The sequence below is a fragment of the Lutra lutra genome, chromosome 4 (assembly GCF_902655055.1).
Source record: "Lutra lutra chromosome 4, mLutLut1.2, whole genome shotgun sequence".
NCBI lineage: Eukaryota > Metazoa > Chordata > Mammalia > Carnivora > Mustelidae > Lutra > Lutra lutra.
In genome coordinates, this window is record NC_062281.1 from 160983713 (window position 1) to 161053550 (window position 69838).

General features: G+C 55.4%; 2 protein-coding genes across 2 annotated transcripts in view; one reads left to right on the top strand and one right to left on the bottom strand.

Moving 5' to 3' along the window:
* The window catches only part of TMEM275 (transmembrane protein 275), a 1280-nt gene extending 961 nt beyond the window's left edge, over positions 1–319 (top strand). The window contains exon 1 of the mRNA XM_047728414.1: positions 1–319. This exon is cut by the window's left edge and continues 961 nt beyond it. The gene's annotated coding sequence lies outside the window, so the exon portion shown is untranslated.
* Positions 320–17849: 17530 nt separating this feature from the next.
* DMBX1 (diencephalon/mesencephalon homeobox 1) lies at positions 17850–37461 on the bottom strand. The gene is made up of 5 exons (XM_047727279.1): positions 37433–37461; positions 23263–23428; positions 19963–20141; positions 19360–19708; positions 17850–18554 (listed from the first exon to the last, which is right to left on the bottom strand). Exons 2-5 carry the CDS (start codon positions 23414–23416, stop codon positions 18103–18105), a joined length of 1134 nt encoding a protein of 377 aa, XP_047583235.1. The 5' UTR covers positions 23417–23428; positions 37433–37461; the 3' UTR covers positions 17850–18102.
* Between the last annotated feature and the right edge of the window lie 32377 nt (positions 37462–69838).

Genomic DNA, 69838 nt, shown 5'->3' on the forward strand with positions numbered 1-69838 from the left:
AGAAGAATGTCAGCCTGGGCTGTCTGCTCTCCCCTCGCACTGTGAAAGGCCACCAGCTTCCCCTTCTGCTCCTCCCTGCTCTCCTTGTCTCTGCCCCCAACATGATCTTTTGGGATTAAGGAGCAGGGGCCCTGATTTGAGCCAGGATAGTCTCCTAAGGCAGAGCGAGGTTGAACATCTGACTGGTAGAGCAGGGGGAGCTGGGGGTGAAGCATGGACAGGGGTGAATGATGAGCAGGGTGGGCGCCTCCAAGCAGGAGGGCCTCAGTGTGGTCTGCACTGTGCCATCCCGACATCCCTCACTCTTCAATAAATCACCTTTTTGGAGTCAAGTGCCTTGTGATGGCGAGGCCCGGAGGGAGGGGCTGACTGCGGAGTTTTTGGCTGGGCACCCTTGACTCTGGGGCCCTCCCAGCCAAGCGCTTCATCTGCCTTGCACCAGCCCCTCCTGGATGCCTGGAAGGGAACCCCAGGGGAACAGAGTGTGTAACTGGGAACATCCGTGGGAACAGGCGTGAGAGATTGGGGCCTGGATGAATATGAGTGTGTCTGTTCTCGGGGTTGCCTGGCTACGTGTGTGAGATGGGGAGTGTGGGAGTATTTGGGTAACACTGTCTGACATCATCCATGAATGTGAGAGTGCGTGTGGGTGTGTGTGGTGGTAGTGAAGGGGTGAGTCACCAGTGAGAAGGGTGAGAGAAGGGATCCCTGGTGCCATGCAAAGCCTAGAGCTTTCTCCCAGCCTGCCTGTGCTCCACCCAGGTGGGCCAGGGCATCTGGTAGAGGGAAGGAGGCTGCCTCACAAGAAGAAGCAAGGTTCCTAGGGTCTGGGGCTGGGGAGGTACTGCAGTGCTGGGCCAGCCCCTCTGCTCACCGCTCACCGCAGGGACCCGGAAGAGACAGGCCCTGTGATGGTGGTGCACTGCTCTCCCAGCTCTAACTCGCTGTCCATCCACCTTTGGCTTCATCAGCCTCCCTTTTTCTTTCCAGGGTGGGCTCTCCTGCTCTTCAGTCCTGGTCTGGGACTTCCCACCAGCCCTTGGAAGGGCTGACCCCCTCTCTGCCTCCAAACACACCCTTCATCTGACCCCCTCCCTGCCTCTGCCTCTCCTGCCATCTCCCCCGCCCACTGACCTGGAGAAGAGGGAATCTATCTCCATAGGTGCTAAGCAGGTCATCTCTATTAATTCACAGGGATCGATGGGCCCTAACCTCTGAAGCACCCAGCCCCTGGAGCTGATGACCTTTCCTCGGAGCACTTCCCCACCCCCACAGTGTGTGTGTCTGTGTCTGTGTGTGCGCGCGCGCGCGTGCATGCATGTGCAAACATGCATGCATGCAAGGAAGGCCGCCTGCCCAGGCTTCAGTCCTGTCTTGTCTCTTCTGGATCACTGGTCTGCAGCCTCAGATGCCACCTGCTGCTGCCTTCCTTGGTAGAACAGGAGGTGAGAGGGGCCACTGCTGATGCTGCCTTGGGATGTGGTCTGAGCCACCCTCCTTAGGAGGAGGCACCCCAGATTCTAGCCCTGGAATGCTAGCCCCAGCCCGAACCCCTCTCCTGCCTGCTGGCACAGGCCTGGAATGACATCACCAGGGCTCCTTCCTCTTCTCCCCACCTACAGAGACTTCCAGATCCTGTCTGGGAGCCTGGCTGCTGGGGAGGAAGAGTGAGCATGTGCTAAGCGCTTGAGGCAGTGGGCCTCAGATGGATGGTGTGAGTGAACAGAATTGGCGGGGGCAGGGGGTGCACCAGGGGCAACATTGACTTCCTGGAGTCTCCCTGCCTCCCCCGGGGGAAAGTCATCGTTTGTCCCATCTGTGCCCCCTTCCCTACCACGGGCACATCAGGAGATAATCTCCATACCCCAGGGTCCACTTTGCAATCACCCAGGCCTAGCAACCACTCCCTCACCTCCCCAACTCCCAACCCCCGCCCGCCCCCCCCATCTTTCTGGTCCTGCTACTCCAGGGATCTCCTCCCCTCAAACTCCTTCAGGCCCTTCTAGGGCACCAGCAAGGCCTGGGAGCACCCCACTCTCTCACACAGAGGCTGGGCGCTTGCTCAGTCCCCGCCCATCTGCAGGCCCCTCCCAGACAGGCATCAGGGGACCGGTGTGTGGAAAGTGAGGACACAACTCTGAGAGCACAGGGCAGCAAGCTCCCTGCCCTGGACTAATTTGAGCAGGGACACTGCAGAGGGGCATGGGGATGAGGGCCTGACACCCCCTTAACCCGACTCCCACTCTGAAACTCTGAGAATTGAAGTGCCAGGGCCTGTCCTCAGAAGTCCAGGAGCTGCAGGACAGGACACAAAGCTGGTTCTTCTGAAAGGAGGGGTGCTTCCTGGGCCTGTGGGTCTCAGGGATGGCCAAATGAGCCCCACTTCCCAGAGGGAACTCCCCATAGCATGGGACGGAGGAGGCCACAAAGGAGCTGGGAACTCGGATCTCCTCCCTGTCTTCCCACTGCAAGAAACGAGGGTAGCCACGTAGGACCATTTTTTACTGAGCCCTACTGTGTGTCCAGCACTGGGAATATAGTGGTGAGCAAGCAAGCTCTGGCAGGTGCAGGAGGGGCTTATATTCTACCTGGGGGAGACAGACAATAAACAAGTAAGTAAGTAAACAAGACAAAAAAATACTAGCTAGCAGAAGTGCTATGCAGAAAAATCACAAAAAGGTGTGCCAAGGGGACTTGGTGAGTGGCTGGGAGGTCTTCTCTGAGAGGTGACATCTGAGCTGAGCTCTGCCAGACAAGAGTCAGCCATGCAAAGGTCTAGGGCAAGAGCATTTCAAGCTCAGAAAATGGCCAGTGCAAAAGGTGTAAGGTGAGAATGAGCTTCACCTATGTGTCTCCGGCCGAGAAAGAAGGGCTGTGGGGACAGGGGTGGGAGATGCAGTTGGGGAGGGCGGGCGGGGGGCACGTTGCTTAGCTCACGTACAGTTTAGTGAGCCAGGGTGTGGGGTTGGGCTTTTATCTCAGTGAACTGGGAGCCACTGGAGTGTTTTAAGCAGAGAAGTGACATGGTCTGATTTCTGATTGTAAAGATCGCTCTGCCTACTGCGTGGAAAATAGAGTGTTGAGGGGCAAGAGGGAAAACAGGGGCAGGGTTGGGAGGTTATGGCAGTGAGAGGTGCTGGGGGCTGGGATTGAAGTGGTGGCTGCGAAGTGGACAGATTCCACACCCATTTTTGAGGTCTCCCTGTTGGGGAAGTTCAAGAGGCGTGAAGGAGAGAAATCCAGGAGGGACTTCTAGAATTTTGTTTTGAGCAACTAGGCGGAGGGTTGGGGGAGAGCCAGGGCTGTGGTAAGATGAGAGGTCTGTTACCGCAGTGGAGCTGTCTTGGAGTTGCTGGAGGCACAACTCTGAGTCCTGGAAAGGGGATACAGATTTAGAAGCCGTTGGCATCTGGGTGATGGAGAAGCCATGAGTCTAGATGAGGCAACTGAGAAGAGATGAAGACAGAGAACTCAGAATCTAGAATAGTCTAGAAACCTCTGGGTCTAGGGGAGGGAAGGATACCTGAATTACCCAGCTCTGAATCTCACCCAACCTTCTGCTGAGACAGGTGCCTTTCCGATGAGGTCTGTGGCCTAGGAGTTGGGGATTCAGGAGAAGTGAGTGGAATGTGAGCTCCAAAAGATTAGCAGTTCTGCTCTGCACCCAAGTACTCACCTGGTCCAAGGTAGGTATGCATTAGATATTTGCTGAATGACCAAATGAGTAAAAGGTGTGGATCTTACCCCAGGGCTGAGACCAGAGGTCTCCAGTAATAGAGTATTATTAAGACGCCTGCTCTGGGCAGAAAGGAGAAAATCTCCTTACATGTGTGGGAGTTCCCCTGGCCAGTTCCTGTTTTCTGCTTCTTTGTGGGAGAGAGGGTGACACGGGAATATAGAGCTGGCTAGATGGACATTGATAGATGGGCTCACAGAAGCAGGAAATGGCCAGAGAGATAGGCTAAGCCTGAGGAAATCGGCACTGCTAAGCAGCACCACCAGAGGGCACCCTGGGCACATGACAGGGGATAGAGACGTCGCAGCCCAGCCAGGCTGCCCAACTTTGCCTTTTCCCCTTCTGAGGACCAATGCACTGAAGAAAAAGGGGAGCACGGAACTGGGCATGTAAGGGGTAGGAGGTGTTAAGTCACATAAATTTACCGACACCTCCAAACCGGAAACCTGACCCTATTGCACCGGGAGGTCTGACTCTGGACAAAGACAGCCTTTTTTTTTTTTTTTTTTAATTTTTTTTTAGAGAGAGAGATCCAAGCAGGCAGAGAGGCAGGCAGAGAGAGGGAGAAGCAGGCTCACTGCTGAGCAGAGAGCCCGATTCGGGGCTCGATCCCAGGACCCTGAGATCACGACCTGAGCCGAAGGCAGAGGCTTAACCCACTGAGCCACCCAGGTGCCCCCAAAGACAGCCTTTACCAGGGGTCACAGGTAGGTCCTGAGTCTGGTCATAGATTGAACCTTCACCTTGATCCTAGACTGAGCCTTCACCCCATTCCACACTGAGTCCTGACCTAAATCTGGTCATACTCTGGGCCTTGATCCTGCCTGCCTGGTCCCTATACTGAATCTTGATCCTGTGTTTTAGACTGGGTTTTGACTCAGGCCATGGACTGAACCTTGATCTTTATCAAAGATTGAACCCTGACCAAGGCTCAGACTGAGTCTAGATCATGGACAAATATTAAGCTTTTATTCTGGTGTTAGACTGAATCCTGACCCTGACCCCATACTGAGCAGTCAATCTAGTCCCAACCTGTACTCTAACCCTGATCCATACATTGAACCCTGACCCTGGACAAAGCCTGAATTTTCATGAAGGTCACAGCCTGAGTCAGGTTTCAGCCCCAGAAGGAAATAACTCCTAGAAATACTTTTGAGGATAAGATAATTCTCGGTCTCTGAATGGTCCAGAAACTCCTGGACATTGGAGCCCTGAGAGGCTAGGTAGAGAAAGGCTGTCCAGGACATGAGAAAGAAGGAGAGCTGGGCCTTCTCCCAATACCCTTGGAGCTCCAGTGGGGCCTTCCTGCCTGCTTGTGTGTCTAGGGGGGCACCAAGGCTGGGATTTTCTTCCATTTGTACTTCTGACTCCCAAGAAAACTTGGCCAAGTCCCTTTTGTTGTCTACCCCTTGTTACCTTTCAGGGACAAGGTAAGGAGAAGGTGTCCTTCCATGGACCAGGCCATGACTGAGGGCAGGCTGGAAGTGAAGCCCCTTCACTCTGGGAGCTCACTCTGGCTGTTCATTCCAAATAGGCAAAGAAAAAGTGAACCATGCTCAAGGTGGCACCAGCCAGGCCTCAGCCTCAGGTTGGCAGGCGCCCGAGAGCATAAAGGAGGTGTGGTTTGGGAAGTAGAAGTCCCAGAGGTCCCTGAACTTTCTTGGGGTCTGTTGTGTGTGAGGGCTGGGAGGTGCTCAAGGGACCACACACCTGAGCCCAGGACACACGGACCGGTTCAGTTTCTGCCCTACTCGGGGTTCAGCCTGAGCACCTTGCCCTGCAGGCGCGTGCTGGCCTCTACCAGGCCCAGTGGTAGCCCAGTGGCCAGCTCACCTTGAGAGGCAGTGAGGGCAGGAGTGAGGGCCAAGCCAGGCAGGAGCCTGGGCCTGGGGGAGGGGACGCTCTAGTCAAAAAACGCTGACGCCAAAGACAATGAGCTCTCCGAGGCTGAGGCAACTCATTTGGTCCCGGCCACGCTTTATTAAATTCTCATAAACCTGTCAGGGGGGACAGGGCTCGCTTCAGTTTACCTCATTAGCCCGACACAATGACAGTGGGGGGGGGGGGGGGACAGAGGGAGGAGGTGGCAAGGGGAGGCCCTTGCTCAGTGCTGAGAACTGAGCCAGCCGGGAAGATAATTGAATTAAGTGGCTTTTGTTAATGGTTTTTAAGACTCCGAAGTGTAAATAACATTTAGGGGCTTTCTTTTAATGGTGCTGGGGTTTTAGAGACCCAGGGAGCTTAGAGGAGGCCCAGCAGGTCCCTGCCCTTCTACCCCCACCCCTGCCCCCCCCAGGGGGCCCTGGGGGAAACACTGAAGTTAGACTGGGAGGAGCAAGGGGAGGGGACAGAGAAGGTAGGACAACTTCCTGGAGAGTCTTTGAACAGTGAAGGGCGGGGCAGGTGGGCAACGTGAGGTGGGGCGGTGCCAACTGTGATGACCTGCCTGGACTGGGATGCCACCACGGGACAAAATAGCCAGAGAGATCCCGGGGACATTATTGGAAGCATGGCTTGGGAGTGTTCAGGGGACTGGGCATCCTGGGGCACCCAGTGCTCATCCCTCACTGATGCATCATGGGACTCTGAAGTTATGGCTTTATTGCTTATTGCCAGGGGGAGGGGCTCCCTGGGAGGTGGTGAGCCCCTCATCACGGTACATGTGGGAAGGCTATGCCAGTGGATTACACTAGACCCCAGGCCTCCTAAGGGAGACTGGATGTGAACTGCACAAAGGGGTGGGGGGGTCACTTCTCTGGGGGCACAGGAAGGGCCTGGGGGAGCTGAGTGCAAGGAAACAGACAAATAGGCAAATTGTTTTGGAACCCAATCCCTGGCTTTCCTCAGTGACCGCATCTTCCTCCCTGCAAATACGACCAGGTCCAGGACTTCTCTGGGCTGGAGGCAAAGGGCTCCGACTAGATCCCAAGGAGCTGGAGGTATAATGGGGTAGGACTAGCCCTACGCCAGCCCACAAAGGGTTAAGGCGTTAATCGCCCTGCATGCGACAAAGGGAAGTGAGTTTTCTGATCCAGAAAGGATCAGTCCCTAGGACGCCCCATCAGACCCTACAGCGTGAAATTACACCCCAGCAGGGGTGCCCCCCCCCCCAACTACCCGCCTAGGCCTGGCACAGGATTAGGGCCTGGAGTCATCAGTTTAATGGCTCCCACCTTCCCTCCCTACCCCTCTTCCCTAGGAGCCTTTAGTCCTGCCTCCAGGCTGGGGCCAAACTCTTCACTCACCCACCGTCCACCTGGCTATGGGTCTGTCCGGTCATTCTGGCCTCACTCTTGGTCTGGTCATTCCATCAGTCTCCTTGTCTGAGCCCTGACCCCCACCCCCATGCACTGAGCCTTGACCCCACTCCCTATTCCAGTTTCTTCGTAACCCTCAATCAGCACTGTGCCTGTTCTGGTCCCACCACTTATCTAGGTGTGGGTTGTCTCCCCACTAGCGCCCGGTGCCTTTGGAGCAGAGCCTGTCTTGTTCGGCACTGTCTCCCCAGTGGCCGGGCCTATTTGGCCCATAGATAGTGCCCAACAGAATGAGCTAACTGAGGGGCCTCCCCTCCACCTCACAGAGACTGTGCTGTGGTCCCTAAACTCTGGACATCAGGACTTAAGGTGGAGAGGTAGGAGCTGAAGCCTGGGCCCAGGGAGAGACAGGGGGCTGTGCCCATGCTCTGCTCAGCCCCAGCCTCATCTCTTACTTACAGATGCCGTGAGTGAGAGAAGGGAGAGACCCTACATGGCCAGAGGGTGCCCACTCACCCTGGGGTTCCATCCCTGGAGACCCTTATACCCACTTCCTTGGGCTGCTACTAGGCCTTTGCCACACGAGAACCTCTAAGCCCCATCTGCACCTACAGCTGGGCACACCCAGTACAGGGAGAGAACATTCCCCGTCCCTGGATAGACAGTTGAGGAAACCAGGGGGCGGGGGGGCGGTGAAAACATACAGGAGAGAGAACCTGGTGAGACATCAGAAAGCAAGGCTGTCCAAGGCAGGTGGGCAGCCTGTAGAAACTACCCTCCAACCTCTACGTGAGGTTGGACACAGAGGCCCCCGAAAAGCCAGGGCTTGCCAAGGCCACACAGCAAGGGCAGACAGAGGTCAGGTTCCTGAGGTTCAAGAGCTTGTCATTCACCCCGCTGCTCCAGTTCACTTTGACAAGAATGGTATTTAGGTTGAACACCGGCTCTGAGCCAGGCTTTGGGCCATGCCAAGTCCTACTCAGGGTGTTCTATCTGGCTGTGAGAGGGCTCAAGAGAGGGAGGGGCTTCCTCTCCCCTGGTGTAATCAGGCAAGGCTGCCTGGAGAGGGTGGCTTGTGAATGGGTTCTTAATAACAAATAGGCTTTCCCCAGGAGGAATCAGCAGGAGCAAACATGTGGGAAAGGGCACCCTGAGTGTGTGAGGTACCACATGGTTTAGTTGGACGCTCCAGAACAGGTTCCATGTGCACAGACCCCAACCCCACCCCAGGCCAGGCCTGACGAGGAGGTAGCCAATTTCAGCCCAGTATGAAGAAGAACTTCATGAAAGTCAGACCTGGTAATGAGCTTCCCAGCCCTGCGGATCTGTGACCAGGAGCTGGGTTTTGGTGACCACTCCTGCCCACAGGGGGATTGAATTAGAGACCCCTGAAGACGTCTGTTCTCAGAACCTGCAGCAGAAATCTCCAGGCCATCCCCAGCAGGAAACCTGTCACCCTCACCCTTGTCCATTCCCTGGGGTTCAGCAGGATTCTGATGGCTGGAATAGGGAAGAAGGAGATGAGGAGGCAGGCAGAGAGACTCGTCTTCCAGCTCCTCAGGGTCCTGCCCGTGTATCTGTCGCTTCTACCCAGCCCAGTCTAAGGGACTTAAGTCCAAGCCTAACTTAAAAACAGGACTAAGACCCTGAGTGGGACTTTTCCCATATCGCACAGTTGGAGAGGCGGATGGAGGCCACACGGTCTTTCTCAAGGTGGCTTACAGAGAGCAGACTAAAGGTGAGCCTGAGTGAGGAAAGTCTTTCAGGCTTTCCTGTCCGAGATGCCTCCAGAGGGTCTGGGTGTGCCGGGGAGAGGGCTCTGGGTCTGAGGATGTCCTGTACCTCCCAAAAGAACAAAAACTCCCTTCTGTCTGTCCCATGTTGACAAGGGTCCACCTCAGCCTGACTTGGATTCTTCCTGAGGTCATGGAGCTCCTGTCTTCTGGGAGTTCTCTCCTCTGAAAGAATCTTAAAGTAAAAAACCAAAGCGTCTTCTCCCCGCTGGCTGCCCAGCATGTATGCGTGGAAGCGGGGGGAGGGACGGGGCGACCTGTGAAGGATCCAGGCTGCCAGGGCTGCTGGGCTGCTCAGGTGGAGACGGCAACAAAGAACGGCTTTGTGCACACACGCTCACACTCACACGCACCCGCACACGCCCCACACAAGCTCTTTCCAAGAACGGCTCTCCACGCCGGGTTGCCAAGATAAAGGAGCCACTGGGTGGTCAGTCCCCAGGAGGAAATATCGCTCCTGTGGCCTTTGTTGTTCAAAGGGCTTTGCAAAATCTCCAGACTCCTCTTGGAACTGATCCCGGGCTGAGGTGGCAGGTTTCCCCGCAGCTGGAGATGGAGGCCAGGACTGCGCTCAGCCTCCCAGGCCTGGCGGGGAGAAGAGAGCCCCGGGGGGCCAGGCTTGCAGTCCTGAGCAGCACACAGCAGCTTTAGTCTTTCATTTCCATTCTTAGCTCACTCAATTCCCATGAGCCTGGGGGTAAGCAGAGATCTCCCCATTTTATAGTGGTAAAACAGAGGCTCAGAAAAGCCTACAGTTTATTAAACGGCCCCACAGGGAATTAATGCTAGGAATGAAACTGACTTGGCCCCAGGCAGACTTAGCTCAGCCCTGACTCCATTCTGAGCCCCAACTCTGACCTCTAATTGAGCTGTGACTTGTTCTAGACTGAGCCCTGCCGCTGGCCTCGGCTGATCCCTGATCCCAGCTACACACAGAGCTTTGACCCTGGCCCCTAACAGAACTGCCAACTACCCCAGAAGGATCCCTGATCCTAATCTCAGATTGCCTCTCCTGTTAGCTTTAAGCCTCATGAGGTCAGAGGTCTGTGCTTCTCATTCACCCCCCTACTTTACCTTTCTAAATGTGTGATTACTTGAATAATCATGATTTTTCTGTTAGACTATATATAGGGCCAAGGGGATGAGTTGGTCTAAGTTGCCAACACTGAGTATAGCAAAAGCAATAAAGAACAAGTATTTATTGAGCAATTACTAAATGGCAGGTGCTAAGTGTTTAACAGGTGCTAAGTGTTTAACAGATGTTTAACAGATTTAATCCTCACCAAGAACCCTGGAGTAGGTATTATCCTGAGTGCATTTTACAGATGAAGACGCTGAGACCCAAGGTCGCACTAGGAGGCGTAGAAGTACAGGATGTTCTTAGTAGTTCCCTCATCCATCACATTCAGCTGCCTGGTGAGGGCTGGGGCCAGAGAGGGCAGCCGTGGCAGTGAGAGAAAGTGGCGGGCACGAAGAGCTGAGAGCCTTCTGGAGACAGAGTTTCTGAAGCCAAGGAACCGCCAGGTGAGGAGCGCCTGGGTGGCTCAGCTGATGAAGCATCTGACTCTTGGTCTTTTTTTTTTCTTTTTTTAAGATTTTATTTATTTATTCAAGAGAGGACAAAGGGAAAGAGGGAGCACAAACAGGGGGAGCATGAGAGGGAGAAGTAGTCTTCCCTCTGAGCAAGGAGCCCGATGCGTGGCTCGATCCCAGGACCCTGGGATCATGACCTGAGCCAAAGGCAGATGCTTAAGGACTGAGCCACCCAGGCACCCCATGACTCTTTCTCTTGATTTCAGCTCAGGTCATGATCTCAAGGTGAGATCCAGCCCCACATGGTGCTCTGTGCTCAGTGGGGAGTCTGCTTGGAGATTCTCTCCCTCTGCTCCTCCCTCAGTACTCTCTCTCTCTCTCTCTCAAAAATAAATAAATCTAAAAGGGGGGGGCGGGTAAGAGATTGCGATGAGAGAGGCAGACCAGCTATATCATTTGTGGAATCTAGTGCAAAAGGAAAGTGCGGGGCCCTTGCTTAAAAATGAAGGATTTCAAGGTGGCAACATGAGAACATTCTAGGGCTTAAGGGCTTGACCACAGGTCACATGTCCATGAAGGCAGCCCTGAGAGGGAGGGCGTGTGGATCGGGGGCTGGGAAGGTCGGAGGACAGCTCCAGCCAAGTACCCACTCTTCCGTGGGCATTTGCGAGGCGTCTTCAACAGCACCAGGCAGCAGTCACGGAGTCTTCCGGGGGGACCATGGGGCTGGGGGGGGGCCTGTGCGTGGAGGGGAGGTGGTACCCCTCTCTGTGCATCCCAGGGCGCCTGTCTAGAGTGTAAACTGAGAAGAATGCACGTCTGGGGGTGGGATGAGTGTGTGTGGAACATCCAAGCACCAGACTGTGGGCTGTGTGTCTGAGGCCTTGTGTGGGAGGTGTGTCCATGTGGAGGGGAGAGACAGACACCCTAAATCTGTGGAGTCCAGTGCGGAAGTCAGCACATCCTGTGTGTATGAGAGAAGATGTGTATGTGGGGATGTGTGAATGAGAGAAAAGGTGCGTCTGGGGGCGCCTGGGTGGCTCAGTGGGTTAAGCCGCTGCCTTCGGCTCAGGTCATGATCCCAGGTCCTGGGTTCGAGCCCCACGTCGGGCTTTCTGCTCAGCAGGGAGCCTGCTTCCTCCTCTCTCTCTGCCTGCCTCTCTGCCTACTTGTGATTTCTCTCTGTCAAATAAATAAAATCTTTAAAAAAAAAAAAAAAGAAAAAGAAAAGGTGCGTCTGTAATTGTGAGTGTATAGGAGTGTGCACATGAATGTGTGCATAGCCCCGCCTTCCCTCCTGGGCCCTGGCCTGGGCTGCCTTTCCTGCTGTGAGGGGCTCCCAGGTGAACATATCCCCCAGCCCAGCCCCCAGGCCTTAGTGGAGCCAGAACCTCCCAGAGACATTCCAGACTGCCATAGGGTGGGCAAAGCTGTGGGGCTGCCTCCTGGGCTGCTGGGGTGATCCCGGGCTAGTGGTGTCAGGTTCCAGGGGCTGCCCTGGCCCTCCCTCCACAGCCCTCAGAGGGCCTTTGTTGGAAGTTCAGACAAACTTGTCAGGGGGGCGGGCAGGAGGCCACCTTCTAATCGGCTTTCCCAGAAGGGAGAGGAGAATGAGAGATTGGGCGTGGAGGGGGTGGCGCTCCAGGCCCAGCAGCTCTGTGGGAAAGAGGGGGGGAGGGGCAGACCTAGCCCTACTGGCCCCAAAAGGGTCCAATCCCTCACGACCTCTCAGAAGGTTCTCTGTCCCCTAGGCCCCTGAGGGATTCAAAAAACACTGGGGCCAATGCCCAAGAAATGTAAGATTTGGGGGAAACTTCAGGGACTCCCCCTTCTGCCTTTCTCATCTCACCCACCACTGGCTGTTTCCACACGGACAGCATGCCAAGCACTCAGCCCCTCGGCCCCCTCAAGGCTTCCTCCTCTTTACCTCATCTGAGCCTCCAGGAAGCAGACTGGACATAATTAACTGTTCCATTCAACAGAAGAGAATACTGAGGACCAGAGCGAGGCAGTCATCTGCCTTAGTAAACAGCAAGCTGAGAGTAGCTTATCCCAGCTCCATAAGAGAACCTTCTTCTCTTCGTTGCATTTTCCTGAGGTCCCGTCACACTCCGTGTGATCTCATGTCATGACAAGGCTTCATCTGCCATGTCTCTGTTGACAACTACCAAGGTTAAGAGTGTGGATTCTGAGGTCAGCTGGGGTCACACCTTGGCTCACTTATTACTAGTTGCGTGGTCATGGGCGAGCATCGAACCTCTTTGTGCCTCAGGGTCCTCATCTATAAAATGGAGATAATAGTACTTACCACATAGAGTTGTGTGAGGAATGGGGGACTGAACGTTTGTGAAGTTCCAGGCCCAGGGAAAGTGCTATGCGGCATTTGTTAAATAAATTCAAATCAAGGTCAGCAGAGCAGACCCCCCTCCTGAGCCCCAGTCTTGTAAACTCCAACAACTTCCCTTGAATAAGTAAATTACAGAAAGGCCCTTCAACTGCCACAAACAAAGCCAGTCGGGGGCTCAGGCTCATTTGTTCACACACGCCCCAGCCCAAGGGTCTCCATCTACCACGTGGCCAAACCAGAGACTCAGGAGCGCCCTTGACCCTTCCATGGCCTATAGTCACCACAGTAATTCTACTTCCTAAATTTCTCATCAATCCAACCCTTTCTCCCCTGAACTCTCCTCCCAGTCCAAGGGAAGCCACCCTCCTCTTACAGGGACATGACCAGCACCTCCCCTCTGGTCTCCCAGCCTCTTCATGAACCAGCACACTACAAAAGATGGCAGTGGGGGTATTACTAAAATGCAGTCTGACCACCCTACTCCCGCATTGGAAATAACCTTCAATGCCCTCCATGGCCCTTGGGCTGGAGTCCAAGCTCCAAGGTTCTCTTTCCATTCTCAGCCCCTGACTACCCCATGCACCATCCTCAAGCCCCACCCAGACAGTCCCCCTGCTCCTCCAGGTTCAGGGGCTCTCCCAGCCACTCAGTCTTGCAGCCCTATGTGTGCCCTGCCTCTCCTGGGATCCCCTGCACTCTTGCCCTGCTCTCTTTTGAAGCACAGCTCGAAAGTCTTTCTCCCAAGGGGGCATCCTGGCCTCCACAGGCTGACCTGGGAAACCTTCTGTACTCCCAGAGCTATTTTTTGAACCCCAGATCACCCTGTGTTGTAAGTGTCTTGAGAGCATGTTTTCCATGTCCCTGGCCCCCCACACAGGCACAGGCATTAGAACCGATGATCGGCAGGTGTTGGGTAGTTGAGGGATTCAAGCTATAGGATTACTGGTCACCTTCTACACCCAGGAATGTATGTTCTGTGGGGCCAAAGTATGGAGGAGGCACAGGTAGATTGGGAGGAAGCAGTGGGAGATTTGGGCAGACATTTGATCTGCCAGCCTAGGGAGGTGGGAAGGCAAGGTGAAGGGGGGTGCTCCCCCCCCCCACCCCCGGAGGCACTAATCCTCAGCCACACTGAGGAGAGAGGAATGCATCCCCTGGGGGCACCATCCAGGGAAGTGGGGAGATCAGGGCCCTCCCAGGGTCCCTGTGGCCTGAGGCACCTGCCCCTCAGAAGCACAGCAGGCAGCTCCTTCACACTATTAGGGCCCCCTGGGGTTCTACTAGGAAATCTCCAGAGGGGACTCTCACCACCCCCAAACCCCAGCCCCGAGATCACACTACTCCTTCTGGCTCAGGGGCCCTGTGCAGACACTCTGGAACCCCAGGAAAGGGCAGTGAAGTCTGAGTAGGGAAGCTGGCCTGTCATCCTTTGCTTGAAATGCAGCAGAAATGCACAGACACACACACACACGCGCACGCACACACGCACACACACAGACACTTAGGAACTCATGGCACAGGTTCTCATACGTACATATAGACTTATAGGCTATAATCACCCACATACACACACACACACGCACACACACACCCTGTTCACCCTGAGTAGAAAGCACCTTCATAAATCTCTAATCCATCCGGCCACCCAGAGCAGAAATCCCTTCTTCATTCTCTGCTTGTTTATCTCTGAGGACAATGAGCTCACTGCCTCCAGAGGCCACCTGTCCCACTGGAGAACAGCTCAGGCTTTAGGTCCAAACGTGCCTTCCTGTCATCCTCCTTTGGTCCTGGCTCACTTGCTGTTTCCATGGAATCCCCCGCCTCTCTTCACTTCACAGACCCATCATCCCAAGCTACCCTGGTTACCCCCTGCTGCCCCTGGGCCTGCTGCCTGTGCTGTGGTCTAAGCAGCCCACAGAAGATGGAAGCCCCCCATCCCAGTTCCTCTGTTCTCCACGACCACTCCACAGTGGCACAACAGCCACAGATTGGAAAGGGTCATGGAGAGAGCCATGAGGCCAGCCTTCCCCCCTCCTCCACCGGCCACAGCACTGGACAAGCAGTAAGGAGACCTTGAGATAGCTGCCCGCTCAGCCCACGGCCGGCGTCTCTGGGAATGAACCTGGACCAAGGGCTGTGCTGCTGGATTCTTTTATTAGCCAAGAAGGACAAAGAACAGGTCACAACATCACAGGAAGTCAGACGGACAGACGGATCACAGGACAGAGCGTCATGCTGCACTACGCAGGAGGCAGGGGAGGGAGGGAGAAATCTTGAGTCTTGTTTTTTTCAGCTAACGGAATAAATAAATACGGTACACAGTGCTTTTGCCACGGCCTGGCATGACCTCTAAGTACAAATGGTCACAAAGCGGCTGGGGCGGAAAGCAGTCTGTCCAGCCCGCCGGCTGCGGAGCCAGGGAGAGGCCCAGGCTCCTGGACCATGCTCTGTGGCAAGGAAGGAGCAGGGAAACGGAGCCCTCAAATCAGAGGGAGGGGTGAGGAAGGAGGCTTTCCTGGAAGGAACAGTCAGAGACAGAGTCTCAGCGTGAGCCAGCAGGCCTGGAAAGGCCTCCATCTCAGGGGCAAGGGGCCCACCCCAAGCCCATACCCTCAGGCTCCGGTAGGAGACTCAGTACGCTGTCCTCTCACTCTCTTGCAGCTTTCAGGAACTCGGGCTGGTCCCCTAAACTAGGCTGACTCCCACTCCAGGGGACAAGGGTCATACATGCTCTCCTTGTCTTCTCTGGGCTGGTGTAGGCGGCTCAATCGAATGAAGGGTTGACAAAGATCTGGGGGAAGCTGGCTGAGCCTGAGGGGGGCCGGGCTCCAGCCACGACAGAACATGGCTCCAGGGTGGACCTGCCCCTTAGGTCAGGGAAGGCTTCCTGGAGGAAGTGGTGAGGTCCAGAGCTGCTGGATTCCAAGGCCCACTGACAGTGTCCTGCATCCAGGGACTGGGAAAAGCATCAGTGCTCATGCTTGGTCTAGATGAGACTGTTTACACTTCAGAAACAGACCTTCCTGGAACTGATCCCAGAAGACACACCAAAAATCCCTTCTGCCTCCTAGCGTCTCCACCGCCTCCCTGCTTCAGTCCTCCTGCCTAAGTCTCTCTTCATCTGATGTTCCTGTGGCTGTTGGATTCACCTTCCAAATCCTAGATCCCAGATCCCGGTTCAACTCACCCCCCCCCACCCCCACCTGCCTATCTTGGTGTTTGCCCCATCAGGGTGAGCCTTTAGCCTGGATTCAAGGCCCTCAACCTCGCCTCTCATGAAACGAGGGCCCCCCGCCCCACCGGCCACCTAGTCTCACTCAGTTGCCTTGTTCAAATAGCTTTTCGGGCCCCAGCTACCATCTCCCTCACTTTTTCCCATCCAAAAAGTCTTCTCCATCTGCCCCAGCTCAGATGGACATCCCCCCTGCCCAAGGATAATGGGCATCATGTACTTTGCAAGCCAATAGTGCCTGGCACCAACAGACAGCCCCCTGCCCTTCAGCACGAAGAGAGGAGACACACCTTAGGACTCTGCAACCCCCTTTCTAGATGCGTTTCTCTAAGCAGGGGGTGGAGGGCTCGGTAGCGAGTCACAAAGAGTTGGGGATCACAACTTGGAATCTGTTCTGGCCACTCTCCTCCCCTTGCCCTGAGCCCCTGACACTGTGTGAAGGCACGGCGATGGGGCAACCACATAGGCTGGCACGGTAGCTCAGGTAGGTAGATCAGGATTCCATCCCGATTTTCTCAACTCGAAGGGACCCATTCTATATATTGGGAAACTGAGGCCCAGAGACTGGCCGTGCCCATGCAGAAGCTTGCACCTTCACTGCTCATTGCTCCCCAGCAAGACAACAGTAATTTTCCAACTCATCCAGTGTACTTTCTAGAACCTTTTTGTTGTTGTTAGTTTAACTAAAAACTTCTGCCCTGCCGGGGATGTGAGCACAGAAATGCAGAATGGTACAGGCCATCTCATCCATCCCAGAACACAGGCCCAGAGAGGCTATGGGCTGACTCCAGGCCACACCGCTTGGAACGGGAGTTTGCTGAGCTGGGTTCCCGGCCAAGAACAGGAGCACACCTTTCCGTGTCAGCGACTAGCTGGCTGGAAGCCCTCACTTCAATACTTGGCCCCAGATGGCCCGTCAGCAAGACAGAGACCGCGCATTGCTGTGTGGTTTGCACTTAGTGTGACAGGAGTTAGAATTCTGCCTCCCTTCCTGGCTCAGCCCCACCCCTGCAATGGACTCTAACTGCTGAACCTGGAGGCCAGGCAGTGGGAGAGGAGAACCTTCCCCCAACCCCGTTCCCCTGGAGGGACCTCTGAGAGCAGACCTCCCCCTGCTGCCTCCCTCAGCCAGAGAAGTCTCACCGGAGAGATCTAGAGCCAGGCGGTCAGTTCTGGCTGAACGCTGGCTGCAGGCCTCTTCCTGGAGCCCCTCCGGGCAGGAAGGCTGCCCTGCTCCTGCCCGCCTCAACCCCACTCCTGCCTCCACTCCCCTCCTCCTCGATCTTGGGAATGGGGCTTCAAAGCTGAGAAAAGAGAGAGACGAGAATGTGACACGTGACTGCTTCTAGATGCAGGGCCTGAGGGAGGGCAGCGAAGGGGGCCAGTGCTGCTTCCTCCAGGGGCAGCGGGGGTCTCCAGCTAGAGGCCTTCCCACCTCCACTGGGGATGGAAAGGGACAGCAGCCTAAGAGGACCCATGCAGGGAGGGGACAGGCAGGTGGGAAGAAGTAGGTGGCAAGGAACAGGAAGAAGCAGAATTACTAAGACTAAAAAGTCACAATCCCAAACAAAACAAAGCCTTGGGGACTGACAACACCACACAGCCAGCACCAAAGAAAGAAAGCAGGAGCCAGGAGGAAAGATGTTGGGCCAAGGTCCAGAGCAGGGGAAACTGGAGGCTGGGGAGAGTGGGGTAGGCAACAGGAGAGGTCCTGGAAGAAAGAGAGGGAGGAAAGAGCCAGAGAGCGATGTGGACACCGGAGGTGGAGGGAAGGGCTACAGGGGGCCTGGGGCAGGTGGGTGGGGGCCTGAAAATATAGCTTTATATATTTATATTTATATCTCACATTCCACACATCGACTTACTAGGGGGCAGAGAGGAGGGAGGGCAGGCAGGGAGGAGGCTGTGCTGGGGTGAGGATCTGGTCCCTGCGGGTCTCACTCCCCAGCAGAAGGCCGCAGGCACCCTGGCCTCGCCTCCCCCACCCCCCTGTGGCCTCCATCGGATCCAAGCAAGGGCCATGCAGAGGGTGTGCAAGTGTGGGCTTCACCTAGGGCTGGGACTTGGGGAGGGGGACTGGGAGCAAGACTCCAAGGCCCCGGGATCCCTGGGCTCCTAGAGTTAATTCCTTGCAAGCCATCGGGGGATAACCCTGGGGCTGGGAGGTGGCACCCAAGACCCCTGGCTGAGGCTGAGGCCAGCAGTCAGTTGGGGAGTGTATCGAGTCCCAGAGAGGCCGCGTGCTGCTTGGCCCGAAGCCGCAGGTTCTCGATGCTCGTGGTTTTACTGTTCAGGGCAGCTGAGGCAGGTGCCAGGCCGGTGGGGGGCGCGGGCAGCAGTGGGGACCCCCACACGCCCTGGTGGGCCGCCGCGGCCGCTGACAGGGACTGGTAGTAGGACTGGCAGTGCAGGGAGCCCAGCGGGGCCATGTTGACGCCCAGGTAGGGCACGGCGGCCGCGGCAGCGGCAGCAGCGGCAGGGGCCGGGCCCCCCACCTCGAAGGACGAGTAATGGACGAGGTTGTTGGTGGCAGCCATGTGCTGGCGGAACTGCTCCTGCAGCCGGAAGAGGCTCAGAGGGGATGAGGAGTAGGAGTGGGAAGGGCCCAGGAGGCCACCCCCGGGGGCTGCAGGAGCCAGAGCCAGGCCTGGGGAATCTGCAAGCAAAGAAACCGAGAACCAAGGACTCAGGACAAGGGCAGTGGTTTGCCGGGGCAGGGAACTCCCTCTGTCTTTCCACTCCCTCAGCACCACAGACAAGATAGATGCTGCTTCAAACCACATCGACTCATCTCAGCCCGTACCTTCTGAAGCATCCCTCAGGTTCCTGGGAGGGAGGGGACCCAGGCTTCCTTGCAGGGGGAGGGGAGTGGGGTCAGGAGCCTGCCAAGGCCCCCATGTCTGACTTCTTGGGGATTCTCGTTTTCATTTCAAGCACTGTCCCCTCCCTGTCCCATCCCCTGTCTGTGGCTCCTGCCCCTTGCCAGCTCTCTGGCTGGGCTCAGGATTTGTGTCTGAGCTATACCTCATGCCACAGCTCTGTTCCTTCAGAAATATGGCTCTGTCTCTCCCGCCCGTGAGAATCCCTGGGACCAATGTGGTATTCACCAAACAGGCACTACTTTGTCTGTACTGGTTGTTAAAATACCATCATATTTCTATAATGGTTGATAAATAGCTTTTGCCCTGAGCAGTCAGTCCCCTCCCCTGCCACTCACTCCCTCCGCAGAACCCCCAAGACCTTCCCAGGATTCAGCAACTGAAGAGTGAAGGGCTGGCACCGGCCGGCTGTGGCCAACTCCTTCCCCGCGCCCCCCCCACCCCCGGTCATGCCCTAGTGCCCTGTGTAAAAGCTGACTCCCAGTGGCTCTGATCCAGCTCGTGGACTCAGGCCCCTGATCTGCCCAGGATCTGGCTGTTCTCCCTAGGCTGCCCCCCCACAAAGCACCTGCCAAGCCTCACCTGCCTTGGGGCTGCCCCTCTTGCAGCCCAGTCCCTTGCTCTCAGCCCCAGGGCTCTTCTCAGTTTTGGGGTCCTCGGCCCCTGCCCGGGGATCTTCCTCCCGGTCTGGCTGGTCCTCAGGGGCTGACTCACTGGCCGACTGCTCAGACAGGCTCAGGTGAAGCTCAGCGGGGGGGTCACCACTGGGCAGGCTCGGGGGCTGTTCGGTCTCCAGCTGGGCGTCTGGGGTTGGGGCCTCTGTCTTGCCTTCCCCGTGGGAGCCTTCGGCCTCCTTCTGCTTCTGGAGCTGCTCTTTCTGCAGGCTGCGCTGCTTCTTTCGGAACTTGGCCCTGCGGTTCTTGAACCACACCTGGGGATGGGAGAGGAGCTGCAGGTTGTGGCGCTGGGTGTGCTGGGAGGGGAGGTGCGTGATAGCATTGCTCCCCGCACCCCTCAGGAAACATGCACCCTCGATCCCTTCCAAAACTTCCCTCCTATCACTGCCTGAGTTCACAGGAGAAAGCAGTTCCGTGGGGGTGGAAAGGGCGGCTCCGGGGCAGTGGGAAGCCAGACTGCTGGGCTGGTGCGGGTCTGCAAGGTCTCCTTAGAGGAATGGGGCCCTACCTGCACCCGGGCCTCAGGCAGGTTGGTGCACATGGCCAGCCTCTCACGCATCACCACATCTGGGTAGTGGGTCTTCTGGAAGGTCTTTTCCAGGGCCTCAAGCTGTTGAGCCGTAAACGCTGTGCGGCTGCGGCGCTGTTTGCGGTGCTGCGAGCCATAGCGGGCCTCCAAGATGATGTCTTGAAATGTACAGCCGTTGGAGGGCAAGGAGAGGGGGCCCATTTAATTATGGGAAATAGGTTTTGAATCTTACTTTGCTCTGACCACTGTGGACACTCAGGCCCTTGCAGACCTGGGTCCTGGCCCTTCCCCTTGGAAATCATCATCTTTCTCCATACAGTTGGGGTTTCAAGATCTCCCCACGCCCACATTCGCTGTAAGGACCCCACAGCCTACAGGAAGTCCTCTCCGACGACACCCAGAGGTCTAACTCATCTCCATGAACAGCTGTCAGGAATATGACTACCGGGGTCTTCCTCATCTGGTCTGGGTGAGTAGGGAGGTGGACACTGCTCTAAGATCCTTAAAATCCTAGGATGCTATCAGTATCATATCCTGAGACTGGCTGATGTTAATAATCTGTACATCAGTGTCACCAAGGTTCTAATATCCCATGACCCTTAGATTCTGGATACCAGCAGGACACTGGCCTCTGACTGTGCAGAGCCTGGCTGGCAGCTGGGACGTACCTGCAAGGTCTAGTTAGAGGATGTCTGACCCGTAGCCCCAGCTCACTGGTACTTGATTCTATGTCCTCTGGGTATGACTCCCGTTATCACAGTTAGCCTATGAGTCTCTGACAGCAGGACCTGAGGAAACCTGGCTCTGGCAGGACCCTCAGAGCACAAGAAAGTTTTCACATCTAGTCTTGACCCTTTGGGCTGCTTCCTCACAGAAGAACAAAAAGATGAAGTTTTAACCACCGCAGGTTTGGAGCTGAGACAGAGCTGGGGGAACCACCACTTCTACAGGCTTGCTCACACACTGGTAACATGAAAACAACTCAGGGGGCGCCTGGGTGGCTCAGTCGGTTCAGCGTCTGCCTTCAGCTCAGGTCATGAGCCCGGGGTCCTGGGATCAAGCCCCGCATCAGGGTCCTGGGATCAAGCCCCACATCAGGCTCCCATGCTAAGCAGGGAGCCTGCTTCTCCTTATGCCTCTGCCCCTACCCCCACTCATGTTTTCTCTCTCAAATAAATAAATAAAATCTTAAAAGAAAAGAAAAGAAAGCAACTCAAAATAGAGGTCTGCCTAGGGCTGGTGTCTAGGATCCAGCCCTTCAGCTTCACTAGACCCCAGTGGATGGACAGTAACTTCTCTCCCTGCCTCCCACTGCCCATAAATGGTCCTGGGCTGTCTACATTGAAGAGAACCCAAGCTGTGTCAGGCTCTGATGGGGCTGCCAGAGCCTTCCCCTGTGTGCCAGGGACTGGGGAGTCATCCACAACCCCTTAAATGAAGAAGGAGGCAACTGGGTGTCCAGAAAGGCTCAGACTTTGGGGTTGCTCCTTCAGCTTCAAGAGGGAGCCCTGAACCTCTCGCAAATTGGCACTAATCCCAGCACGGACTGAGCTCCTGCTCGTTACCTGGGGAACGGGGCCCCCCTCTTCAGACAGCTAAACCCTGGTTGAGGGAGCAAGAATTCAGCATCCTGCCACTGGCTCCAGGGACCAAAAGCCTGGGTGATCACAGGGGAGGCCAGGCTATCTGTCCCATTCCCAGAACTTGCCCAAACAAAGGCCCACCTGGAGCTCATGTTCTTCCTTCTTAGGAATTAGAGAACTGGGGTAGAGGGCTAACTATTCCAGTTCCTCTGCCTCCACCAGCGGTGGGGAGCTCCCATCCCCAATTCGTCTCTGGGTCTGGCACAGGTTGGACATAGGGAATTCACGCCCAACCAGGGAAGCCACCAGAGCGGGGAAAAGACCGTACCCACACTGAAGACTCATGCCCCACACTGATCTAGAGAAGGTCACCAGGGGCTCCATTTTATCCGCTGAGACTTGGCCCCAAGGCTGGCAGGGTCTCAAGGAGTGGGAAGGCCGCCTCCCCCTCCCTGCCAGGCCAGCACCTCTTTCCAGGCAGGGTCCTCATATCTCGCCCCTTTTCTGTGCCTTTGCTCATGGGCTCCCCTCACCAATCATTCCTTTCTAAGGCGTGGCTCCTGCCCCACAGTGGGCAGGAAGTCCTCTCTGAAGACACCAGCCTCCGCTGCCCTGAGCTGTCCCATTACAGGAACCTCGCCTCACCCCTGCCATGCTCTCCTAGGTGTCTCGAAACACCAATCTCCCGGGGACAGCTCTCGAGCCCTCTGAGTACTGCCTGGCACAGGGCTGGGCCCATAGGGGCTCACCAGCTGACCTGGGACAGGAGAGAGTAGGAGGCACTCCCCTCCTCCCGGGAATCATGCCCCTAGCCTATGCTGTCACATCCTTCTCTTGCCCAGTGAGAGGCTGAAAGGCAGAGCAACATTTGTTGAAGGCAGAGGGGGACACAAGCCTACAGCTCCCTTGGGGCCACTTACCTTGTGACTTCTGAGCTCCTTCCAGGCTCTGCCGAATACTACTTTGCATATGTTACGTCGAACAACTGCCCAGCCAGCCAATTGTCCCCTCCATATGAGGGGAGACCCTGACTCCGAGAGGAGAGGTAAATGGGCAGATCTGCAGTGACCACAGATCCGGGACTTCAAAGTGCTATTTTTATCCATCACATCCTGTTCAAGCCCCCCACCCCCACTGAGATGTAACCTCTCTGAGCCTGTCTCCTTGTCCATGAAATGGACATGATAACCTCCCTTTATTGGCCTTGAAATTGATGCACAGAGAAAGCCTCACACAGCACCTGGTCCATCCTCCACATTCAAAACATGGGAGCTGTTATTATCTATGTGACTCCCGTGCCGGAAATACCCTCCCCTGGGCACCCCAGCCCTCTTCCCGATAATTCCCGCTATAATCCTCACTGCTCCCTTACCCTCCTACCTCAGTTTCCTGGGAGATGGGCTAATGCATTTTACCCCCGCCCATAGGGTTGTGAAAGGAATCTGAATGCTTAAGGCCACTTCAGGGCCCAGCACAGTGCCGGCAAAAAAGGAGGGCTCTCGTCATGCAGAGATTTTGAATGGACACCTCTCTGTGTTGCTGAGTGACCTGGGACTTCCAGAGCCTCCTAGAGGAAGTTTTCTCAGTGCTCCCTCCGTCCTCTGGGGGACTCTCCCAGAGCCTCCCCACCCAGACCTCTCTTCCACCCCCAGCCCCCATTGCTGTGTCCCCAGGGTCCCATCCCCATGGCCCTTACCAGCCAGGCGCTCGGCCAGTGTGAGAGCGTGCACTGACGGCCGGTAGTCCGGGGCGTGCTGGGCCTGCTGGGCCGCCTGCTGGTGCAGGTTATACATGGCACTGAGAGAGTTCATGGCGTGCAGCGAGTAGCCGTTCACCCCGTAGTGCTGCATGGCGGCATGCGCCTGCGGACGGGCAGGGAGGACAGGGGACATGACACAGGGTAGCACACTCTCCCCTCGGGAGACACCACCCGCTCCCAGCCCAGACCTGGGATGCCCACCTCACCCACAAGAGCATCCGCCCCTCCATCGGAAAGCGCCCTGTGCTCTGGGCTCTGGGGTCAGACTGCCTGGGCGGGAATCTTAACTCTGCCACTCGGGAGCTTTGTGACTTTGGGCAAGTCACTTTGCTTCTTCGACCCTCAGTTTCTCCCTCTGCAAAATGGGGCTAGTCATAGGACTTGTCACATGGGACTGTTGCAGAGGGCCAGCACATAGCCCGTGCTAAAAAATGTGAGCCGTTGTCATTTCTCAGCCCCGTTGCTGCTTTCCGAAGCTGTGTCTCCTCTTAGTCACCCAGGTGACTTATCTGTACCTTCACTGATTCACTCACACACTTATTACTCATTCAACCTTTGAGGCCCACATGGGGCCAAGTCCAGAGCCAGACGGGGGACATCGAGGCATTTGCCCTGACGAGATCTTCGTTTAGGACCTTATTTTTAGGACCTTCATGTGCCATACAGATGTAAGGATACTACTGTTGTGACTGTTACAGATTTACTACCATTTCCTCCATCTATTTACCATTTCCGGAAGAGCAACCAACCCCATTTACAGATGGGTCTACTAAGGCTTGAGAGAAAGAGCAGGGACATGGGGAGGCCACACAGCCAAGCCAGGGCCCAGCCTGCCCACACTGCTTCAGCCTCATTCTTTGGTGGCCAAGTTATCGTCCTTCCTACTGAGATCGCCCAGCTCCGCACGAGGTCCTGTCAGCCCCAGGTGTCCGCTCACAGTCCTCATCAGACTGCCCATGCCAGGTCAGCCTGGAGTGGCATTTTTGGAAGGCATAGTCACATTCACACACAAACTCAGCAGTATCTACAAATTCAGTGTCCTTATTCCCGTGGCTCTGCTCACGGTCTCACAGAGACCCAGCCCTGCAGCAGCTTTATCTATAAACATTACACTCCCACACATTTATATATTACACATACTTATTCAGTAAGTATGGATTAAGCACCACCTACTAAGTACCAAAGTCCTTGCCTTTATGGAATTTACATTCCGAGGGAGAACTACAAACAACAAATAAATATATGTAATAATGTCAAGGGAACAAGTGCTCTGAAGAAAAATAAGACAGAGGAGGAGCATAGCAAGAGGAAAAGGGAAGGTTATTTGAGAACATGTGGTCTGGAAAGGGCTCTGTGCTGTTTGAGGGAAGCCACGCAAAGTTCTGGGGCGAAGGCTTTCCAGGCAGAAGGGACAGCAAGGACAAAGGCCCTGGCGCATGATGAAGCTCGGAGTGTGTGTGGAACAGCAAGAAAGCCAGGACAGCTGGAGCCCAGAGTGGGAGGGAGCAAGTGAAGGGGATGGGGCTGGAGGGAGAGGAGAGGCCAGACCCCACAGAGCTTCATGGGCCCATGGTAAGGACTTTGAATTTTATCCCCTCAGTGATGGGAGACTCCTAGCATTTTTAGAAGGGGTTCCAAAAATCCCAGGGTGTTGAATAAAGAGGAACATGATACAATTTGTCATGAAAAGCTCACTTTGGCTGCAGAGAGCAGACTGCAGAGGTTTAAGAAGAAAAGCAGAGAGCCCGGTTCACCGCAGAAAGCCAGGCCAGCAACCCAGGTGCCTTCCGCTAGGCAGCAGGAGTGGAGGCTGTGAGATGCGGTCAGATTCACGACATAGTTTGAGGAATCAACATGACTGCTGAGAAGTTAGCTGCAAGATGTGAGGAAAAGAGGTTAAACAAAACGATGACTCGGGGTGCCTGGCGGGCTCAGTTGGCACAGCGTGCAACTGTTCATCTCAGGGTTGTAAGTTCAAGCCCCACATTGGGTGTAGAGCCTATGTGAAAAAAAGGGGGGGACACCTGGGTGGCTCAGTCAGTTAAGCATCTGCCTTCTGCTCAGGTCATATCTCAGGGTCCTGGGATTGAGCCCTGCATCGGGCTCCCTGCTCAGTAGGGAATCTGCTTCTCCCTTTCCCTCTGCCCCTCCTCATGCTCTCTCTCTCTTTTTCCTGAGTCAGGAGCATTGAGGGAGAAGGGGGTCTGAGGAGGAGGCAACAGAAATCAAGGTTTTGGCGGGGACATGCTAAGTGTGAAATATGGATCTGACTTCCAAGTAAGGGTGTTGAATTGGTAGTGGGATATACAAATCAGGAGTTGAGGGCTGGCTTTTTTTTTTTTTTTAAGATTTTATTTATTTATTTGACAGGCAGAGATCAGAAGTATGCAGAGAAGCAGGCAGAGCAAGAGAGGAGGAAACAGGCTCCCTGCTGAGCAGAGAGCCCGATGTGGGGCTCGATCCCAGGACCCTGGGATCATGACCTGAGCTGAAGGCAGAGGCTTTAACCCACTGAGCCACCCAGGCACCCAAGGGCTGGCTTTATCGATTTCTGAGTTAACACTCACACGTAACACCTAACAACAACATTTTCTTAGAGAGGCCCATTCTGTGCCTATAAACATGATGCCAAGGGCAGACATCTATGAGAAAAGAAGGATAGACACGACGACATAGGGTTTAAACACTGTAGAATAGAATGTAACATAAACAAAGCTAAAAGGCAAACAGCAAACCTAGAAAAATCTTTGCCATATATATGACAGAGCAAAATTGATTTAAAAAAAGCACAAATAAAAATAAGAGAATGTTTGTAATATATAAAGAGCTCTCCTCTCAAAACAAAATTATGTTTTTGTGGCTCCTGGGTGGCTCAGTGGGTTAAAGCCTCTGCCTTCAGCTCAGGTTATGGTCTCAGGGTCCTGGGATGGAGCCCCGAGTTGGGCTTCTCTGCTCAGCAGGGAGCCTGCTTCCCTTCCTCTCTCTGCCTGCCTCTCTGCCTGCTTGTGATCTCTGTCAAATGAATAAATAAAATCTTTAAAAAAAAAAAAAGAAAGAAAGAAAGAAAAGAGGGGCGCCTGGGTGGCTCAGTGGGTTAAAGCCTCTGCCTTCGGCTCAGGTCCTGATCTCAGGGTCCTGGGATCGAGCCCCACATCGGGTTCTCTGCTCAGCAGGGAGCCTGCTTCCCCCCTCTCTCTCTGCCTGCCTCTCTGCCTACTTGTGATCTCTGTCGGTCAAATAAATAAATAAAATCTTTGAAAGAAAAAAAAAGAAAAGAAAAAAAAGATGGTCCCCTTAATAAAAGACAACAAAGTAACTGAAGAGACAACTTATTAGGAAAAACACGAATAGCCATTTGACCTAGGACAAAAAGCTCACCTTTCCTTGTAACCAAAGAAATAAAAGTAGAAACAATGAGATACAATTTTTTTCACCAATCAGATTAGCAAATATGAAAAAAAAAATGATTGCCCAGGGTTATCTAGAGGAGTGGCAAATGGTCCTTCTACTTCGCTGACAAAAGAGCTTTCCTTCCCGCGTCAGAAGCCTTGAGAAAGAGCCTCATTTGAGTCAACAATTCCATTTCCAGAAACATATCCTTCAAATATGCAGAGATGTGTGTACAGGAACGTTTATCACAGCTCCGCTTATGGGGGCGAACAATTGGAAACCTCACTGTCCATCGAGAGAGGGTAGTTCAGGAAATGAGGGGAAAGTCATGCCCGCACTGGAATACCGTGCCACAGTCTGAGACAATGATGTGTATCTATCTGTACGTGCTAATGCTCACAATATAATGCTGGGTGGAAGAAATAGGTAACAGTATGCATGATATGATCCCATCTTTGTAATGTATGTATAAATATGCATAGAAAAGAAGTCTGGAAGGTGAGACCCTGAGATGTTAACGGAGGTTATCTCTGGGAGATAGCAGATGGGATTACTGGTGATTTTCACATTTATATCTTTTCTTTCTTTCCTTTTTTGAGGGTGGGGATGGGGAGGGTTATCCATGTGTTCCAGTGGACGTGGGATTGAAGCCAGGCCCCAAAAGGCATCACAAGCTCCAGGTGGGGAAGAGGGAACAGAGTTTAGAGGTAATTTTATCCATCCCCTTCCCCCACCCCTGCAGGGTTTTGTTGCTTTAAGACTCACTGCTGTTGATGTGGTGACATTTTAATTGACTTAATTATTGCTGATCTCACAGTTTTTGATGCGCGACAAGTCTTTATTAACTAAAGCCAAAGAAGTACCTCTTCCGGCACCATGTCTTTCCCAGCTCACTGGTCCCCTGAAGGTCTCCAAGACCTACCCAGTCTGGCCTCTGCCCACCCCTCCGGCCTGATGCCCTCCCTCTCCCCAGCACCCAGCAATCTCAGATTACAGCCATTCCCTCTTGTCACCTCCAGCCTTTACTGCTGCTGGCCCCTCCACCTGAAAAACCATTACCTTCCACCTGCCAAATTCCTCCTTCTCCATCAAGGCCTAGTTCAACTAAGACCTCCTCGGAAAGAGAGCCTTTCCCAACTAGTCCCTAAGAAGGTATCTCTCCCATCTCCAGGCTCCAGATCGCTAAGCTGAGGTCATAGAAATGATGATGTCCACAGTAAGAAAACAACAGCAACCACATCAGATTCCTGAACACACTCGGAGCCCTGCTCCCCACACAAAGCACCTTCCACGGAATTTCTTAACTCTAGCCCCTGAATCGGAGTCATGTGATGACACTTCTACCACCCGCCCCCCAGACTGAGCTCCTTGAGGGTAAATGGAGTATCCCAAACATTTCTGGACTCCCCACCACAGCCCAGATCACAAGGTCAGGCACAGAGGCAGGACTCAGGAGGTGAGGATAGATTAATACAAACTACTGTGTATGAAGCGTCTCGGATACATCAGCCATCTCCATCCGTCCTCCCAACACCAGAGGAGGTGGGGACTGTGTTTATTAGATGCGGAAGTGGAAGGTGAGAAAGACTGATTAATTTGTTCAAGGGCAAGCAGCTACGGAAGTGGTGGAACAGGTTTCCACGGTGAGGTTCTTCCCAGGAACTCGTGTTTCCTAACCCCGGTCACTCAGGCTCTTATTCCAGCATGTTCCATTCCCTGACTTCCCACATCTCTGATTTGATCCAAGGCAACAGGATGGCAGCAGAGAAAAAGCACATTTCCCCGGTGTGCACGCTTGTGCATGCGTGTGAGTGTGTGTGTGTGCACACACGTACGCGTAAGTCGCAAGATGAGGCTACATGTGAGCCCAAATCTTCCCAGCTGAGCTTCCCTCTCCCCAGCCTCACACTCCTCTTCCTCACTCCAGGTGGATGTCCTCTGAGGCCACAGAGGGGCCCTCGTCTGTGGATGCCACTCACCACCAGAGTGTACACATGTGGCAGCACACAGTCCCAAGTCTGCAGCTCTTCTCAGTGCTCACGTGTGCCCATGTGCACAGCCTGACCTTGACCGGCCACCTAAGGGCATGTGGGTCTGTGTTTGTGCGCATCTGCAGCTATTCATGTCTGTGTGTGTGTGACTGTAAGCCCGTGTGTGTGCATGAAAGGGGGTGTGTGTATGTGCATGTGACCAGAGGAACACACACTAAACAGTACTCTCAGAACAAGGTCTGAGGGAGAGCAAGAGAGAAATACAAGGAGAACAACGGAGAAAGACCAAGGAGATAGAGTTGATGCAAAGATAGATCAACATAGAGAAAATGAACAGATTTGTCTTATCCTTTTTTTTGTTTGTTTCTGCAACAGCCAGCACAGAGCCTGGTACACAGCCAGTGTTTAGTAAATCATAAATGCTGAACGGATGAGAAAGAACCATGGGCTAAGAGAGCTGAGGGAATGGTTGAGGGAATGGCCCAGGATGGTCCTCAGGGCAGAAAAGACACTCAGAGTCCCAGTCCCACCACCTCCTCTGTCCTCAGGATTAGAAGCCAGAGTTTGGGGAGAAAGCTGATCAGTGGGCCCTTTCCCAGCAATCAGGGCCTCCCACACCCGCCACTGGGGTCCTCAGCCAGGGCTCAGCGGCCGGAACCCCATGCACAGCCACTTTGAGGGCATGGGTCCCCCTAGCCAGGCCAAGAGCCACCCAGGCTGGTGTCCCGCAGGGCCTGCGGGAGCGTCTAAACAGGGCCCTGCACTCCTGGCCCCAGGCCGGGCCCCGCACGGGCTCAGCCCACTGCACACTCCAAACAGAATCAATTATATATTTAAAAGGTGCCGCCCCGCAATTCCTGGCGAGCCAGGAGAGCCATCCATCACCGCGCGGCCGCGTTTCACAAGCTGTCGAATTGTGCTTACATTGGTTAAAAGAATCTTTATATTTCATTAAGCAAGCAGATCGGCGGATCTCCCGCCACAGGCACCATATAGATGGCTTTAATTTTCCAAATCTGCAAATGCATCCGTTATGTCCCCGCGTCGCTGCTGGCTGCGGCCTAATGCCCAGCCAATCGAAGAATCAAGCAGAATTTTATTAGGGGGCATTTTTTATAAATTAACAGCAAGACTGCTAGGAAACTGCGCGCAAGGCGTCTTTGATTACCAGGAAAAGTGGACCCTTCTTTTGGTCACACTGGGCTTAGCGCCCCCACAGGTCCACGCCCTCTCTCTTCCCCTCCTCCTCTCCTGTTCCCAACTTTTACTTCCCCCTTGGTTTTCTCTCTGTCCCACACACGGTGGGGAGCAAGGTAGAACAACTTAGTTTAAAGGGAAGGAAACAAAGCAGGAGGGGAGAAACCAGTGTTCTCTGAGGACTTTGCCTCCTCTGTTCCAAGCCCCGCCAGACACATTATCTCATTAATGATGCCAACCACCTCACAGTGAGCACCAACCACGAGGCAGGCCCTCTTCTCGCTCTCGAGCTTCCGCAAAACCCTGCTAGGTAGGAATTATTATCCCCATTATATGAACAAGAAAACTGAGGCTCAGGGAGGTAAAACTATCTGCTCAAGGTCCCACAGTAACCCAGGGCTGGCCAGCCCCTTGAGGGAGGCTGAGGAGGAGAGATTCCTTCATGGGGGTGCATGTGGGTGTGGGAAGCAAGGCGCTGACCAAGAGGCCCCCGAAGACTTAAGAGCTTTAAGCAGTGGGTCCAAGATTTTAAGAGAAGCACATGCCAGATATCCAGCAGTGGTCACCTCACTAATCTCTTCGCTCAGCTCTGTGAGGGAGGCACCGTTGTCACCTCGGCTTTACAGAGGAGGAACTGAGGCTCAAGGGAGGTAAGTTACCCTTGGCTGGCCTGTTTGGGAACTGGAAAAGTTGAGCCCCCTCCCAGTAAATACCCCTATTCCCACATGGGTCCTTAGTCCTGAGTTGCCAAGAAAGAGAGGTGGGGACATGTGAAGTAAGGGGGTATCGACAGCCCTGCCCTTCTCTGAGCAAGGGCCCTGCAGGCACCAGATCAGAGAGCAGACTTGGGATGAATGCGTCTCCAGCGGCTCCCTCTCGGGCACTGTTCTTTTTTTTTTTTTTTTTTTTTTAAGATTTTATTTTTGTTTATTTGACAGAGAGAGATCACAAGTAGACAGAGAGGCAGGCAGAGAGAGAGAGAGGGAAGCAGGCTCCCTGCTGAGCAGAGAGCCCGATGCGGGACTCAATCTCAGGACCCTGAGATCATGACCTGAGCCGAAGGCAGCGGCTTAACCCACTGAGCCACCCAGGCGCCCCTCGGGCACTGTTCTATAGCTTCTCTCTGAACCCTCCAACTCCGAAAATCTCCGCTGTCAGTGTCAGGCATTCAAAGGTACAGAAAGCCCAGGAACCAGCCAGTTCCTCCCCTTGCCAGGGGCCAGATTCCCCCACTGAAGGCTGCCCTCCCAAGGGGGCCACAGTGCCAACAACTCAGTGACTCGACGTGGCCAGCAAGGCCACAGGAAATGGCCAAAGACTCATTCTAGAGACACACTTAAGGGCTGATGGCTGGAAACGTGGCATCATTTGCTTCTAGGTGTGTAAGAACTGGAGAACGAAGGGCACATCCCCCTCCCTCAGATTATCCCCTCCTAGATGACCAATCCCCACCCTGCTGCTCCTATCAGTACACATTCAGACCTGTTTCCATTTCCCCCTTTTAAAACAAATAGGCTCATCTCATCTCTGGTCCCTTCAAAGACAAATTTCCTGAAAGCCATTTCCAAATTCATCATTTCTACTTCCTTTGCTCACCCTCAGCCTCCTGCACAACCACCCTCCCGCCCACCATTGAGGTGCAGCTCTCCAAAGTCACTGTGTTGCTGCCTTCTCCTCTGGACACACTCTTCCTCCAGCTGAAGAACTCCTGATCCCTCACACCAGGCTTAGGTATCCCCTTTTCCAGGAAGCCTTCCTTGATACTCCAGGCTGGCTCAGGTGACTTCTTCGAACTCCTATCATAGCTTTACTTCACCAGATTATAGTTAGCTGCCCATCTGCCTGCCCTTCACCCAAGACATAACAATAACTCTTTTTACCAGCCATCCTGATAGAGACCTGACAGGCAGCATCTCATTTAACCCTTATAACAATCTCTCGTAATTCCCATTTAACTGATAAGGAACCTGAGACTCAAACAGGTAAAGTCATTTGCCCAGAGCCACACAGCTAAGCAGTTTAGCCAGGATGAAAGCCGGAGTCCAGCTCCACAGTGAGAGCTCAGTGCTCACAGGGCTCACCAGTTAGGGGGCTCCTGCAGAGCAGGATCTGACTCCAGAGTCAGTTCTCAGTACCCAGCACAGGGGCCATTAGACCCTGATTGTTCATGTAAAGAGAGCCCCTCTTTGTCAGGCCGTGGACTCTAGGGTAATATAATGCCCACGGGCTCAGATTCTAGGAGAATGGTCAGATGTCTTGGATGAGAAGAGCCCAGCATTTGGAGAAGTAATAGAAGCAGCAGAGCCCAGAACTGAGTGAGCCAAAGCCCAGAGTCTCCCCAACACCTGCCCAACCTGCCCTACCCTAGCAGGAAAGATCTCATGTCCCCAGCAGACGCCACGCCACCTCCTGGCCATAACTGTGACCCTGACCTGGCCACGGACTGAGCCCTGACCCTGTCCTACATGAAGCCCGGGCCAGTGCCTCACTTTGGACATGCCCCATCCCCCAGTGTCATTTGATAAAGGTACCATGATCCCCCACATTGGTACCATTAACCTCACACCGCTTGATCCATGTAGGGAGGGAATGGGTTTTTGTTGAGGTCCAGAAACTCCAGTGGCCCCCTTCAGCTGAGGGCCCCCAAAGTGGTTCTGGATTTGGAGCCAAAGACAGATGGGCCTCAGGGTGTGTAGTTTTGCAAGGGTCAGCTCAGATGGGGCAGTGGTCTGGTGCCTAGAGCTCATCAATTCCTCAAAGGAGATTCTTACCTTCCCTCTGAGTTTAGGGATGCCCCCCACCCCAGTGGGGAGAGCTCCAGGGTCAGAGGTGGGTCTCAGGACGGGCCCCACCCCCATGGCCCTCTTGAGGAGCCCAGGAGCTTAGTTCCCTACACAAACTGTTATCCATTAACATCCAATTATCCCTTGGTCCGAGCCATTAATTATAAATCAGAAGCTAATTGGGGTAATTAGCCCCCCGCAGGCTAATGGGCCGAGACTAAGGGAGGCCACTCTGCCTACCCTCCTCTGCTTTTCTGAGGTGCTTAATGTTGTGGGGTGCAAAGAAATCAGGCGGCTGGAGTTAATTTTTTGAAGGCAGTGAAATGCGGCAGAGAGAGGGAGAAAAGATGAGAAAGGCCAATTTTTGTTCTTTTTTCTCAAATCTGAATCCCCTCGAGCACGTATGCTCTTGCAAAGAGTCTGGTGCGGGGGAGGCCTGACCACGGGTCCTGGGAGTAGAACTCCAAATGATTGCTCGGTTCTCCACTTCCTTTCCAGCATCGATGCAGCAGAACACCAGAGAAAAGGGAGACGTCTTGGTCGTAGCAGGGTGGCGCGGAGGTCGGCCACCAGCACGTTCCCGCCTCCCATCCGCGCAGAGGAGGCGGGTTCGCGTCTGGGACGCCCCCGCTTAGGGTTCCGCGGGGACCAGTGGGCCTCCCGGGACTCGTCCAGACCCAGACCGGTGCCAGCGCGGAGAGACCTACGGCACAGTCCCTGCGGAGCCGCCACTCCAGGCCCAGGTGTGGGCCTCGGAGTGCGGGAGGAAGTCGGGGAGGAGTGCGGGGTGCCGGCTCAGAGAATTTGGTTCCCACTCTGCGCGCCGACACACGTCCTGGTAGAGAGACGCGCGGTCGGGGGATTCAGACAAACCTGGCGGATAGAGCTGTGCAGGCTGGAAGGGGTCGCCAGACCCGGTGGACTCCAGTGACCCGGGCGCACTGAAGCGGCGCCCGCAGTGGCGGTGGACTGGCCGCGAGGAGTGACCCCATCTGGGAAAGGCACTCCTGCCTGGTGGCCTCGGGTCCATACAAGTCTCCGCTTTGCCGCTGCCGGAAACCCGGCTCAAGTGCGAAGAACAGTCGGAGCCAGAGCTGTGATTCCCGGTCTGTGCGAGCTGGGACGTCCACCCATCCAGCAGCAGTGGGGCTGTATCAAATAAGTCGTCCGAAGAACGGACGTGTGATTTAAACAGAAAGAGAGATCGCTGGGTGGCGGACCGGGTGACGGAAAACCCAGCTAGCTCAGTGCCCTTCTTACGGAAGGGGAAACTGAGGCCAAGGAAGAGCAGTGACTCGCCCAAGATCTGAGATGAGGGGTGCTCTGAGCGGGATGACTGTCCAGACCGGACCACACGCTCCTCTAGAAGCTCACCCGCCACCTCCCCCCAACACCACAGCACCCCTCCCTACCCCGCCCGCCCGCTCGGTAATGGGCTTTGGCGGGCGGCGGCGGCGTCGCCCGGGGCCTTGATTAGATATTTATTGCTGTCATTTACATGGGCACCGCAGGGCGGCCGAGCGGGACTGCGAGGAAGGGGCGGGGGAGGAGGAAAGGAATGGGAACATGGGGGAGGGGGGCGGCTCCACACGGACCAGAGACCCAGAAACAGGGGCGGGTGTTGGGAGTGCAGAGGCCGGGTGCCAGCTGTAGACACGCCGGCCCTTCAGGTGGGCCGGCAAGAGGGAGAGGTGGTTTGTTGTACCTCCTAGCGTGGTCCTGGGGGTGGGGTGTATCTGCGTGTGGTGAGCAGTGAGTGTCCCTGTGAGTTTAACCTGTGTACATAACTGTCTCTCAGAGAGGTTTTGTGGCTATGTGGCCTGCAGACCTGCCTGTGCGCCCCTGTGTGTGTGTGTGTTTCTCTACCTGCATAAGGTCTCACCTGGGTAGGTCTTAGTGAGCTACCCCAAGCCCAGGTGAGCCTATGCCTCTGACTCTGTGGCAGGCAGCGCATGTGTGGCCCTGTGTGTTTGTCAATCAGAATGGCCCCCAAATGTGTATGTGTCCACGCACGCGTGTGTGTGCAGTATTAGCTCAGAGATGGGGCTTGGGAGGCTGTGCCCCTTGGTTAGGTTCCCTCCTTTGCCCCCACAACCTACAGGAGGGGTCAGGGTGCTCCAGTCCCCCAGAACCCAGGCTTCAGGGAAGCTGGCATAGAAGGCGCTAACTGATCCCTCATTCCAGGCCCACTGGGCTAGAATACTGTCAGCTGGGGGGCCCCTCGGTAAACTGCTTCCTGCTCAAGATCTAGCGTAGGAAGTGTGAGTGGGTGTGCAAGGGCCAGGTCTCCAGAAGTGGTTTGTATCTGAGCAGAGAAATGGCTCCACTTGCGTGACCACTTGAATGATGCCACGTGTGAAAGTGGCAGTGACCGTGTGCAGGGCTCCCCCTCCTTCCCCCAGACACTCACCCCACGCCCTTGAAGCTGACCGGGAAGCCTGCCAACAGACAGAACCCATCCAGAGGCCCAGGGTGCTCGCCTTGGTGGTTGCCTTCGCCCGGGGCGGGTTTCCATTCCTCTGGATCTTTGCCCTTCCATTCGGATTTCCACCCGGGGTTTGTTCGGCTGCAGCCAGGTTCCCCAGATCTAGCAGGAGTCGGAGCCGGAAAGCTCTGTGAGGGGTGGGGGGGTGTTTACCCCCATTCTGAGTAGGGATTCCCTGCTTCTGGTCCAAGGATTGTGTATACCCCAGCCACAGAGGAGAGAAATTTGAACCAATTATCCGGATAATTTGCTCTCACTAGGTAGCAAATTCGATTTTTTTCTGACCGCCTACACACACATTAGCACAGCTGGCTCGCAGAGAGGGAAGGTAGTGACTAAATTCACTGATCCTTAGGTCAGACTGCTTTCCCTTTGGGGGAAGACTGGGGATGGGAGGAAGTGAAACTCAAATCCCAGCAAAATTGAAAACAACTCACTTAACACACACACCCCCAAAAGCTAATAGACAAGACCTCCCAGGAAGACACTGGGCCCGGCCAACCCGCCTGCAGCGCACAGGATCCCGAGCTCGTGTGAGCGGAAGAGACAGCGGCTACCATTCCGTCGTGGCGGCAAACTGGGAACTTGCACAATTTCCACCGCGCAGCTCGAGCAACCTATGCGGTGCGAACTACCTTGCCCTCACCCGCTTGGAGGGCCTATCAAGTCTGTAAGACTTTCCCTCTTCCCGACGTCCTTAAACCGGGGAAGCCTCACCAGCACCAGCCTGGCCGATCCAGGGCCTCTGCAGACTTCCCTAAAACGAAAACGGTGGCCCCGTATCCGGGTAGAACCGGCACTGAGTCTGCGCTGGAGACTCCGCGGGTTCCCTGCTTGGGAGGAATCCAAATACCCAACGAAAGCGAAAAGGCCGCGATCCCAGCCCCCAATCGAAACCCTCACATCGAACAAATCACCAGCCTAAAGTGCCCCCCTTCCGCCGCCGCCGGAATTCAGAAAAGTTCTAGCCCCACTTTCGGGGAGAATTTGGAGGAGAGGTTGCGCCTAGGCACCCCCATGCGCCCCACCAGGGCCGCCGCGGCCCCAGCGCAGAGCCTGGGAACTTGGGACGGGGGAGAAAGTTCAGCCAGCGGTATCCGGGACACAGCCTGTTCCCCACCAGAACCCGGTCAAAGCCACCGGGGTGGGAGGCCCGAAGACAAGAAGATCAGGGCAATTTCCCCAGCCCTTTGACCGCTCCTCCGGATGCACCGCGAGAGCCGCTCCAGGGACTGGCCCCAGCCTGCAGTTCCCAGCCTGCGGTTCCCAGCCGGAGCTCCCCCGACCCATGCCAGACGAGGCCACAGAAGGCAAAACGAATTCCAGGGGACTAGGGCCGCAGCGCCCCGAACATCCACCTGGAGTACCCCAGCCCGAGGCCGCGTTTACGCGGACAGAGGCAGGCTGAGCGCCGAACTACCCCCAAATGAGAATTCGTGTCGCTATCCCGAGAGAAAAGGCGCACTCGTCGGCTGCGGAGTTTGAGACGGATCCGCGCGGGCGCGACCTGAGCCAGATCCCGGGTAAGTTCCCGAGTACCGAGGGATTCGCAGGCGGCCTGGACGCCGAAGCGGGGGGAAGCGTGGGCGGCCCCTGCGTTCCCCGGGTGGGGACCTGGGCTTCGGGCCGCGCCCCCCTCCCCAGCCTGGGCCCCGGGCTTTGCAAAGCCTGGGGCGCATCTGCTCCGCATTACCCTGGGTACCTCCTCCCCACCCCCTCCAAACTGAGAAGGAATTGTCTCCGCTTAATATCCAAACCTTTTTTGTATTTATTTTTTTTCAGGGGCGAAGTAATATCTTCCAAATGAGGCAAAACCGTGACGGATCCGAAGCGTTCTCTGCGGGTGCCTGCGTCTCCGCGGGCCAAGGCTTCCGTCTCTGCCGCCGCGCGTTTCTGCCCAGGGCTCTCTCCTCTTTCCGCCTCGGAATTCCGAGTTCTGCGCGCTTTCTGACTCCTTGGGTTGCTCGCTGCCTCTGACTCCGTTTTCAGCCCTGAGTAACGTTCCCTCTGTCTCACCTTGTGTGTCTCCCTCTCTGTCTCCCCCTGAATCTGTCCCTCTGGCCTTCCCCTCGGCTTCCTCTGTCCCTGCGCAGTCTGTCTCGCCTCCAAGTCCCTGACCGCAAGCAAACTTTCCAATCCTCCCAGCCGGTTTGGGACTGCAGGACCGCAAAAGGGGAGGCGGTCCCCAGAGTTCTCGGGCCATGTCCTCCCCGCCCCGGCGCCCCTCCCAGCTCGGCCCCGTCGGCCCCGCCCGCTCGCACCTGGTCTCCCGGGCCGCGCCGCCGCCGCCGCTGCCATCTAAGCGCGCCGCGGCCGGAGCTGGAGTTTTAAACGGCATTTCCCCAGTGCGGGCACGGGCCCACGCGCTCCCTAATGGTCCCAGTGGCTGCCAATCACGCGTCGCTCCCGCCCCCGCCCCGCCCCGCCTCGCCAGTGCGCCCGAGCCACTCTTGGCCTGGGCTGCCGGGGTCGGACCGTCGGTGGGTCTGTGGGCCCGGCCAGCATCCGTCACCTCCTCGGAATCTTCATCTTTTGCTCTCCCAGTCCCGAGACCTCTGCCTCTCTCGGTTCTGCAAACGTCGCAGGCTAGCTCCTGGGACGAGGAGGGGTCTTGAGAAACATTTTCCTCCCAAGGCCTCACCCGCGACTGGGGTTAGCACTAGGCTCAGCAGCGATGGCGTGGGGGCCCTCTGGCTGACCCCCGCCCCCACCGTCCCTCCAAGATTGGTCTTGAGCAGTGAGCGCGGGCGCGCGCGCGCGCGCGCGCACACACACACACACACACACACACACACATATGCTCTCTCTCCCTAGGGTCCCACACCAATGGCAGCCCTGCCACCGCCACGCCACCACAGCACCCCACAACCTGAGTTCAGAACTCACCGTGAACACAGCCATACGCAGGATGACGCTCCTAACCGCGGGCCTCCAGTCTGGCGGCTGTAGGCCCCTTGGAGAGGCGGTGGTGCGGGACTCAGCCTCACACGCAGCTCACGCACCTGTCTCAGGGGGACAGACACGTGGTTCCAGGACCACAAGGGGAAAATCCTGGGCCTGGGACCCTCGCCCTCACATTCCTGCCAGTGTCCTGCTCCCTCCCAGTTCACAGGAAGACGAAGTTCTGCAGCTGGCCAAGTGGTGAGGGAGGCCAGCCTTCTGAGAGGTGTGTCTGAGGTCTGTCCCAGAGGGGCAGGTTAACACCCACACTGCTGCTGGTGCCGGAGGGACGAGCCGTTGCGTTGAGGCTCTGGGTGTGTGTGGCTGTGTGGTGACCCTAGAGGCACTTGGCCAAGAGTGTGTAAGCTGTGTGGGGTGCATACAGTGTGTGTCCCTGTGTGGCTGGGATTCCATGCAGTCTGCCTTTGGCCACCACAGTAGCAGCAAGTGGCACTTGGCCAAGAGTGTGTAAGCTGTGTGGGGTGCATACAGTGTGTGTCCCTGTGTGGCTGGGATTCCATGCAGTCTGCCTTTGGCCACCACAGTAGCAGCAAATGAGTCGAATGTGTAGTGTGTCCTTGTGACAAGTGCTCTCAGGACTACAAGTCCATGTGTAACTATGGCCCTAAGTCCCTTTTGTATGCATAACCAATCTTTGTGCAATTGTGAGTCCAAGCATGATTGTGAATCCAGGTGGCTGCTTGTAAGACAGACACACAGGGTGAGCACATGGTCTTAAACTTGGCACTGGAGCAGCTGGACCCTGGTTTTGGCCATTCCCTCTGCTAAGTGGAGCTTCTGAGAGCTGGGCTGTTTACTTAGGGGCAAAGGCACGAAGAGGTAGAAGATGTTGGCTGGCTGATGCTGCCAGTAGATTTTAGAGCCCTCGCCTGGGTCAAGGAGGTCAGGAATTTTGGCCTGGGCAGGGCAGAAGGGGCTACGGACAGATTTGAGGATTGATCCCCAGGCAGAGTTAGGGGCTGAGCGCCTCAGTGGGGGGGGGCAGGGAGTGGTGGGCCTCAGAAGGGAGGGGAGAGGAGGGGGCGGTAAGAGGATTAGGCCACTTAGACCCTTCTCTCCCACCAGGATCCCCCACCCCCACCCCAAAGCTCCAGAAAAGATTTCTTCTGCCAAAGCAAAACCGTTTAGGCTCCATTTAAAGGGACAAGAAAGGTGGAGGCGGGGGCTTTAAATAACCTTTTAATTTCCCTTCAGGGATCCAGCCTTGTGAGGGAGGGGAGAGGGAAGGAGGGAAGGGAGGGAAGGGGAACGAAGCCTATCTCTTTGGCTTAAATTATCCAGACTTGGGCCAGACGTTTCACAAGCTAGAGAGATGGTGGGAAGGACACTGCACCCCCACCTGACTGCCCTCTGCGCACAAACACATGCGCACAGCTCATCCTGGAGGAAACTAACCCCCTTCACACTCAGTCACACCCAGAAACCTAGATACAGGTGCACGCGTGGAGCTTCCCATTTAGAGATGCACAAATGAAGGAAGGGTCACTGAAGTCCCTTCCACAGTAGCACAGACATGCCATCCCTCCCTGCCTCAAGCCTCGCTACTTGGTGGTATCGGGTTTCCTGAGGGCACTCCCCCCAAGAGGAATCCTGGCTTCAATTGGGACTCCCTTCCTGGCAGGAAGGGGCTTCATCTTTGCCCAGAGACCCAACTCTAACCCATCTCTCAGTTCCTGCCTCAGACAGGACAGGGGGCTGCCAAGCAGGCTGGAGGGGCGGGGACCCCAACCCAGTCAGGAATCAGGTTTGCCAGGCCCAGATTTACAGAGCAGTGCTGCTGAGGATAATGTAGGTTCTGTTGGTGAGCTGAGGGCTACGGAGGGGTCCAGAGGATGGGCAATAGGGCCCAACCAATCACCTGCTCTTGGAGGGAACTTGTCTGCCACACAGTCTTTGAGCCCAGCTGGGGAAATCCCTCTTAACCCAGGCCCCTGCCAGGGCCAGCTGTCCCACTTGAAGAGGTCTGGAGGTGGTGGCTGGGTGGCCAGTATGCCTCAAGCCTCATGGTACACACTGGGCCTCCACAGACTGGAATTCCAGGCACATGGGGAACCCCACACTACCTTGCAGGGACAGGCAGGCCTCCCCAGAAAGGTACGCTGTGGGGACCATCGCTGTCATAGTCCCACCCCGGTGCACTTCCAGAGATATTGCCGCCCAGTGTTGGACTCCGGGTTGATTGTGGATTCTTACAGGACTAAGGAGAAGGGGGAGGTGGTGAGCAAAATCCCTGGCACCTAGCTGGGAGGGAAAGTCAGAGAGGAAAATGGGGGAGGAGGGGCAGAGGGAAGGTGTCCTTTAGGGAGGCCTGGGGTGATGAGGAGCTTGGCAAGCCGCAAGGTGGGTGGGTTTTACTGATTTAACAAAATGATTTCAAAGGTGCCACCGTCTAGACAGGAGCTAAGAAGTAGAAATGATTCAGGGCCTCCCTCCCCAGCCTGCTCCCGGAACCTCCCACCCTCCCCGCCCCGGGGCTGTGGCTGACACCTTCAAAGGGCTTAAAAGGAAGGCGTCCCCAGCCAGGCTGCGGACCCGCCCCCAATAGACTTTCCTGGGCTGCTGGGGCTGAGAGCGCTGGAAGCAGTGCATTTCGGGATGTGGTTGTATGTTTGTGTGCATTCATTATCCTGTAAGCTATGTGCATATGAGTAGTTACTTACGTGTGTATACTCCCATATTTGTGTACAACATATGTGTGTACATATTTAAATACATAATATGTGAGTGTAGACTGAGCCTATGTGGATTGTGTGGGGGCGTGCTGGGGAGATGTTTTTAAATTGGACCAAAATAGTGGGTAGGTGAGGGATGGGTTAACTTGCGAACTTGGGAAAATCGCGGGTGTTCACAGGCCTGGAAACCGAGATCGCCGGGTCCCAGCCATCTGTGCAGAAAGATCTGGGAAGCGAGGTCCGAGGTTCCCTAAAGTCCCATCTCTTGGACAGCAATGACAAACCAAGCTCCTACTTCCCCGCCACACACACATACACACTTTCTGAAAGAGAACTCGTAGCCTCCTTGGCCACTCTCGGAGCGAGAGGGAAGGAGGCAGACGCCCGGATGAGGCCAGTCGGTAGACGCCCCCAGACCCTCGAATCGCCCGAACCCCGCTGCGATGGAAGAGGCTCGCGGGGTAGACTTGTGACGGTGCCCTTCCACGGTCCTTCCAGGAACGCCACTCTCCCCTGCGTCCGGATAAGACGGGAGTCGGGGGTCTGAGCCCTAGCTCCACGTGGGGGGAGCCGGGCCCATTCCCCAGCCTGCCCCCACGGCTGGCGCTCCCCGGGGCAGTGGCTAGGTGGTGGGCGGCTTAGAGCTAATTCGAGAGTTAATGGCGGCGGCCCGGCCCCCCGCGGCCCCCTCCAACCCCCACGCCCCCGCCCCCACCCCCACCCCCACCCCCGGGCAGGGCCGCAGGCCGCCCGCATCTGCGCGGTCCGCGGCGATTCATCATCTTGATCCATGGCGCGCGCTGACGGCGGCCCCGGCCGCGCTGACAAGACTAACAAAGCAATTTGCCACGAGCCATCTCCTGGACAGGTTATTAGCGCGGCCGCCGCTTAAAGAGCCCTCCCGCCCCCCCCCCAGCTCCAACCCCTGCGCGGGGCAGCTACCTGCTCCGTCTCTTCCCTCCGATGGCTTACTGCCCCTCGCCGCTCAAAGATACCCCAGCATATTCCTGGCCTTCTTCGGCCACCCCAAAGTAACAGCCCCCCCAACACACACACACTCACCCTGCTAGTTGCTCTGCGTTTCTGCCTCCCCTAGCTGGGTCCCATACCTGTTCTGCTGCCTTCCTACAACCAGCTCCGGTCCCCAGCCGCTCCTCCAATCCCCCAAGCGCTCCTGGCCCCTTCTCACCATATCTCAGCCTTATTCCCAATACTACCTGAATTAACCCTCACCTTCTTACTCCCAGAGGGTCCACCCACTTCTCTCCACCCTCCTTACCTCCTCTACCTACCCCCTTGCCATCAGGGATTGGAAAACCCTATTAATTTCCTGCTTGGGGTGGGGGGGGTCTCCTGCTGGGCTTTTGAATTTCTTCCCCACAACTTTTGCCCCCAGGTAACCTTACTGTGGCGGTTGGGGTGGCCCACTGGCAGCTGGTTAGCTGTGGAGATGGGAGGACACTGCCTACCCCCAAGGGTACCTTGATGGGGGAGCTCGGTGGTGAGTTATGTGGACTTTCTCTGAGGGGAGGCCATGAATACCAGGGGGAGATGTTGGTCCCTATCCAAACAGAGGCTCAGAGAAATTCAGGGCCACACAGCAGATTGGTGCAGAAGAGGGACTGCAACCAGGTGTATGGCCTCGCAGGCCTCAGCTTCTTCCCTGGCTGTACCCCCTCTGGAAGAGATCAGGGCGCCCTCCTAAAGCAACTCCTCTCCCATCTGCAGTGAGAGCTGGAGAGAGAGAAAGGAAAGTCGGTGTGCTTGGCCAGAACTACCTATATATGATAGATAATGAGAGAGAAGGGCATTTCCCCAAAGCAAAGTGACTATTCGGTCATTTCCGACAGAAGTCTCCCTTAAAAAAATTCTCTGGGTAGGGGAGACGTGGTCCTTTAGATGTATGCCAGGTCCGAGTGCAGGGACTGGGTGTGTACTAGGTAAGCTCCTGGGGTGTGCGGGTCTGGATGCCCAGATAAAGCCAAGGGGCGTGTACATGCACAGGTGAGGGCGGTCAAGGGTGTCCCTCTGGATATATGTACGCCCTGGGGGCTAAGTGTGTCTTTTTCAGTGTACACGGTGGCCTAGGAGGGGCCAACATGGGGCCTAGGTGTGAACATGTCTGTGCATACCGAGGGTAACTGGCTTCAAACCAGGAAGGAGCCCCCACCCCATTGTTCACTCTGCTCCCAGGTTGGCAACATTCCCAAACTGTCAGTCTCTGTAGCTGTGATAAGGAGAGACAGAGAGACTCAGCCTGGCTCTGCGAGCCTGGGGGTGGGGGGAGCTCCGTCTGAGGGATTTGCATATAGGAGGGGGCCCCCTGTCTGAAGGACAGCAGGCCTCCAACCTCTACTTTGACACGGGTTGGTGCTGAGTCCCCAGGTGGGGGCAGGAGAATGGACCCTGTGCCAGGAACCTGACTTTTTTCTTTTCCTGTAGCCAAGCAGGCCATGTCTTCACCCGCAGGGAGACCCAGCTCTGTCGCTGCCTGCACCACCACTGCGTCCCTGACGTGAAATATGGGGGGCGCAGGCCGCGCTGGGGAGATTTGTCATCTGTGCTCAGCGGGTGACTCTATCTGCAGACTATTAGAGTATAAAATATATTTTACAAGAGTTTTAGCTACAGGTGACTTGCTCTTTATTACTAGATGTGGGCAAAATCAATACTTCTGTAACTAAAAGATCATTTATTTTGCTTTTTGAAACATTTTTCAACAGGGGCACTGGCTAAGCTCGCAAAGCTATGATTAAGAGTTATGGCGGCTCCTGTTTCCCTTAACCCTTTAAGGACCGCAGTCCAGGCGCTTCTAGGGCTGGTACCTGGCCGTGGAAAGCCAGACACACGGACATACGGACACACAACCCAATTGCAGCAGACACAGACACACTGACTGAGTGCACAGGGCCCCATAAAGCCATTGTGCAGATACTCAGATTCTTATATATGTACCCACACACTCTCCCAGGTACACCCAGAAATATAGCAGCATATACATTCCTCCCTGCCCAGAAACCCACAAATGAAATGCACATGTGCACAAATGCATGCTACATAGAAGCCCCCAGAGCATGTCTACATATGTGGAGATGGGAGGACCTCTCCCATCTTCCTTCCTCCACGCACACACATGCGCCCTGACTCTGAGATGTACACAATCACGTCGTGCTAACCTGTGACTCTGGCTCAGTGGCAGCCAAGAACAGGGACTCTGAAAGGGGGTCCAAAGATACTGAAGGCAGGGAGTGTGGTCCCATAAAGGCAGCTATGGCTACTATTGGGCAAAGAATGGAGAGAGGCCAGGAGTGTCAGAGCCCAAAGATGGGAATCTGTAGGACCTGGACCCTGCTCCAGTGAGCCGAGCTCTCCTCAGGCCCTCATCCCTGAGACTGCCCTGCGCCTTTGGTGGCAACAAAAGCAGGGGTGGCTTTTCTGGAAGCCACTTTATAGGAGAGCTGTGAGTCACATACTTCTGTCAAAACTGCTCATTGGCGATCATTCCTGGCCTGGGTGGATTCAGAATGATTAAGTGGCCACATGCTACTTCCAGAATGGCATCACCTAACCATCCTGTGGCCATGATCTGGTTCAGCAAACCGGCATTAGCCAGTTGTTGCGTATCTCAGGGTTGGGGAGAGACATAGAGGAGACAGTGACTTAACCCATCCATAGAGGAAGCTCTAATGGGGGGGAGGGGATTCCAGACCATGAGACTGGCCAAGTGTATCCGTTACCCATTGTTGCATAACAGATTACTCCTAAACTTAAGTGGCTTTAAACACTCACAGGCCCACCTCAGGGATATTTGGCAGGCTCCGTTCCTGCCGAAGAGTATCTCAGTAAAGCAAATCAAATGATTTGCTGGCTTCCTGGTGCATATGAAAGTTATGTTTATACTACGCTATAGTCTATTAAGTGAGCAATAGCATTATATCTAAAAAACAATGTACTGGGGTGCCTGGGTGGCTCAGTGGGTTAAAGCCTCTGCCTTCGGCTCAGGCTTCGGGTCCTGGGATCGAGCACCACATCGGGCTCTCTGCTCAGCGGGGAGTCTGCTTCCCCCCTCTCTCTCTCTCTGCCTGCCTCTCTGCCTACTTGTGATCTCTGTCAAATAAATAAATAAAAATCTTTGAAAATAAATAAATAAAATAAAAATTAAAAAATAAAAAACAATGGACATATCCCGGTTATAAATACTTTATTGCTAAAAAATGCTAAACATCATCTGAACTTTCAGCAGGTCATACTCATTGATCACGGATCACCCTAACCAAGATAATAATAGCAAAAAGATTTGGAATCTTGCGAGAATTACCAAAATGTGCCACAGACATGAAGTGAGCAAATAGTGTTGGGAAAAAATGGCATCGGTAGACTTGCTCGAAGCAGGGTTGCCATAAACCTTCAATTTGTAAAAGAACACAGAATCTGCGAGGTGTGATAAAGCAAAACTCAATAAAATGAGACATGTCTGCATTATATCATGGTTTTAGAGGGGCAGGAATCCAGGAGCAGCTTAGCTGGGTGGTTCTGGCCAGGGGTCTCGTAGGGATTGCAGGTGTATTGGTTAGGGCTATGTCCTCTGAAGTCTTGTCTGGGGCGAAGGGGGGGGTCCTCTTCCAAGAGGGCTTATTCACATGGCTGGCAGCCAGTGCTGGCTGGCAGCTGGGGGTCCTCAGTTCTCCTCCATAGAGCCTCCTCTGCACAGTAGCTTAGACTTCTTTATATGGTGGCTGGGATAGGATGGTGTGGGGGAGGAGAGAGAGGAGAAAAGTAGAAAATAGAGGCTGTCATCTTTTAAACTTAATCTCAAAAGTGACGTCCCATCGCTTCTGCTATGTTCTGGTCCTGGTAAGCAAGTCACTAAGTCTAACTCACACTCAAGGAGAGGACAATTAAACTCCACAACTCTAAGGAAGAAGTATCAAAGAATTTGCGGACATAGTTTCTAAACTACCACAACTAGGCAAGAGGACACTTCCAGTCTACCCCAGTGTCTGCAAAATGGCAAGCGTCTCTTGATGGCTCCAAACCCCAGGAAAGCCATGTAGCATCCTGACATGGCGAAGGCAGGGCCGGGTAATGGTGGAGACACAGAGTTAACCCTTGCTCAGGACCACAGTGTAACAGTATAATTGCACAGTAACTCCAGGCATGGACCATGGATGGAGCCAGCCTGCCTGGGCTCAAATCCAGGCTCTGCCACTACCGATTACCTGTGTGACCTTGGGCAAGTCACTCAACCTCTGTGCCTTAGTTTTCTTATTTGTAGAATGCGGGGGGAATAATAGTACTTATCTCCTAGGATCATTATAAGGGTTAAAATTATTTAGCACGGTACCTGGTCTGTTATAAATGCCACGTGAACGGTGCCTGGGTGGCTCAGTCAGTTAAGTGTCTGACTTTGGCTCAGGTCATGATCCCAGAGTCCTGGGATGGAGTCCTGCATCAGGCTCCCAACTGAGGGAGCTTGCTTCTCCCTCTCCCCTTCTCCCTGCTTCTGTGCTCTCTCTCTCTTCTCTCTGTGCCAAATAAATAAATAAAATCTTCAGAAAAAAATAAATGCCACATGGGTTTCCACAAATACAACCAGTTCCTACCTCTCTTTGGCAGATCCCTCCCTGTGGACACTTCCTCACAAGGAATTTATTGAGCACCTTTGATGTTCCTCAGGCTAAGCCCATCTAGCCACCATCACCACCCCAGTGACCCTGGGTGCCTCCCTGTCCCCATCCCCTCAGGCCAGCCCAATGGAGGGCTAAGCAGACAGGCTGGGCTCCATGAGCTCCATTTGACCCTGCCAGCCCAGCACTGCCTTTTGTGGCCTCTCTGGGAATGTTGGGCAATATGTCGACCACAAACATTTTATGAGCAAGAAGACAGGAAGAAATTTTCCTCTATCGACCGACTGACTGCAGTCAGGCCTGCTCCCTCCCCCTCCTCTTCATAGGTCTCCTTGGTGATGAGGGGGACAAGGTGAAGGCTGCCCTCACAGCAGAGCCCGGCTGAGTCCCAGTGCCCCTTCCCTCAACCTCCCCCAGGCAAGAGCTAAAACAACTAGCACCCCCACCCGCCCCTAGCACAGAGGGGCTGGCAGACCAGGATCCCCGAGCTGCCTCAGCCTCTGGGCGCGGGCATCCTCTCCAAGCTCACCTGACTCACCCAAACAAGAAAAGAGAAAAGTAAAGTTCTAGGAGGCATCTGTGCCTGAAGCAACACCTATCCATTAGGAAACTCTACCCTCTCTATTCTGAGATGATGTTTTTTCAACTTTTTTGACTTTCAAATATCCCTTCTTTTATGAAGTGAAGCTGAGAGCCAGGGGTACCCTTCTCTGTGGCAAAATTAATAGCTGACAACTTTATGCGGGACCCCACATAAGAGGCACAAAACTGTCCCCACCCCTCCTCAACAACACCTGTGGACCCCGAGGCTGGACTCAGACGCTGGATGAAAGGGGTCACTCCCCTCATTTCTGCCTCAGCTCTGGCAGCAACTTGGAACCGCCCAGGACGAGCTCCTTCCTCTCCCCAGCCCTGGTTCGTCTTCCTGTCTGCTATGTGGGTGGTTGGACCAAGGTTCTTTCTCAGCCTATGATTCTAGACTCACTCTGACCTTTCACCTGGGTGCCCCCACCCCTCCTTCACACTTCACCCCCAAGCTGAGAGGACCACAGGTGGATGCTGACCTGCTGGTAGAGCAGGCCAGCCCTGGGGGATCAGCTCTAAATGGCCTGAATGCCCTTTTGCCAGACTCCATGAGAGATGTCTCCGAGCTGGGGGCAGAGATGGGAGGGAAGTCTTCAACCTCTGGCTACAGGGACCCTCCGTGATGAGCCAGGGAGGGAGAGAAGGATTTGTCTCAGGGACTCGGTGGAGGCTGAGTTCTTGGGACCCCCTCCCCTCCCTGCCCCCAAGGCTTGGCTGGAGCACAAGGGGCCCCTTTGTGGGGCCTAATCTCAAAGCAAGGCGGCTTTAGCGACCTTCAGGGATGAAAGCGCCAGGAGCTGGCGGCTGGGAGGTGGTGCGGGGGGCAGCCCCACTAATCCCCGGGCTTTCGCCAAACAAAGCTGCCAGGAGGGGCTGGCTCCCAGGAGATGATCCAGGGAACCAATTCCTGGAGCCTAACCCGCTCTGACAGCCCAAAAAGGAGAGGCCCGCCACCGCTCCAGTGGCCCCAGCTTGGCCATGGGGGGTGAGGGAGGCCTGGTCTGAGACCTTCCACACCTCATTCTGTCCAATCCTCTCCCTGTCCATGGGGTCGCGTTCTTCTACTTCCTCTCCCTCCCAGCCCAGCTGTGCTGGCCCCTAGTTCCTCAGCCCCAAGCACCTTAACCTCTTTTCAGGCCCTGGTACCCTAGTCCCTCAACACCTGGTTCTTTGCCTTTAGCCTCCAAGTCCCCCAGTATCTCATTTCTCAGTATCCCAGACCCAAATCCTTTAGCTCCCAATCCCCTGTCCCCTAATTCCTCATCCCAGTCCCATCTCTCAGGCTCCCAATCTCCAGCTCTCCTGCCCCAGCCCCTAACTCTCCAAGTCTCATGGCCCTCTGGCTCTCATCCCCCTAGACCCCACCTCCCACCAGCCCCTACTCTCCCAGCCCTGCCCTCCCTTGTCTGACCTGACAACACCCTTGCGGTTCCACAGGTGTGTCTGGCTGTCTCTGCCCCCTTCTATTCTATCTGACTGGTGCTCAGCTTGGCCATGGGGAAGACTGAGGAGGGAAATGATTCTGACTGGACCTCGATGAAACCCCGAGACTCCCACCAGACACTCCCTCCAGCTAGGATCACCCTGGAATTCTGACGCTTCTGTCCAGGCTCCCAGGTGAGCACAGCATCGTGGCCAGAGGAAAGGACAGGGGCCCTGCGGGCTGAGGAAAGCTGCCCAGAGGCCTAGCTTCCCAGGGCAGGGGGTGTCGGCAGGGTGGGGCTCTCTGTTGCTCTGTCTCTCCTCTAGGCTGAGAAGATCCAGGATGCAGAAATCTCCACCAGATCCAGGGACAGCCAGGTGCCGGGGGGTCACCCAGGCAAGGCAGAGGCCACTGAAGAGCCAGGATGACTTTGGGGCCTGCAGGGAGAGACTGGGCAGGGCAAGAGGGTTGAATTCCCAGGAGTGGGGTGGGGGTCTGGCCAGCCCAAAGCATTTTCCCACCACAGCCTCTGCCGCCTCAACTCCACTAATCTGATTACGATATTTACCAACCTCCCATGGCCTGCTTAGGGTGGAGGGGGGCGTTGCACTGAGGATCTCAGCTCTAGTTCCCAGCATAAAGGGAGGCCCAGAAAGGTGTTTTTGGGCCCTGAAGTGACTATGCCAGGCCATCCCTCCTGCCCACCAGGTCTCAGGGCTGTCTAAAAGACCCCTCCCCATCAAGTTTAGCCTCTGTCGGGAAGTCTCCTTGGCCACCCTCTGTCTCTAGATGCCTGGGTCCTCTCCACGCCATTTCTGGGCCCTTTGTGCTATCCCACCCAGAGCCATAATTATTAATATATTATTGAACTCTCGAGGCAGTGCCTTCCTTCCTAAGTTTATGTGAGCTTTTAGGGACCAAGGACAAAGAGAATGGTGGTGCAGGCCCCAAGAGGCTGCCCCTCGTGCTTGGAGTCAATGTCACTCACACTTGCTTTAAGTTCATACCCAGGTTCAGGCCCTTCTTGAAAGGGGGGGTGCGCCACAGACCCTGGTGGGTATTTCACTGAGAAAAGAACCTAAGGAACCTTGCTGTCTCTCTGTCTCTCTCTCATACCACACACCTGTGCACACACACACACACACACACACACATATTCTTTATTAAAATGTCACAGAGACTGACACACTGTCATACAAGGAAAGTCCAACTGTCCCAGTCCCTCCCTCACTTCTGTACCAGTGAGCACCAGACAGGTCTGCCGGAGACACAGAAGTGTGGGGGTGGGGGGGCGCTGGCATGGGCTTGCTCCCTCCCCAGGCTGATGTAGGTGTGAGAGTCCATGAAGAGAGGACACTGCCTGGAGATGGGAAGGAAGCACTCTTAAGGGGGCGAGAGGGGAGGTGCTGCCAGCCTCCCTAAGGGTGAAGGACGGTGCAGGTGGCCCTCCCCAGAGGAATGACAGCACCTCTTCCTCCTCCCTCTCCCCAGAGGTCTAAGGCCCCAAGTTCATTCATCCCTTGTAGGATTTCAAATAGAGAAGTTATTCTGAGCAACAGGCAAGAGTTTCTTTAAAAAGCTAACAATACAAGGCCAACTTCAGACGAGGACAAAGCTGGCGCCCTCCTGAGGGTTCCCACCCACGGTGAGCTCAACACTTACCCTTCGGATTGTAATAGCTATGAGTGATTTCGGCGATGCGTTCTGAGACTAGAGAAAGCATTGGGCGCCCCCTGCTGTCTGACCTTCAGAACTGCGCCTTCTCCCCAGGGCACCCCAGCCAGGATTCTTCTGGAACCCACCCTAATCATGTAAGACCTCTTCCTCTCACCTCCCACCTCCAGATGGCCTTGGCTGGGGCAAAAAAATCTCTCCTGCTTGGGGTCCAATTTCCCCCTGGAAGCCACCTGAAAAAGGGGATAGATAGCCAGGCTAAGGTTGGAGTGGTTGTTAGGGAGATGGAGTTCCAAAGGGTGAGTCTTCGCTTTTTGCTCCCTGAGGGACTGAGGGAGACTAACAGGAAAATGGCTAAGAGAGGAGAAGAAGGACTGACCCAGAGACTGGGGAGGAGGGGCCAGACAGAGGAATCTGATGAGGGAGGAGAGAGGAGTTAGATCAGAGGGGCATAGGTGAGAAGAGACAGTGAACAGCACAGGTGAGGTGGGTACGGGTGATGGGAAAAAGAGAGAGATGTACAGGTGAGGACCCGGGTGAGCTTGGGAAGAGCAAACAGGGCAGGAAGGATGCAGAGTGAAAGGAAGCCTCCAAGGGCTCATGAGCAGGAGTCAGCGCCCCCTGCTGCCTGCCATCTACTGGGCCACATCCAACCCTGTGTGTCCAGCCAGCCCTGTGACTGATGGCCAGGCCCCTGCTGGGGCACTGAGGGCAGGCACTCAGCAGAGGCAAACAACTGGGATGTCTGTGGCCTCTGGACTATGGGGCATGGCAGCGGCAGTGGGCAGAACAAATTGAGCTCAGCACTGTGGTCAGAAGCCCAGACCCGGGGGAAGGGGGTGTGGGAGGGCCTGTGGCTGTGAGCCAGACCTTGGGTTCCTCTTCTTCCTCCTCCTCAGCATCTGCTTGGCCCAGGGGACCTTTTCAGGCAGGGTCAGCCTCTCTCTTATTTCAAAGCCGAGGGGAGCCTCGTCCTGCTGGGCAGGAGTCAGGGGAGCTTAGACTTCTAGCCTGCCAGGTACATTCAGGCCAGAAAAGACCCCACTGAGTGGTGTACCCCACTCAAACAGCTAGGCCCAAGGAAGAGAGGGTGGAGGGGGTCTTAATTAGACCATTCTTTGAGATTGTCCAGCCCGAAATTAATGATTTCTGGGGAAGGGAGTCTATTTGAGCAAAGTGTAATTCTCCCATGGTCACCCACCCAGGAGAGAAGCCGGGCTAGGACTCGGGTGTCCTGCACTTGCCCGGGGCTCTGCCCCCTATCTCCATTGCCTCTGCAGGGCCCAAGAGCCGGTCTAGCTATCTGTCTTAGAACCTTTCCACACACACAGTACACAAAGGCCAGAAGATCTATGGCCATGAGGAAGGACGAGGACCGGGTAAGCAGACTTGGTACAGACCTTCTGTCTCCAAATCCCTTGAGGCTGTCTTGGTCATGGGGTGAGTCTTCTAAGGCGGTCTAGGGCCCTGGCACCAAGAAAGGCCAATCAGCGTCCCAGATGAGGGAACACTAAAGCAATGAGGTAGCTGGGGAGGTGCTGAGCTTACCATGCCTGGGAGAGTTCAAGAAGAGGCTGGGATGGGATGGGATGCTTCTTGAGGTTCTTTCCAAACCTTGGGCCCTGGGATGCTTCTAGTAGGAAAGGGAAAGGTCATTTACCTTCAGGCCGACCCCCCCCCCCCACCACTACTCCTCTCCTCCCCAGACACATGGTCTAGGGAAGTGTCTGAGTGGCCTCATTTCTCCAGCTTCCCTTCCCCCACCTCCATGTTCCCAAGGGAGCCCAGTGTCCAGGCTTAAAGATGTCCTAGCCTAACCCCTCAGCAGCCTCCCTCCTGGCTTCCCACTAGGCCCCTTGCTGTGCCTGGCTGAGTGGGGTTGGGGACGCCAAGGGGCCCGGAAAGGGGCTCATCAACAGTGCTGCTAATAGACCATCTTCAGCCACATCCTATTGTCGCACCGCCCCTCCCCAGCCCCCCCAGCCTGGCTGGCCTGCGCCTCTCCGCAGCCCCGGGGACCAGGCATCAGATTGGAGTCAAGATTCCGAGAGTGTCATTTGCTGCTGCTGATGGTGCTGATAATAGGGACGGGCTGGCGGGCGGAAAGCAGAGACACAGAGGCCGATTCTCTATTAAGGCTTCTCCCTCTCAGCGCAGCAGCAAGTGGGAGGCAGGCCAGAGCCAGCACTGGGCAGACAAGGCAGGGAGAGTTCTATGAAGGGCTGGGTGGCTTGCCTCTGCCATTAGCACAGACCAGGTAGGGAGGCAGGGAGGTAGAGAGGACTGGATAGTTATGGGGTCAGAGGAGGCCAAATCCCAGAAGGACAGGGCTGGAAAAATGGAAAGCCCCAGCCCAGCCCTCTGCTCCGTGATGGCCCGGGACTCTGCCTGTTTCTATCCCACTTCACTACTGCTGGGGACCTAAAGCCTCCTGCTGGGGAGCAGATGGGGAGGTCTTTGCTCTCCTGCCTGCTTGCATAGCAGAACTTTACAGAAGGCCAGTCACCCTTACCCTCTGCCCAGAGAAACCTGGCAGAGCCTCTCCTACACTGCTGGGAGCCACAGGCCCTGCTGGGAGCTTGGCTAGTGGGTGTTCCTGGAGCAGGACCTCACTGACCTCACTCCCCAACACCTCCTCACCCCTTCGGGTTGCTGCGCATGGCTGCCATTCCTCACCTCTGTGGTCACCATTACTGGTACCCAGCTCCCTCCCTTACCATCCTCCACAGGCACCCAGCACTCACTCCTGCTCTCCCCAACTCTACCTAGGTCTCCAGCCAGCAAGGGGTCAAGGGCATAGCTCTGGAGCTCCTCCAGTTTCTAGCTGTGTTACCTTTGATCACCTATTTCAACCCTCCTTTAACATGGGGATGGTATCAGCTACCTCTTAGGGTTAAAAAGGATTCAACAAGTTACTACATACGAAGTGCTTGGAATAGTGCAGGGCATATTGTCAGCACTTCATTAAACTGCACAGTTGTTATTCCCATCCCTGCTCCCACCACGATCTCACTGCCACCCTCTCCATCTGTCCTCATCTTACCATCCCCACCACCTGCAGGCCCTGCTCTAAGTGAGATTGTTATCTTTATTTTACAGATAAGGAAACTGGTGCACAGAAGAGTTAAAGGACTTGCCTAAGGTCACGCAGCTAGCACGTGTCAGAGCGAGGAGGAGTCAAAGGAAGGCCAAATTCTTAGCTACTAGGCCAAGCAATGTCCCACCAGGGCTTACTTCCTTGCCTACAGCATTGCCACTGCCATCTTTTGGCCATTGCCATCACTTCCCCATCACCTCCACCATTATCAACACCCCCACGCCCTCCCCCTCTCTGTGAGCATGTGAGCCCCACCACCATGTCCAGGGCTGTCCCTGTCCCATCTCCACAATCATCATCCCCATGTCAGTCTCAACCGCCATGAGATTCTCAGCACTGTTACAGCCTGCCCAGAACAGAGTCTTTTTTTCTGCTCTCCCTAGGCCCTGTGCTCTGAGAGGTATGAGCGTTCGCTGAGATGCAGATCCGTTAATATGGCCAGACCTGGAAAAGACAGAGAGAGAAATTTAAATTGCTACAAAGCTATTCGGGTGCCAACTAGAATTTAAGGTCAGCTGGAGCCTGCAAGACGTGCTTTGCAAAGCTGACTTCTCAGTTTCCCCAGGAGGCCCAGGATGGTTTAAACACCCTTTTAGCATTCTGAGAGCCTCTGATGTGGAAAGATACCTTCCATCTCACAAATCGCTTGGCTGAGAACAGATTTGTCAACACAGACACAATCCCCTCCATTTGGCCACTTAGAAGTCTGTCTTTTCAACCTATTGAAAGCCTTGAATGGGGGGGACACAGCCTCATTCCTCTCCTTGTCCTATTTCTTCTCCAGTACATCCCCAATCTTCATCCCCAACCCCAGCACACACCGGCACACAGGACAGATGAGCCTAGTTGAGTCTGGAAGGGATGGATCTTGCTGTCCATGGTACTGAGACAGGCTTGCTCTTTAGAGAGCGGCAGGTTCCTTCTTGTCCTTTACAGGTAAGAAACAGTCTTCAATTTTTCCAAGGCCCTCACAACTTGCCACACCCATCACTATCTGCAAAGCACATTACCATTTGCAGAGCCTGTCCCTATTCACCAGGCCCATTATTGTTTGCAGAACCTAGCACTGTTGGCAGAGCCTGAAATTGTATGCCAAACTCATCAGTGTTTACAGAGCACATTACCACCCCTAATTTCTGAACCTATCACTGCTACAGATCCCATCGTAATTTTCAGAGTATCTTACTATTTTCCTTGACTTCACAAAGACCATCCTTTTAGAAAAAAAAAAAAAGATTTTATTTAGGAACTCCTGGGTGGCTCAGTGGATTAAGCCTCTGCCTTCAGCTCAGGTCATGATCTCGGGGTCCTGTGATCAAGCCCCACATGGGGTTGTCTGCTCAGCAGGGAGTCTGCTTCCCCTTCTCTCTCTCTGTCTGCCTCTCTGCCTACTTGTGATCTCTGTCTGTCAAATAAATAAAGTATTTTTTAAAATATTTTATTTATTTATTTGAATGAGAGAGAGAGAGAACAAGCAGGGGTAGTGGGGGAGGGCAGACAGAGAGGAAGAAGCAGACTCCCCACCCAGCAGGGCGCCCCATGTGGGGCTTGATCCCAGAACCCTGGGATCAGGACCTGAGCTGAAGGCAGAGGCTTAACAGATTGAGCAACCTGGGCGCCCCTACACAAAGACCATCCTAATTTGCAGAGCCAAACTCTCTCCTAGAGACAGAGAAAGACAGAAGGAAAGAAAGGAGATGAACAATGAGAAAATCTGTATTCCTTCAACAAGACTCCTACGGGCTGATGCTTCTGCTGGGCTTGGTAAACAAATGGGGAAATGCAATAAAAATGACTTCCAGTTCTTTAAGCCAGGCTCTGTCAAGTTCTCTAGTCATGATCTCATTTTGCCTTCACCACAATCAATCTGGAGACGTAGACACTGACCTGTTCCTGTCCCCACTTCTGAGGAGAATGTCCTGGACTAGAAGAGATCAAATAACTTACCCATTCCCATAGAGTTTATTCATAGCAGGTCCAGAATTTGAACATGGGGTTTGTTTGTTTGTTTGTTTTTACTCCAAAAGCCACCTCTCCCCCTTACCCTGTGGTAGAAACAGAGGAAAAGGGAAGCTGGAGGATAACAGAGAGATGGGCTACCTGTCTGAACAGAGACAAAGCCTTGCCCTTGAAACAGGCTAAAGCGGGAGGCAAAGCCTTTGAAAGAGTTCAGAGGGTCTCTGACCTGACTCAGACTGGGTACAAGTGCAAACTCTGAAGGACAAAGCCTCCCAGAGGGCCCACTGCCATCCAGGACACCCCGTCTCCCAGCCTCGGGACCAGCCAGCTTGAACTCTTGAGCAGCAGCAACCTTCGAACATGACCACACAGACCTCATCGAGCCACACAGAGGCTTATCCAATGTGAAAGACAAGCCTGGAGCCAGGGCTGGAGAGACACAGACTGAGAAACACCAGGATTCCGACACAGGAAATCAGAGAGAAGACAAGACAAGCAAGAGCCAGAGGGAGTCGCAGGTACAGATACAGATCTGGAGATCCAGAGTCAGACAGAGACAGAGACACCGACTCACAGGGCCATGGAGAGATAGAGTCAAACATGGGGAGACACCGAGAGATGGAAATAGAGACCCAGAGAGACCCAGAGCCACAGAGGGGGGGGTGACAGGAGTTGGAAGGGCAGAGGTGAGACAGGGCTCAGGGGCAGCATTTGGGAGGAGCCCCTGTTCAGGCCCAAATCAGGCTCAACTGTAGCTGGCGAAGGTGAAGGAGATTCTTACTAAAGAGGAAAAGAAGTCCTTCCCAGGGTGCTCTGGATGTAGGCTGTTAAGAATCTGCTGGATACAACCCCAGTCCTGGGTAAGACTGTGCGCACAGCCCAAGCCCAGGGTTTAGGCTCACCTCTGTCCCCCTTGGGGGTGACTCAAGATATGGCCTCCTTCTGGGCCTGGAATTTGGTAGACAAATGCTTTCCCCGAGCTTGACCCCGGGGTAGTGCCTTGCGGGCTTAAGGGCTTTGGCCCTGTCCTTCATCACCAACAATGCCAATCCCCCCCAAACAAGCAGGCAGTCTTCATAAAACTGCACGCTTGCTAGGCAATCCCAGCAGGCCAGGTCTCACGACCCACCTCTTCTCTCCAGTCAGCCACCCCAGCAGCCCCCTATAGGGAAATCCTCCCATTCCCACTGCCAGGTCTTTTGCCCCCCACCCCCCCACCCCCCACCCCACCCCCGCCTAGACAATTGGATGACTTTCTTGAAAAGGCCCCTGCTGGTTTCCAGCTGTGTCAAAGGCACAAAGTAAACAGGAGCCACTTGGGGGCCTAGCACACAGTAGGTGAAATCAGTTATGGAGGTGATGTGGGCAGAGACCACTTTCCCTTTGCCAATCCCGCCCCCCACCCATGCCTAAACTGGAAAAGAACAGGCTAGACTCTGCCTTTTCACCTGGTCAGAGAAAGGGAAGGGGGGAGGCACCGAGGCCTCAGGCAGCCCTGGAGCCTCATTCCAATCTGTACTCCACTCACTCCTGCCCCAAGCCTCAGATGGGCCATGGGCTTCTCTCTCCAGGAAGGTAATGGCTTCTGGCCTGAAACAACTGAGCCGCCGAGCCACTACAGAATGGCTTCTCCTCTCCCCATCCACTCCTCAGACATGGACTTGGGCTGGAAGGGGGTAGTTCAGGCTCCCTTCCCCTCAGGGCAGGCTGTTCAGACTGGCTCCCATCCCTCTGTGTTTTCCTAGGTAATAAGCCTGAGTGGGGGAGGGAGGAATTACAGTGGGGCCCAATGTCTCCCTTCTCCCCAGCCTCCCTCCTGTTTGCGGGGATGGGAGGAAACCGAGATACCATTGGCTTTTGGATCCCTTCTGCAGTCGGCTCTTCCGAACGAATAATAATAATAGTAACACAGTGCTCACAGCTTGGGCACCTACGATCTGTCAGCCCCTCTGCTACAGGCTTTACATTTACATGATCTCATGAGGAAGGGATTATTTAATCCCCATTTTAAAGTTGAGCCCCCAAGGCCAACAAAGGTTAAGTAACGTACCCAAAGATACACAGCCACGAAGGGATGCACCAGAATTTGGACCAGGACAGGCTGGCTAAGGACCCCTGAGATGCCACTGAGCCCCCACCTGGAGGTCCCCTGGGTGTTTGGAGGTGGGGAAGCTTTTTTCTATCCCCCCACCCCGCTAGTCCTACAGGCCTCCACCTGTGCACTGCTGTGATGGAATTCTGCCCAGGAGGCTCCTCCCCACGGCTTTGTCACTGATTATTTCTGACCAAGCCCTCCCTGCAGCCAAGGAGTCAGATCTGCCCCAGTGGTGGCCAGAGGAATCCTTCTTGAGCATGAAATTGAGCCTGATTGCTGCACGAGGGGCCGGGCACCTCAATGGGGGTGAGGGGCCAGGCCTATTGGCAGGTGCTGTCCAGTGGGTCAGAGATGTCCTGGAGAATTTCTTCTTGAGGTTCTGACTCCCCCAGCCTCTCCTCCAGTGGATTCAGGACCAGAAGGGCTGGATCAAGAAAGGCCAGTGAGGGACTCGGGCCCAGACTGGGTTAGGGCTTGGCTGTGGTTACACAGGGAGGGGAATATCCCCCTACCATCCCCAGCAGTCTGAAATGCCAGAGCACATCTCCACCCTACCAAAAACCCCCTCTCTCCCAATGGAGAGGGATCCGGGGGTCAGTCCAGACTACCTCTAGGGGGATCCCAGATTCTGAGGATAACTTTCTCCTGCCACACACACATATGCTCCTCCCAATGACAATGGTGTGTGCGATGGTCATGCAGTCACACATCTGCGTACCACATGCAGTGAGGGACAGCAGCCAGTGCTCTGTTTGCGGAAGACTCATTAACCTTGACCCCCACTGGCTGAGTCAGCCGTAGGGTCACCCTATCACTGCCTAGGGCGTGGGGTGCGGTGCCCTCTACGCCACCATGATTGCCCTCTGCCACCCAGCCAGCAGCTGTGGGAACTGAGAAGGTGACTCCGTTTAGTGTTCACTATCTATGTGTGCAAAGGATTGGCCTCTCTTAGAGGCTCAGTGTGTGTGTGCGCGTGTGCGTTGAAGTAGGTGCTCATGGTCATTTCATGTGTGCAGGATGAGTACCTGACTGTGGACAGTGTGTGTCCACAGTTATTATATATGGCTGTGGTATTTGTTTGAAGGGTGTGAGGCTAGGGATGCACACAGCAGCGACCACAAACACACACTGTCCAAAAGCACACACATGTTACCACGGACATACACAAGGACCGTGGACAGACACTGAGCATGAAAGTATGTATGTTCCCTGGACACACGCTGATCACACACACTGAACATTTTCCAGATGAAAAGAGACAGGCTTTCCTGAAATCCTGCCTTCAGTGGGCTGCTAGCTGGCTTCTGCGCCCTTTGTGCCCTTTTCCTGATGGGGAAGGGGAAGATACCAACCTCTCCCCAACCACCTCCCTCCCTGACTGCACCTCAAAGAAGCAGTAGGCCCAGAGGGCAAGGAAAGTCTTGGACTCCCAAGCCTGCAGAGAGAATCCCAGCACCTCCACCCCTCCCCAGCCAGAGTTATCCAGGGGAATCAGCCTATTGCCCAGCTCATACCTCATTTGCTCCCTCCTCCCTGCCCTGAGAAGGCTCCATTGCCAAAGCCCAAGAGTGAGCCAAGACTCCAGACATATGGGCTATCTGGCAGGCTCACACTCAAACACACACACATTCACAGACACCAGCATGCACTTGTCTTTAGGGTCCTTCGTAGGGAAAGAGTGGGGGAGGCCTGGAGAGAGCGCAAGTTGGGGGCTGTGCCCCTGGCCACATCTCTGAATGGGCTGTAGTGTAGCTGAAGTCATGGTCCTGTGGCATGGGATTTCTATCCATTTATCCATTCTGTCATCTAGGATGGCAGGAGGCAGGGCATCTGGAGGATTGTGCGTCTGTGAGTGGTAGGGGGTCTGCCTGTGTCTGCGAGCGTGACATGACCAGGAGCCAGGGTTGCACGCCTGTGTGAGCAGCGGTGGGCCTGGCTTCTGTGGGATGCCGAGCCTGGGTGCGCATGTGAGCACGCCTCCAGGTGTTCTCAACTGTTTTTGCCTCTTGGGAGGATAATGGTGGGGGTCTTGTGTGCTTAGGGTTGTTGTAGGCCACGGTGTGTCGCTCTTTGCGTGTGTGCGCGCGCGCGTGTGCCTGGAAAAGTGTGGCTGTGGCTGTGGCCACGTCTCCGAGGGCGCACAACCCACCTCGGCTCCCCTCCCGGGCCCATCCGACCCGCCTCCATGCACCCGGCTGGGAGCCGTGCGGCCGCCGGCCCGGGGGAGTCCCGCCCCCTCCGCCGGAGTGAACTTTTCCCAAATCCCCGAGCCGCTTAGGGCGAAGCCGCCCCCGCGGCCTAATCCGCGCCCCCCGCGGATCTGCATAATCGGGTTAGCGGCCGCGCTCCCTCCCGCTCCCTCCGCCGCCGCCGCCGCCGCGCGCGATTCTCTCGCTGTCACTTAGGGAGGCTCAGCGCGATTTGCGGCCTAATCCCCCGGGATCGCTCGGCCGCCGCTCCCCGAGGGGCCGCCAGATTGTTCCCTTCATAATTGATTGACTCTATTTGCCGGATTGGGACTTCAAAGCGCCGGCGGCGCGGGGGCGCCTGGGAAGGAGCGGGGCCCGCGGCAGGTCGGCGGGCTAGGCCAGGAGAGGCCCCTGCCTCGGCGGGCGCCTGCCACCCCGCAGCCTCGTCCTCGGGCCCGGGAGGCCGGAGCAGGAAATTCGCCCGCGATGGCGGTGGCGACGGCGACACGGACGGCGCGGATGGCGTCGTCACCGCCGCTGCTAGCGAGGTCTGGGCCGGGCACGGTGCCCAGCGCTTCTGGGGCCCGCGCTTTAAATCCCCCTGCCAAGCTGGGAGCCTGCAGGGTATTAATATCCCCATTTCACAGGTGAGGAAGCGGGTTCAGAGACCGCCCGCCCTTCCTTCTCCGCACACCTTCTGTGGGCAGCGCCGTTTTCGGTTCCGGGATCCAGCTGGGGCCAGACTGACGCTGTCTGTGCCTCCAAAGGGAACTTTATTCTGGTGAAGGAGGCAGGTGGCCACACAAGAAACAAGAAATACAGGAAGGGAAAACCCCGCCTAGGGCTGTGCGAGTGCCTAGGGAGGAAAATTCGACTGAGAGTTCAGGGAAAGCTGCTGCTTCTTGGTTTCCCCTGAAACCAAGCCGTGAGGAGCTGGGGGACCTGCCTGGAGCAGAGGGGAAGGCCCTGGAGCAAGGCACGCCCTTAGCAGGTAGTAAAGCCAAGGGGAACACTCAGGGCTGCCGGCCTCCAGATCCGAGAGGCTGAATCCCATTCTCTTTTCCACCTGCCCAGCCTCGACTAAGCACCATCTTCTCCACAGGCTGAGCCCCTCACAGAAATGTCTGGCCTGCCAGGCCCAGGCACCTGTCCAGCTCCACACAGCCCACTGCGGGCTCCGCCTGTAAGTGCAGGAGCTGGTGGGCTTCCATATCCCATTGATCAAAGACCGCCTTGGTGGGCAGCCCTACACCCAGAGCCTTTTGGAGCCTGCTGCTTCCTCCACTTCTAAGGAGACAGGGGCATCAGGGCATGAGGTGGAGCTGGAGGGGCCCAGTACCCTGCCCAGCCATAGCCCAGCTCCCAGGAATCCCCAGCCCAGACTCGGGAATCCTCAGAAACGCTTAATTAATTCTTGATTACCCACTGTCTCTGCAGCTGCCATTAGCCACCTTCCCAGCCTGGGCCCAGTTAGGCCATGTAATTAAATTAGCGTAGGGAGAACTCTTCCAGGCAGGAGCAAGGTACTCCTCCTGCTGAGCCTCCTAGAAGTTGGGGGGGGGGGGTGCGCTGAGGAGGAAGGCTCAGAAACACCAAGGGGACCATACAGGGTCTCACAGTGGGGCTATAACTGGGGCTCCAATGGAACGCCTCAAAATTAGTTCTGCCCCCACATCCCACCTCTCTTGAGACCTCTACTCTCAGCACATATTTTAAACCTTAAGTGTCTTTAAAATGACAAGAGATTTGCTGCTGTCCTTAATTAAATTTATGCCAATTCATTGAGCTTTTGGGGAGATGGATTTGGGACAGGGGAGGGAAGAGCCCGATTTCCTTGGGGTAGGAAGCAGGAGACTGGGGGTGTGAAGCACGAAGGCATCTCCCACTTTCAGGTCAAAGGGGTGGGGCTGGAGGAGGTGGAAGCACCAGGGTGGTGGCAGGGGAAGGAGGAGAGGGGGACATTAGAAAACTGAGGCTCTGGCCGAAGCAGGTCCTCTAGGGGAAGGTGGGGGATCCTTGTTTTTTATGAGAGAGACGGGAGAGAGTAGCCTTAAAGACCGCCCTGAGGGTGGAAATGGAAGCCCTAAACCAAGGCGGAAGGCTGGGGAATTGGGGCCTATACATAGTGAGGAGGACCTAGTCTTCTCTGTGGTCACATCCCAAGAGCCAGGATTCCCTCCCTGCATCCTTCCCTCCCTCAATCCTGGGAGATGCTGGCTGACAGCCCGCCCTCCTCCCAAACCCAGCTCCTTGTCACTTCAGAAAATCAGAAATAAGCCTTAGTGATTAGAGGGAGACGCGAGTGAGATGGGGCTTAGAGGCCCAGGCTCAGGGAGGTGTTAAGAGGCGAGTGGGACTCAGAGTATTAGGGGGGCAGAGCTAATAGCTTCTCTGGATGCCCCTCCCCCCAGGACTGTAGTACTCAGGGGAGGAGGGGAAGGGAGAGGGGGAAGGGGAGGGATGAGAAGATATGGGGAAGAGACTGGAAAGAAGATGTGGAAGAAGAGAAGGAGGCAGGGAAAGAGAAGAGCTGAAGGAGGGAGAGGGGAAGGTGGCAGTAGAATGGAGAAGGAGGGAGTGAGACTAAAGTCAAGGTGAAGAGAAAAAGTAGGTGAGGTGTGAAAAGTACAAATTAAACAAGATCTTTATTTGATTGAGAAAAAAAATAAATGTTACAAAGCTAATACCCAGTGTTGATAAGAGTAGGGACATGGACACTTGGGGCACGCACCAGCACAACCTTGGAGGGTCTGGAGGTGGAGGGCATTTGGGCAATAATCATCAGAATTTTAAAGATTTTATTTATTTATTTATTTATTTATTTATGCATTTGACAGAGACACAGTGAGAGAGGGAACACAAGCAGAGGGAGAGGGAGAAGCAGGCTTCCCACCAAGCAGGGTGACCTGAAGGCAGACGCTCAAAGACTGAACCACCCAGGGACCCCAATCATCAGAATTTTAAGAGGCCAACTGATTGCACATCTGAGCATCTGTGCCACAGCCACCCTGGCCCGTGTGCCTGGGAGCACAAGGACAGAGACAGTCGCTGCCAGGATGTGGGGCACTGAGCAAGGACCAGCCACATACATTATGGCACAGCCTTCCCACAGAAGACTAGGTCCACGGGAAGAAGGAGGAGCTAGATCTGAAACTGGGCTTGCATGCTGGTGAGCCACTAGACTAAGTCATTAAACAATAGAAATAGTAGGGTTCCAAATGTTTTTTTTTTTTAAAAGCACTTAAAACTATATGGGAGATGTGTGTGTATAAATATATGCAATCGAATATCTGGAAGAAAGGAGAGCCCTAATTACTGTCAGGGGCATATATGGGGTAGGCATGGGGGAGCATTTAGTTTTTCCACTTTGTATTCTTTTGCTTTATGTTTCTATAAGATTTTTTTTTTATTATTTGATAGAGTGAGAGAGAGAGCACAAGCCGGAGGAGCAGCAGGCAGAAGGAGAAGCAGGCTCCCCACTGAGCAAGGAGCCCCATGCCAGACTCAATCATGAACCTGAGCCAAAGGCAGACACTTAACCGACTGAGCCACCCAGGCAACCCTGCATTATGGTTTTAGAATGAGTTGTTTTTTTTTTCCTCGAACCATGTATTAGTATGTACACTTAAAAATAGTGATTTTCTAGGAGGGGTGAGGAAGGAAAGGCTGGCAGGAGGAAGGAAGGAAAGAAGGTGGTCAGGGCCAGAGGGAGAGCAGTGGAAAGCAGGCTGGCCCCAAGCGGGAATAGTGAATCATGGTGGGGGGAGGGGTGTTTTCCCTCCAGGAAGGTGGGTACTTCCCAACCAGGTAGCACCCCAAAGTGCCCAAACACATTCCTTACCCCTGTCCCCACCACAGAAAATCTGGCTGAGGCCTGAGTAATTGAAGGCTAATTGGGTTTTAGGCTTGTTAATACTCCCGAGGATGTTTGCAAGAAGGAGAGCCAGTCGGATAAATGACTCCCTGTGGGACTCTGGTGTGGGAAGAAACACTGAGGAGAAAGGGAGCAGGAGGCAGAGTTTTTCAGCTCACTCCAGAGAGGTGTGGGAGGGTGTACTGTGCCCAGTGAAAGCTGAGGAGCCCTTGGACTTCCTGGGGCAGGGGAAGTGGAGGGAGAAGCCGGTCCAGGGAAGTTCAGGCCCTCCTCCGGGCAGGATTCTGATACGCAGCAGTGGGGACTGGCCATCCCAGCCAGAACCCTAGGCACTGCAGCAGGGGGGTTCCTGTCTCCAAAGGGAGGGAGAAGATAAGTCGAGCTACCTGTGATAGGCAAGGGGGAAACACTGGCGATTCTGCCCATCCCCAGGAGCATATTATTTGTCTCACAAGGAGATGGGGGCCCTCTCAGAACTAGATCTTGAGCTGTGCTGAAGGGCATCCCATGACCCAGGCCCTTTATACCTTCTGAAGCCTCCTGTACCTCCAGGCCTGCCTCACAGCCCTCTCTCCCACACTCACCACCACTGCATCCTGCTCCAGAGCCTTCCAGCAAGGAGACAGCTTGCCTGCTGGGCTGGCCCATCTCTATGTCTCCCCATTCTCTGACCTGTGGACATCATTGGCTTCTGACTGTTGAGCCTTTTGAAGGCTCCTGACTCTAGCATAAATGTGTGGCGGCAGGGACAGACCAAAAGAAGGTGGCCTCTTTAGGTCTCCCTGAAGAGACCAGCTGAGGCCAGAGGAGCCCCCAGTAAGGGCAGCCAGGCCCAGGCAGCTAAGGAATAGAGAGGGAGACTCTTAGAGAACATGAAAAGGTTGTGTTTTGCAAAGTTACAGCTTGAGGGGAGCTCCGTGTACTATTTGGGAGCTGGAAATCCCGACTCTGGAGGAACCCACGGTGAGGCCCTCCCCCCACCATAATCCCCACCCTCCATAATCCCCTTCTCCTCTCCAGGGGTCAGAAATACAGGATGTGCTTTTAAAGGATCAGCTGCACATTTGTTTCCTCCTCCTCCTCCTCCTTCTCCTTCGCCTCCTCCTCCCCAGGCCTGACTCGGGGACTCAGGCCCCTGTGACAAGGCAGGGAAACATTTAATGAGTTTGTACCCCTGAGAGTGCAATGACTGACAGCCGCCCCGGGGGTCACCACTCTTCTTGTCCTGGAAGAGGATGGAGCAGCTGCTGGGCTCTGCGTGTGCATGTGAGTACACGCCTGTGCTCACTGGGCATGCGCACCTGGGGCTCTTGCGGAGGGACTGGCCAGGACCACCCTTCCTGGGAACAGAAGCCTCTTTGAGGGTCTGGGGAAAAGGGAAGGACTTGGGGGACTCTTGGGGTCCTTTCCAGGGGTGCCTCTAGCCACAAACCTCCACCCTCGCCCTGGTCTCTTCAGGTTACCCTCCACACACTCCACTTAGGCTGGGCTGGTGGGAGGGAGGCCTGAGGCTGCCCACAGTGGGGTTTGAAGGAATTGGGGGGCATGGTCGATGGGAAGGCCTGAGTCTGCATGGGTAATGAGGCCAGGGACTGGCTTGTCAATAGCATTTAAGTACTTTTCTCCCATTTTCAGGCCAGACTGAATTATTTATTCGTTTCTGGTCAATCGCTGGTAATGTCATTAACATTTGTCCATCAGAGGTAGGGAACAGAGTGGGAGCATTCCCCCGCCACTGACCCCCGCATCCCAAACTGACTCTCAGAGGTCAATCCGTCCAGTTCCAGTTCCCTGACCCTTCTCTCAAGTTACCCTAGGACCAGAATTTCTCAGAGGCCCTGCATCCAGGATGATCTCTATCTGCACATGTCACAGTGTCAAGCCTCACGGAGCTAGGGAGCTGGGGGCCAGGTTGTGGGCGTCCTTCCTATTCTTCTCACGTGTACGTGGGTCATTAACTTAGAAAGTCAGTCTTCCCACATTCAGGCATCACCCCAGCTGGCTGGCCCCTTGGAAGGCAAGCCAGGCCTGGCAAAGGAAGCTGCGGAGGGACAGTGTGGCGGAAGGCCCCGAGAACAGGCCATCTGGGTAGGGTCCTGCCTCTTCTCTTGGTCCACAGCCTTCTCCGCTTCCTCCAACTCAGTACCTCACATGTTGTTCTTCCTTCTTTCCCGCTCAGACCAGGCTCCCAAGTGACCTTGGGAGGCTCACAGGAAGTGACCTGCCTTCTCCTTCAGATTAAACTCTCGGGCCAAGGTTCCTTCTCTTTCCTCAGTCAGCTCTCCAGACAGGGAGCTTGCCTCCTCTTTCAGGCCAAGCCCCCAGGCTGGTCTCCAAGGTAAGACCTCCCTCACCGCTCAGTCCACAGGACTGCCTACACAGTGAAACCAGAGGCCTCTTCCCCCTACCAGGATTCATCCTCAGGGAAGGGACTGCTGGTCCTGGCCTGGCTGAGCTGTGGGCCTCTAAATCAGAAACTCCTAAATTCAAGCCCTTCAGTGACCAACTGAATCTTCCATCCTCAACCTTAGGACTTAAGAAAGCCAGCAAAGGGCAAGACTTCCTAAGAAGATCCGGGGAGAGACCGCACAAAGGGCTCAAAATGGCGGGAACAGGACTGGACAGAGGGAAAGGCCCAACCGTGGTTCAGTGGCAACATGTGCCTCAGCCAGCCCCACGGGAAGCTTGAGGCAAGGGGCCAGAACTAGGACTCCTGCACCAACCAAGCTGCCCCCAGGGAAAGGGCAGAACCTGGGGTGAGGCAACTGAGGACCAGTCCCCACAGAGGAAGCTGACCCCGAGCCACGAGTGGCCACCCCTTGGTAGTGGCCGGAGGAGGCAGGGGGTGGATGGAGTAGCAGGGGTCTCAGCGGCATGGCTCGGTCTGTGGAGATGTAGGTAGTTATAAAAGTCGGGAAAGTGGCTACAAAAGGCAGTTTGGATGGGCATGGCAGGATGAAAGGTCTTGGGGTGACAAAGAGGGCTGGGGTCGTCTGAGAGGACAGGGCAGAGATGGTGCGCGGGAACAGCAGTGGACCCAAAGTTTGGAAGACAGCGGTGGTGAGGGGGTTTCATGCTCCTCCTGCCCAGGCTGGGCCAGGGCTCGAGAGCCGGCCAGGTCCAGGCGGCCAGAGTGGAAGGAAGGCCCCTCCTCAGCACCGTAGGCTCCTCAGTCACTAAGCAGGATTAGCCTCCTCTTCCTCAGGAGGAGGGGCTCGGCTCCTGCCTCAGCTACCAGCTCTGGCCCTAATCCCCCTCGCTTTCTAATCCACCCACGACTTTCTTAGGCATTAACGCTGGGCTCTCAGCTCCCTAAGCGCCACCCTGAAGATGGGAGCCGGGTTCTGAAGGGAATTAGGCCAGCCTCAGAGGATGGTGTTGCAGACAACTGGAGGGAGGCCGAGAACAGCTCCCCACTCCAGCCTCTCCCCCTCTGCAGCCCACCCCCTACCCCCGACCCCACCCCCAATCAGGGTCCAGAGCTTCCCAGGGGTCTCTGCCAGCTCACTGCAGGAGCCAGGCAAGGATGGGGGTTGGAGAAGGTCTGAAGAGAAAGTGAGCCCAGAGGTGGAGTCAGACAAGGACGTGAGGGTCACTCAGCCTGGTGAGGGCAAAACGATAGGAGAGTTCGGGACGCTAGGTGCCACGAGAGAGACCGAAAGGGTAAACCAAGGTCAGATTGTGTAGGGCCTTGGATGCCAGCTGAGGAACGTGGACTTTACCTTGGGAGGAGTAAGGAGTCATGGTAAGAACATGGTGGGATTCAGGGCCACTGGTTTGATGCCTGTAAAGGACTGGTTTGGGTGGGGGGACAGAGACTGAGAGTGAGGAGGCTGTGATGCCAGCAACAGGCAATGAGACCCAGTGAGGACACCCAGCCAAGGTGCCCCAGCTTCAGCGCATAGTCCAGCTAGACAGCGCAGCACTCCACGTGGTGGCACAGACAGGTGCGTTTCTGGGGGACAGTGACCCGGGGCTGCCCCAGAGGCTGGGTGGAGCAACAGCCCATGGGCTGTTGGACGCCCCCTTGCAGGGCCTCTTCCTAACCACTATTCCAATCACTGGAAACAGGTTGCCTTGGCTCGGCTACAGCACAGGCCCGGAGTGGCCTGCTGGGCAGGCCCTTCACCCGCCCCAGGACACCTCCCTTTAGGGCTAAGTTATCTGCAGATATTTTGGGGCGGTGATGAGTATTCATTAAACCAACTACATACTAAAATTCTTCTCACCTCACCCCTCAGGCTGGGCAGCTGTTGTTTGCCCATTTTTTGACAGGCGAGAAAAATGAGGCTCCAAGGAAGTCACTTTTCCTAGACCCGCACAGCTAGCGACAGCGCTGAAACCAGGAAAGCAGAGAGGGCGGGATGACCACGCGCTGTCCCAGAAGGCAAAGCAGTGCAGTGGTTGCAGGTGTAACTAGTGACGTCTGATGTGTTGGGGTCACATCCACATCCCGAGTGCTAACTGGGCAGCCTTCTGGAGTTTCTCCTTGGTCAGTGGATTAATATTGCCAAATCCCAGGATGCCTATAGTGAAGGCGGGAGAGGGGGAGACCAGGGGGGCAGTGGATAGGAATACACACGTGCGCAGTTCCAGTGGGAACCCAGGCGGGGGGGGGGGTGCACATGGCTGCTGCCGTTGCTGCCCAAGGCCACTGGACGGACAGACAGAGAGGCAGATGCTGCTTGCCAGGTCTGTTGGCTTCTTGGATGCACCTTCCCAGAGGTAGGAGCAAGCAGCTGGGGTCCCCAGCCTCATCGAGGCGGGTGAGGCCACAGGGCAGGCAAGTCGGGGTGTTGAGCAGGTGGGGGGATGTTAAAAGGCTGGGAGGTTCATCAGGGCAGGTTGGGTAGGCCCTCCCGGCAGGCCCCTCTCATTGGGCCCTGCTAATGAGCTTCCACTGGATTATCCGCTCCCACCTCCGCTCCGTTTACTCTGTCAAATCGAGTTTGCATTTTAAATGGGAATTTGACAAGACGGGCAATTTGTCTGCTGACGAGGTTAATAGGTGTTAGCCCAGCAGACTGAGGAGGGAGAACCTGTGCCCCGGCTCCGCCTGGCCTCGGCCCAGATCAATGACCTTGGCTGCGGCTCCTCCCTCCATTGTAGCCCCTCTGGGCCTCCTGGTGGCTAGAGGCTGTCCCTAGCTGTCTGGCTCACCACCTCCAGGCAGTCTTCCCAAAAGCACCAGCACCATGCCCTGGGCCACACCCACTGCTCAGGCTGGTGACATTCCCCTCCTCCTAGAGGGAGGCAGGGCTCTGAGACGCTGGGCCACCTCACCCACTCTGAGACTAAGAACCACCCGTCTCAGACCCAGGTGCCCAGGGCAGGGCCAGGTTTTCCCTCATAGTTGGGCTCCAGGAGGCTGGGCAGTGTCGCCTCCTTCTTGCTCCCCCTCCCACGGCCCAGGAGATGGAGCCAGGAGAGCTGGAATGGCCACATCCTGAGTGCTGGGATATGGACTGGTCGGCAAGGAAAGCTTTCAAAATCATCGCCTCCAAGCTTGGGACCCCATCTAGACCGAGCCCCAGTGCAGGGGGCTCACAGGGGCACTGAGGAACCCTGCTGAGACTTCCTGGTGGGGCCCAAGTTGACCTCCCTGACATGGTACCCTTCCTTGAGCCACGTCCTTCAAGGGTGAGCCAGAGCCCTGGTCACTGGGACCCCAGCCCCAGCCAAGAACAGCACCAGGCCAGGCAGGGTGGGCTCGGGCTGGGGAAGAAGATGCCCCCGCTTCCCCTCCTCCTGAGGGCCCAGCGCCCTTCCCCGCCCCAGCTAATGTTCCACAATTACCTCCTAAGTGCCCAGACAAATGTGGCTGCTGGGGAAAGTGACACGGGCTCCAGGTGATGGATTCGTGCCATCGGGGAGCCGGGCGGAGTGGGCCCCGAGCGGGGGGGCAACACTAATATTGTATCAGCGTCGGCGCTGGCGCCACGAGCCGGTGATGAATATGTGTCACTTTACACGGCGCACACTCGGGGGCCTGGCTGTGCAGGCATGGAAAATAGAGTGTCTGGGATTAATGATATTGAAAATGATAGAGAGCAGATTGGAAATGGCTTCGCCCGCCCGACCCGCGGAGATGGAAACGTACCTCACAGCTATCCACCCGGCCGGCCCCCACCTGCCCTCCCCGCCCTGCACTGAGGCCCACGAGGCGCCCTAAGGACCCCGCATCGTGTTCCCACCGGCAGCTTCTTGGATGGCACATGGTGGGGGGTGGGGTGGGTGGGAGACACACCTGTGAGCAGAGACACAGGACATCAAGGAAATCACGGCTTCTGACTGACCTTTGACCTGGATCCCAGCAGAGCCTGACCCCAGTCACCCAGTGAAGCTTGACCTTGGCCACAGACCAAGTCTTGACCCCACTTCCAGCTGAATCCTGCCTCTGGCCACAGACTGAGTCTGCTGGAGCCTGAGCCTCTCACCAGACCATGAGAGCTGAGGCAGTGGGGCCGGGGAGGCGAGGAATGAGGTGGGAATGCACGGGTCACTCAGCCTA

What these genes read in the sequence shown, in the direction of transcription:
- DMBX1 (XM_047727279.1), bottom strand. Translation starts at nt 23,416, where the DNA reads ATGCAGCACTACGGGGTGAACGGCTACTCGCTGCACGCCATGAACTCT. An exon ending in ACTGGCCGAGCGCCTGGCTG is followed by an intron (nt 20,142 to 23,262) that starts GTAAGGGCCATG and finishes GTACATTTCAAG; the next exon opens with ACATCATCTTGGAGGCCCGC. An exon ending in TGCCTGAGGCCCGGGTGCAG is followed by an intron (nt 19,709 to 19,962) that starts GTAGGGCCCCAT and finishes TCCCATCCCCAG; the next exon opens with GTGTGGTTCAAGAACCGCAG.